The 65,708-nt window shown below is 41.0% G+C and overlaps 3 protein-coding genes across 5 annotated transcripts; all 3 read left to right on the top strand.

Moving 5' to 3' along the window:
• Positions 1–5,169: 5,169 nt before the first annotated feature.
• Positions 5,170–13,012, top strand: LOC121859148 (chitin deacetylase 1-like). The gene is made up of 5 exons (XM_042355879.1): positions 5,170–5,271; positions 9,126–9,250; positions 9,641–9,800; positions 10,167–10,325; positions 11,069–13,012. The coding sequence occupies exons 1-5, from the start codon at positions 5,235–5,237 to the stop codon at positions 12,241–12,243; spliced, it is 1,656 nt and encodes a 551-aa protein (XP_042211813.1). The 5' UTR covers positions 5,170–5,234; the 3' UTR covers positions 12,244–13,012.
• Positions 13,013–17,384: 4,372 nt separating this feature from the next.
• On the top strand, positions 17,385–27,351 carry LOC121859147 (histidine protein methyltransferase 1 homolog). 3 transcript variants are annotated; one of them, XM_042355875.1, is made up of 9 exons: positions 17,385–17,497; positions 19,613–19,686; positions 19,967–20,106; positions 21,730–21,844; positions 22,877–22,955; positions 24,094–24,175; positions 24,495–24,853; positions 25,635–25,750; positions 27,289–27,351. In XM_042355875.1, exons 2-9 carry the CDS (start codon positions 19,644–19,646, stop codon positions 27,333–27,335), a joined length of 981 nt encoding a protein of 326 aa, XP_042211809.1. In that variant the 5' UTR covers positions 17,385–17,497; positions 19,613–19,643; the 3' UTR covers positions 27,336–27,351. The 3 variants fall into 3 exon arrangements, with proteins under 3 accessions (XP_042211809.1, XP_042211811.1, XP_042211810.1); XM_042355876.1 differs by lacking the exon at positions 17,385–17,497 and adding an exon at positions 17,520–17,622; XM_042355877.1 differs by lacking the exon at positions 19,967–20,106 and having other exon boundaries at positions 17,405–17,497.
• Positions 27,352–29,336: 1,985 nt separating this feature from the next.
• Positions 29,337–44,155, top strand: LOC121859146 (ribosome biogenesis protein BOP1 homolog). The gene is made up of 14 exons (XM_042355874.1): positions 29,337–29,470; positions 31,627–32,137; positions 32,573–32,705; positions 32,816–33,020; positions 33,243–33,411; positions 33,795–33,895; positions 34,405–34,479; positions 35,226–35,382; positions 35,520–35,738; positions 38,952–39,055; positions 39,941–40,114; positions 41,624–41,769; positions 42,234–42,380; positions 43,661–44,155. Exons 1-14 carry the CDS (start codon positions 29,399–29,401, stop codon positions 43,812–43,814), a joined length of 2,367 nt encoding a protein of 788 aa, XP_042211808.1. The 5' UTR covers positions 29,337–29,398; the 3' UTR covers positions 43,815–44,155.
• Positions 44,156–65,708: the final 21,553 nt, after the last annotated feature.

The raw sequence follows: 65,708 nt of genomic DNA, 5'->3' as shown, positions 1-65,708 counted from the left end.
GAGGAGAGAGAGAAAGAGAGGAGAAAGAAAAAAGAGGATAACGTGAAAGAGAGGAGAAAGGGGAAGAGACGAGAAAGAAAAAGAGAGGATAACGTGAAAGAGAGGAGAGAAAGGGAAAGAGAGGAGAAAGGAGAAGAGACGAGAAAGAAAAAGAGAGGATAACGTGAAAGAGAGGAGAAAGGGAAAGAGAGGAGAAAGAGGAAGAGACGAGAAAGAAAAAGAGATAACGTGAAAGAGAGGAGAAAGTGAAAGAGAGGAGAAAGGGAAAGAGAGGAGAAAGTGAAAGAGAGGAGAAAGGGAAAGAGAAGAGAGAGAGAGGAGAAAGTGAAAGAGAGGAGAAAGTGAAAGAGAGGAGAAATGGAAAGAGCGGAGAAAGTGAGAGGAGAAAGGGAAAGAGAAGAGAAAAGGATAGAGAAGAGAGTGAAAGAGAGGAGAAATGGAAAGAGAGGAGAAAGTGAAAGAGAGGAGAAAGGGAAAGAGAGAAGAAAGAGAAAGAGAGGAGAAAGGGAAAGGAAGGAGTGGAACAAATAATCAGGTAACGAAGCAAATAATAATAATAATAATACCAATAACATCAATCAACCAAACCCCCTAATTAATAATAATAATATAATAATAATAATAAATGCCAAACTAACCACAATTTGTTTTTATTTCCGAACCAAACAAACAAACACAAAATAAATAAAAAATATTAGCTGACAAACAAATTCAGTCATCAATAAGGAAACAAGAAGACTCCAAAGCCATGTATTTAATCACTCAGCCATTAAGTATGTCTCAGTTAAAAACAAAGACATTTCCTTGAGATTAAAACACAATGACTTAAACACACCACAAGGTTAGCCACAACAAACAAACGCTTTAAATATAAACACATTCGTAAATATTTACCTTAAACATCTATATACATACATACATACATACATACTGTACATACATTACATACATACATACATTACATACATACATACATACTATACATACATACATATATTACATACATAGATACATACATACATACATACTGAACATTATATACATACATGCATACATAGAGTACATACATACATACATAATTTAAACATTTACTTAAAGCAACAACACATTTATAAACGTCTTTGTCATCCAAGAATTTCCTAGAAGTTTCTCAAGAGAATCTCTGTAACCAAGTGACCATTACGTAACAGTATACCGTATTTACCGATCATTAAGAAACACTATATGTACACACTCTCTCTCTCTCTCTCTCTCTCTCTCTCTCTCTCTCTTATTGTCACTCATTTTACATACCGTAGGATAAGACGATACCGACCCTAACACGGTTCAATACATATTATAACTGAATCCAATACACTAAAAATATATACCTGGCTCAATAACCTCCATATATGTGTTAGAAAAGCAATTGGGTAATATAGTTCAATAGATCCAGTACCTCTTACAAACACCTGAAGAAGAGAGATAAAAAAAAATACATTAAAACAACAACAACAAAATACTGGAAAAATAAACAGTAAACCAAACAAAGAAATAAAGACTTAAGTAACGGGCTATGTAAACAAGATAGACATAAACAGTAAACAAGAACAAAGAATTAATATTAGTGAGGTAGAAGTTCCAGAATATATATAATAATAAATCAGAATTTGGCATAGTTTATTACCCTAACGCCGGACGATTTTATTCAACTCAGAGAAGAACCCCCGGTACAGAAGGGGTTAGTAGACTATCTCCACTAAGTTAGTATTGGTACAGTAATTATGAGCAAGTGTGAGAGAGAAAGGGAAAAAGAGGAAAAGAGGTTAAAGTAGGGCCATGGAAGAGAGAGACAGAGAGAGAGAGAGAGTTAACCACGGCCACTGGACGATACCTCCATCTGAACTCTTTTTGTCAACCCTTGAGCTCTCCTGTTCTGCCTTACCGTTACGTCCCTCTGAACCCCTCATACTGAACCTATATCTGAACCCTGTACTGAAACCCTTTAATCTCACTTGCCCTGGGTGCCATTAGTCACTTCTAGGTTCATATGAAACCTCTATGGCTTGAACCCTCTACTGAACCTTGCTTGAAGCCTTTACTGAACCTTAAGAACACTCTTCTCCTAATCATGAAACATTTATGAAACCTTCAACAATGAATGTTTGAAACCTAGGAGTTGATCAGTTCTCAGTCACTCCCTCTCTCTTTGCCCCCTCCTTCCCTCTCTCTAAACCTCACTCCCTCCTTCTCTCCCTCCCTCCCTCTGCCTCAGCTCGTCAAGCGACAACCCCCCTCCCTGCTTCCCCTTCCCTCCCTGTAACCTCCTTGTCCTTCTCCCTCTCTCTTTGAGCTGGTGGTCTCCCTCACTCTCTCCCTCTTTCCTCATATTTACTTTTTTTTAAACTTCCCTTCCCTCTATCTACTCATCTTATCTTTACTTTCTTTCACTCATAAAATTAATCTACTCTTTCTCTCTACGTCTTTTAACATTTACACCCTCTCCACCTCTACTTTATTCCTTCCTTTCTTCCTCTTTTTATTCTCTTTCTTTCTCCCAAACGTTTATTCCTTGCTCTTCCCTCCCTCCCACACCTTAGTCAACATGCTGGTCTGTTGCTTTACGTCAGAGGAACCGCAAGAAAAATCCACATTGCTTCAATCAGTTTTTGCAAGTTTCGGGATCAAGTGATTGTATCTTCGGTTCTGCCCGTTGTCTGTTGTCCTGTTCTATGTTGATATTACCATTTTCTGTTAGTTGTACTGTATATTGATGTGTTTGTTGTGTGTTTGTTGACTTGTATGTATTCCTGTCTGTTGTTTTGTTCTCTTAATGACTGTTCTTATTACTGTCGCTTCTTCTGGTTTCTGTCTGTTGCTTTGTCTGTTATCGCGTTTGTTTTCTTATACGGTATCATCCTTACTGTCCGTTCTCTGTCTGTCGTGTTGTCTGTTGATCTGTACAGACTACTGTTGTCTTATCCAATGGCTCTGTTTTGTTCTGTTGTCTTACTTGCTGTCTTGTCTGTGAGTATATAATGCGTTGTCCTGCGGAGGTTGACCCATCAGTGGGCCTTGTTACTAGTGAGTTATCAGTGGGCCTTGTTACAAGTGAGTTATCAGTGGGCCTTGTTACTAGTGAGTTATCAGTGGGCCTTGTTACTAGTGAGTTATCAGTGGGCCTGGTTACTAGTGAGTTATCAGTGGGCCTTGTTACTAGTGAGTTATCAGTGGGCCTTGTTACTAGTGAGTGCCATCAGTGGGCCTTGTTACTAGTGAGTTATCAAAGGGCCTGGCTACTAGTGAGTTATCAGCGGGCCTTGTTACTAGTGAGTTATCAGTGGGCCTTGTTACTAGTGAGTTATCAGTGGCCTTGTTACTAGTGAGTTATCAGTGGGCCTTGCTTCACTAGTGAGTTATCAGTGGCCTGGTTACTAGTGAGTTATCAGTGGCCTGGTTACTAGTGAGTTATCAGCGGCCTTGTTACTAGTGAGTTATCAGTGGGCCTTGTTACTAGTGAGTTATCAGTGGGCCTTGTTACTAGTGAGCTACATCAGTGGCCTTGTTACTAGTGAGTTATCAGTGGGCCTTGTTACTAGTGAGTTATCAGTGGGCCTTGTTACTAGTGAGTTATCAGTGGGCCTTGTTACTAGTGAGTTATCAGTGGCCTTGTTAATAGTGAGTTATCAGTGGCCTGGTTACTAGTGAGCATCAGGGCCTTGTTACTAGAGTTATCAGTGGCCTTGTTACTAGTGAGTTATCAGTGGGCCTTGTTACCAGTAGAGTTATCAGCGGCCTGGTTACCAGTGAGCCATCAGCGGCCTTGTTACTAGTGAGTTATCAGTGGGCCCTTGTTACTAGTGAGTTATCAGTGGGCCTTGTTACTAGTGAGTTATCAGTGGGCCTTGTTACTAGTGAGTTATCAGTGGGCCTGGTTACTAGTGAGTTATCAGTGGGCCTGGTTACTGCGAGTTATCAGCGGGCCTTGTTACTAGTAGAGTTATCAGTGGCCTTGTTACTAGTGAGTTAACAGTGGCCTTGTTACTAGTGAGTTATCAGTGGCCTTGTTACTAGTGAGTTATCAGTGGGCCTTGTTATTAGTGAGTTATCAGTGGCCTTGTTACTAGTGAGTTATCAGTGGGCCTTGTTACTAGTGAGTTATCAGTGGGCCTTGTTACTAGTGAGTTATCAGTGGGCCTGGTTACTAGTGAGTTATCAGTGGGCCTTGTTACTAGTGAGTTATCAGTGGGCCTTGTTACTAGTGAGTTATCAGTGGGCCTTGTTACTAGTGAGTTATCAGTGGGCCTGGTTACTAGTGAGTTATCAGCGGGCCTTGTTACTAGTGAGTTATCAGCGGGCCTTGTTACTAGTGAGTTATCAGTGGGCAACTGTTGTCCTGTGAGCGTGACTCTTTGGACATTTGATCTTTCGTCATGGTGAAGCTGTCCTGCATGTGAGCACCGGATTTAATCTCCTGGTAAAATAATTGTCCTAGTTATGGGCGTATAATCTACTGTTATGGAGAAGATTTCTTATCTGATGACGTTTAATTTATTTGTTGTCCAATGGAAGTCTTCGTGTTTCTGGATGTGTGATCTGTCTTCATGGGAACACTGCTCTACCTCTCTCTGGGCGTGAGATATTACCCTAAGAAAGTTTTCCTTTCTGTGGGCGTGTGGCCTGTTGATCTGGGTAGGTTGTCCTGATTGTGGGCGTGTGATTTGTTGTCACAAGAAGGCTTTCCTCTTGATGGCCATGGTACCTATTGTCCTGTTTGCTGTGATCTGTTGTCTTTGTCTGTTGCACCTGTTGTCCTGCGCGAGGTGTCCTACCAGAGGACGTGGATCAGGTTATCCAGCCTGAGGCCTCGAGAACTGTTGTCCTAAACCAGCTGAGAACTAGCTGTTGGTTGGTGAAGCCAGCGTGGCAGTGGCAGGGCGGGATGAGGCGGGGCTTACCGGAGCCCTGCCCACATCCCGTTCCGACTCCCCCCCCCCCCTTGCCCAAATTTTTGGATTATTTTAGATCTTCATCTATGATTCTGAGGATGTTCCACATATTAGGTCAAAAAGGGGTTAAGAAGAGGTCAGTATAGGGGTCAGAGCTGGTATGACGGCCTCGACCCTTGAGGGAGGTGAAAGTAACCGGGTGGTAGAGCTGTGCGGCGGCCCACGGCCACCTCCTGCGCATGCGCTGACTCCAGGTTTACTATATAAGTATAGGTGACTGTTGGCCGGGGACCTCAGGAGTACACCATGATACGTCGAGTTACTACGTCACTTCTCGTCCTCCGTGAGTGATAACTTTACCTTGTTTAACCTCACATTTCCCTCAACTCGTCCTATTTGTGGCACATGTTGCGGTGGATCTATTAAACCTGTGCGACAAGCGGGACGTCCTCGTTAAGTGTGTGTGGGGGGGCGCGCTGTGTGTGCTCGCTCCAGGGCTTTAACTTATGTCACACTTAAGCAAGCGCTTCAGTCTCAAAGAAGAGTGACTTTTGGCATCAAGTGTTAGGTTCTTTGAGAAAGTTTTTGAGCTGTGATGGTGATTAATGATTCTGATACCTTTCAAAATTATGAAAATATTTTTATCCAAAAAATATTCCAAATTCAGTATCGCCAAATTCTTATCATCACCAGCTCTGTTAACAGTCCCCAAACGGTGTGCCTTCCAAAGACCGCCACCACCACCTCCGACATAGTCCCGTCGCCGTTTGTGCTTTCCAAATAACCTGTGCTTGCTGTGGCGTAACTTGCAGCCAATGTTTTATGATGTAACGGAGGAGGTGGTGGAGGCATGAGGCAGCAGCAACAGTGAAAGTAGTAGCGGTGATTGGTTGTGGCTGGGAGCGCGCGGCCTGGTGATGATGGGGGGGTGGACGAGAGCCAATCCCCAAGTTCTCGAAGTTTCCAACACAAAATTTCCCTCTCTATCTCTAGTGATGTGACGACGCAACAAGTCACCATAACCTCGAGACAATCTTGACGTTATTTGTTTTACTACCGCCTTTTAACTATTATTTAATGGAGTCACCAAACACAGAAGTAAATCCTCTCATGAATCTCTCTGTAATCCGGATTTAAATGTGAATTTATTCTCCCTAACTAGAGACGGGAGGAGTCTTGGTTATTCAAAAGAGAGATTAGCTAAATGACATAACAATTGCAACGACATGAGACCGTAAGGAGTCTCGTTCTCTCATCTCCTGTAAAAGTGATGCAGGAATCTTTCGTTCTCCCAGACTGCGGGTCACACCACCTCCCTGTTTGGTTCACTGTGTACACCCGGTTGGTGACCAGCTGCCAAGGTAAATAGTAAAGATAGAAGACCGGTTAAAAGAAAATTTGAGAAAAATAGTTTAGCTAAGGATACACGAACGAGATAAGAGAAGAAAAAGGCAATAGATAGAGACAGAATGAGACAAAGAGGATAAGAAAAAGAGAAAGTAAATAAATGGAGAAAGGGGAGTAGTTAAACCTTGCTAATCGGCCCTGGTGATGGGATCAAATTCTTATAGGTTCTTAAAATAATTGGATAATTTGCTTCATAAGCGAAGGTGCCAGCGAGTTGACTAATCACACGCCTTTACAGATAAATATAAGTGAATACAAGTAAAAGGAAGTCACTTTTCACGTAAAGAATACGGATAGTCCAATGGCCAGTTAGCTAATTATATATGATTTGTTAATGGCTTGTTAGAAGTTGTGGTGTAATGAGTAATTTGTTTTATTTCCATATATAGTAGTAGTTACCTCCCCCCCCCTTCCCCTCCCAGTTCTCCCTGCCCCTCTGTTTCCTTCACTGTCCCTCCTTGTTCTCCCTTCCTCTCCCTGTTCCCCCTGTCCCTCCCTCTCCCTCCCCTGTATTAGTCACCGCAGACAGTGAAAGTGATGGCGAGGTTTTTTCCTTACCCCCCCCCTCCCCCCTCACAAGTCCAGGCCACAGTCTTGCCCTCTCTTCTTCCATTCCATCTTCTTCCCCTCTCACCATAATTCAAAGGCCATATTAACACTAAATCACCTTCTTTTCCTGCCCTCTCACTCATCTCACCTTCTTTTCCTGCCCTCTCACTCATCTCACCCTCTTTTCCTGCCCTCTCACTTACCTCACACGCTTTTCCCTCTCAACCTATTCATCGACCCACTCCATACACCACCACCCACTGTTCCTGTGCCTTTTCACCATACCCCTTCCTCTTCCTCTCAACATTCCACCTTCTACTATTTCGCTCACTCTCCCCTCCCCACACCCTTGTCTCTCCAAATCTATTCTTTAGCTTTAAGATTTAACATACACACACACACATACACACACACTCTCAAACTACCACTTTCTCCTCCATTTTAGAGATAGACTGGATCGCCCGGTGACATATTTGTCATCGTTCAAACTGGTATGATCAACTCATTATACCTTTGCCTTTTACATTCTTCTTTTTCTCCTCCGTTTTTTTACGCTTCCAGTTACGTAACATAATGTCAAATAGCTCTGTTGATGTCCGTGTGTCAGTCTAGAATTTTGCTGACAACTCTATATCGTAAACACGGCTGTTTGTTTACATTTACTTGGACAACCTACTCGAAATAATTCGATTGTTTTTAATGTAGGTGTGTGTATTTAAGGTTTCCAAATTGTACTGATCGTGCAAAAAAATACATAATGGGAACTGAGAGAGAGAGAGAGAGAGAGAGAGAGAGAGAGAGAGAGAGAGAGAGAGAGAGAGAGATATGATTACCTATAGATTTAAACTTGGATAGTTTTAAGATTACTACAGTATAAACAAAATTCTCAGTTTGGCGTTTGACTCGACCTTCACAGCACTACGCTCTCAGTCTCGTAAATATACAGTCACGTCGGGTGTTACGACTCTCTCAAGTATTCCAATCTTTATGTACATACACCATGATCGTATGCTAGTTAATCTCGTTTGAATCCTCAAGACATATTATTTCACACCTACCATTTCTACACGTAATATGATCACACTATGGCATCTACCTGAACCGTAAATAACTTTGATTAACACTACGAATATTATTTGGTGGATTTCTTAAAAGTCTCGTCGTTATCATCTAATATTACTTTTACCATTTAGACACGGATTTTAAGCGCCGTTCTTACAGGTTACCACGTTCTATATAACATTCAACAACGCATTCTAACACCTTCATAATACTTTTAAAAGACTTCATTCTCTTAGTGTTCTAGTGGCGACGGAGTTGGAGAAAGCGGTTCAGTGGTGAGGGGGTGGGGGAGGATTCCTTGGCTCAGTGCCACCGTCTCCCAAGCTTTCCATTCGTGAGAGAGAGAGAAAGAGATAGAGATAAGGATAGATGGTAATTCTCTCACGTACAAAAGCATAGTAGTAACAGTAAAAGAAATACAGTAGTAGTAGTAGTAGCAGTACAGATGCTATCCCGTTGGCGATTATTCTGTACCTATACACGAGTCTATACACATAATCGAATTGTCATTCTAGGGGAGAAATCTTAGTCTTTTTTGGGGAAGTTCATTTGTGCTTGTTCATTAGTGTATGTCTCTGTTGTTAAATTCTGTTTTGACAATAATAACATCGTTAGTGGAATGATACGCGGTTACCATGGCAACGTACAGTATATAGCGATCCCAGATATTTTTTTTCACGGCCATTCAGCTTCATTATTATTATATAGCTAACGTGTTCACACTTAATTTCTCAAGGATATCTCTCTCTCTCTCTCTCTCTCTCTCTCTCTCTCTCTCTCTCCTGTGACTCATACATTGTTGAGTAATTCATTCATCTCTCTGTTTTCTGATTATTATACAATTCTTTCATTAAGGCTACCAATTACCCACCAATCTATCTTTCCCTCCATATTCCTACCCATAAGTCTAGCTATATATTAATCTATTTACCTGTCTATTCACCTCGCCCATATATCCAGCTATCTACCTTTATATATATATATATATATATATATATATATATATATATATATATATATATATATATATATATATATATATATATATATATATATATATATATATATATATATATATACAGTACATCTAATCATGTCAGCTATTCGTCTGACATTTGTTTTGTCGTTTTATAAGCATTCTGACATTTATTCATTCTATTTTTCCTTGTTGGTTTACAGTGGCGACAGGCTGGGTGGCAGCTCAGTCCAAGCTGGACATGGATCCAGAATTCTATTGTACTGGCGACCGTAGTAATGAGTACTTCAGAAAAGATTTTGGACCCCCAGACCAATTTGCTGATCTTGTAAGTATTATTTTACACACCTATGGACAGTAATAAATTATAAATTGATATAGATATATATATATATATATATATATATATATATATATATATATATATATATATATATATATATATATATTTATTTATTTATTTATTTATTTATATGACTTTACATAGAGCGTAACTGCTGAGGGAAATGACTTTGTTTACTGTTGCCGCTTAAGAAAGTATCAAATGAATAGATTATTTTAGTGAAGTTTATGTTTGTTTTATCAAGAATCTCAAATAATCAGGATTTCAGCCCAGGTCAAGTGACTAGACTCGTACTATCGGCTTCTTACACACTACCAAGAACTTTAATTGACCAACAGTTTCACTTAACATGTCCACTTATTTGCCCCACCACAGTACAAAGCCAACTGCGGCATCTACTACCTCTGCATCGCCGGTTCTCCTGCGTCTACAAAGACGATCACTCAGAACCAGTGCCAGACTGAACTTTACTTTGACATTCAGCAGCAGATCTGTGACCGCAAAAGGCAGGTCACGAACTGTGAAGTAATTACCAGTAAGTAACGGCTCTCTCTGGATGTTGTTTTAGATTCAAACCATACAGTATATGACCATCAAAAGTACAAGGAAAATATAAGATAAAACTATTTTAATCACAACAATAATAATGATAATAATAAAAATTATTATTCCATTCAAACAAAGATATAGAGGCTGTAAATTAACTAAAACATATCATCATGATTGAAACAAAACCGTAGGTGTTTTTTATAAATAAGAAATATTTCAGGCGAAATTAAAGAACAAAACAAAAAGGATTATTTGAGTCATACATTAAGTCTTAGTTTGGTATAATAGCTAATTGTTACTGATATCCATTGTCCTTCCCCCTTAATCTAATGGTATGTATGTCCGTCCACAGAGAAGCACCCCCCACAGCCCATATGGCCATTACCGGAGGGTGCGGTATCAAATTGCCCCGGGGATGAGATCGAGTGTGGGTCAGGGGAGTGTATGCCCAAGAATCGGTTTTGTGACGGTACTCCAGACTGTGCCGATGACTCCGACGAGAACGCCTGCAGTAAGTAACACGCAATGACCTTCTACCTGGATTGTTAGGTTAGATTAATGGAGTGAACCGTGAAACAAGCATGAACTACAGCATCTCCAATAAACCTCCATTTTGTGTCAGGTGGTGTAGGTCAGTGTACGTCACCTAGATGTTAATTAGTATATCCTCACTACTTATGTAAGGTTAGCTTAGGTAGCCTGTCAGTTATTGTACTGTGGTTAACTTTTACACACTGTACAGAACTGCCCAAATTGAATAAGGTGTTAACCGTTGCACACTTTAAGATCTATTCTACCGCCTGCTGGATGTTGGTTATGTTAGATTAGGTTAAGATTAGTGTTACGATGTCTTACGTTGATTAGGTTAGTTTTGGTGTAAATTCCTGTACTGCTCTGCTTAGTCTTAAATTAGATCAGCTTAACCCCTTCATTATAGAACGCCACTTTTTAATATCTGATTTAGCTAAAGCATGACGATTTTCTTTTGCACCTTCAGGGTCACTAATGATTGTGTACAATGAAAGACAAAAGTCGTGTCGTGAAATTTGGTGAAAACATATGCCGTAGGGCTAAACTTTTGGTGCGTTCTGCCTTGTGGTAGGGGACGCTCATAATGTTTCACGAGTTATATTTAATCTTCGGACAAACCAGCGACACGACTTTTGTCTTTAATTGTACATATTATAATCTATTTATCTCCCCCACCCCCCTCTCTCTCTCTCGTCTCACTAAACTTGTGTGGTATCCCAACAGCCCCCGACAAGGATCCCAACCGCGCTGACGTGTGTGACCCTCGCACCTGCCAGTGGGATCAAGGCTGCTTCTGCTCCGTCGACGGCACCCTCATCCCTGGTGGCCTCACCGTGGACCAAACTCCCCAGATGATCACCATCACTTTCACCGGCGCCATCAACGAGCGGAACTTCCGCATCTTCCAAGACATCTTCAAAGATACCGTCAAGCACAAGGGCAACGAATGTACTCCCAAGGGCACCTTCTTCGTCTCCCATGCCTTTACTAACTACTCGGCTGTCCAGGAGCTGCATCGTGTAGGACATGAGATCGGCGTCAGCTCCATCACCAATAACGACAACCCAAACTACTGGAGTGGCCTTTCCTCCCTCGACTATGAGTCAGAGATGGATGGTGCTCGTATCATCGTCGAAAAATTCGCTAATATCTCTGCCAACGAGATCTTGGGACTGCGTGTTCCCAAGCAGCGAGTTGGTGGCAACAAACAATTCCGCATGATGGTTGACTGGGGTTTCTTGTATGACTCGTCCATTTCTGCCCCCATGGGCCGCCTGCCCCTGTGGCCCTACACCCTCATGCATCGTATGCCCCACAAGTGTCTGGGTACTGACCAGAACTGCCCCTCCCAGAACTTCACTGTGTGGGAGATGGTGGTCAATGAGCTTGACCGTCGTGACGACCCACAGTTCGACGAGAAACTAACTGGTTGTCACTTCGTGGACCAGTGCGCCAACCTCCAGACCCCCAACCAATTCCGCAGGTTCCTCGACAACAACCTCGCCCGCCACTTCCGAACCAACCGTGCCCCTCTCGGTCTTCAATTCACATCTGCCTACTTCGAGACTCGTCGTGACTTCCTCAAGGTGTTAGTAAAGTGGGTGAGAGAAACTGCCGAGGCCGGAGATTACTACTTTGTCACCATGCAACAAGTCATCAACTGGATGGAAGCCCCAACTGAGATCGCCGCAATAAAAGACTTCCAAGAATGGAAGGGTAAGTGCGATGTAAAGGGTCAGCCATACTGCTCCCTGCCCAACCCTTGCAACAAAAAGGTACCTCGCATCTTCCCCAACGAACAGGAGATGTTCCTCTACACCTGCATGGAATGCCCCAGAACCTACCCCTGGCTCGGTGATCCCCTTGGCAATGGTTTCCTCGACTTCAATAATTTCTAAACATCCAACTATTACTTATCTGTCTCTTAAATCTCTCAGCAAATTTCTCACTCCTCAGTAACATTAGCAATGCTCTCTTGAACATTACTACAATAATCATTCTTTTCTAGTCTCGTTTCCATGGCATCTGTGCAGGTTGACTTTTCGTGTCCTGCAGGCGCTTGGATAGAAGACTTTACGAATAAACACAATTACTTGGATCTTTGTGACTGTTCCATGAAGCACTCGGCGTATCAGTCCTCTTAAGTATCCTCATGTAGACAATCAGATAACTTAATAGTCGGTAAAGATTTCCGGGGCGGCGAGATACTGACAAATAAACCAGTCCAGCCTCACTGGGTACATGAAGACCAGGGAACTATTCCTGGGCGATGTTTTCCTTGGTGCCATTAGAAAGTATTACTCCTGGGTACTCTTCCTGGCTACTGTCTGTGCGTGCTACCCCCGGCGAGCATCCCTAATTACCACAAGTACACCCCGAACTACCATCAATAGCAAGCTCTTCACCTACTGTCCCCCTGCAAATTTCCCCACCTCTCATCCCCAGCACGCTAACACCCTCCCACCAACTATGTGTAGGTCCCATGGCTAGGTAGAGTGCCCAGGCGTCGTCCCCAGTGTGAATGGTGGCGTGATAGTCCCTATTGCTGTATTTTTATCAGTGTTGGTAACCTCCTTGTACACGTGGCTATCACTGTTGTATTATAGTGTACAGATATTTTTTTTGTTATTCGTTTAAAGTATTTCCAATTAAAATAAACACATGTGTTGTAGTGGTTTTATTTTCACACTTAAACGGAGACTTATCCTGTTATGAGTCAAGTTCCGGAATCTTTAAGTTGTTTACGGGGATTCTTTCCACTAACTGGGTGTAAGAAAACGCATGTAATTTCGACGACATTTTAATCGTCATCTTTAAGTTCTTGGATCCCCAGTCACGAGGGAAAAAAACAAATCCTTGACAATCTGGTCTTTATGATGTGGACGGATGATCAGTGGTAAGTGTATTTCAAAACATTGAATCAAAATATTCAAAAGTTTTTGGCCTGAATTAGCATCAGATTTCTTTCAATGTACGTAAATGAAAATTTATCTGAATAATGATAAAATAAATGTAATTGCACACACACATACATGTAACCTTGTAGTGGAGACTTGTAACTAGTGTGAAGGTTTGTAACTTGTGTTAGCTTCACCACTGTTACCATTGTAACGCTAGTAACTTATCTTGTAGTTTCAGCTGTTAAGTTAAATTGTTTCAGATTATTTGGTATTCACATAATGTTTCCTTTCTATAATTATTACAAGAATATATGTACAGTATGTTGGTGTAATGACGAATTAACCAACAAGAGAATATACAGTCTTCAACTGTCTCAAACACCCAGTAACGGATTAAGCTTAATAGGGGCCTGAGGCACAGATCAACTTGGGGCTCCCTACCCTCAAGGTGTGTGTATATATATATATATATATATATATATATATATATATATATATATATATATATATATATATATATATATATCAAGAACAAAATATACCAAAATTTATCAATGATTACATCAATATTAAGCTTCTGCAAAATAACACATCCAATGTTCATAAGAGACAGAAAATTGAGACGTTGCTAGGACATCGTTTTATATGCTTCAACTTTGAGAATGTTTGGATTTGGGGGCCCCTTAGACTCGGGGGGCCTGAGGCCAGTGCCTCAAGTGCCTCATGGTTAATCCGGCCCTGCAAACACCGGTCACATTAGGCTGTGTAAACTGGTTGATGGCGCGGGGAGAACACCTTACTGTTATTTGCTACGTGACCGGAAATGATGACCATTACTTCCTTGACCATTATCTAATTAATTCAGGTGACGATGAATACATAATATGAATATGTATTTATCCCACATTTAAATAAGTACTGACTTTATTTTGACAGGCTAAAACACACACACACTATCGGACCGTTTTTTATTCAAGAACCCTAAATGATTACTATATTTTAGGACGTGCAATAAACAGGAACCTAAAAATGAAGGCTGCTGTAGGAGGATGGCTCACTCCAATGGGCGAACTTATTCACCCCCGACTGTGGGCACTGCCAAGTGGCTGCAGAAATTAAAGGGAGGGAGGGAGGGAGACGCACATTTTGGTGATTGCACTGTTTTGTTCTGTGCAAATTATTTAACCATCTACAGTGGGATACAATTGTTATGCAGGATGAATTGTTCCAACAACACCATAACCAACAGAAGCCCATCCATCTTTCGTCAGATTTCCAAAAGGTCCAGAGAGGCAAGTCGTAAACCTACTTCTGTCAATTTAGACTGTTCATTAGTTTTATGAGTTCTTTCTTTACTTAATGCATTTAGTATTGATAACGATCCACTCTTCAGAGTTGTTTGTGCACATCAGAGTGAGGGTTGTGAACTTTGGTACAATCTGCCAGAGAGCGTTGCGACGGCACCGAGTGAGCTCATTCAAAACCAGATTTAACCAACACTGGAGCAGGTACAGATACATTCTGGAATCAGTACATGCCCAGTACTTGCCAACAGTGCGTAACAGAGACGTGACCGATCGCTCACACCAAAACAAGTTATGGTATTAAACAATTCAAAGCAAAAAAATAAATAATAATAATAATAAAAAATACAGTACAAAACAGATGAAGCTCCAGCAAGAGAAGAGAGTGAGTTCCTATATTATTAACCACGACATGTTGTATTGTTGAAATGATCCGCCAGCCTTGGATAGTCCAATCGTAACGTACAGTAATTGAATTTATCTAAAAACTTTCACTACTATTCTTGTAGACATAAAATACTATTACTGATTACAGACCTAAGAAAAGGACCCTCCTGGAAATAAGCACCTGACAGCTCTGTCGGCTATCCTTGGTCAAATGACCTCACTGTTTACCTGCACTCTCTCGGCACACAGGAAATTGTATACTCCCACGGCCTACGTGCACTGTATATCTATATTTATGCTGACCTCCAAGATCTAAGCACATGGAATCAGAGGCAAGATTATGGTATGAATTAACAACTGGCTCGAAGACGGGCAACAAAGATTGATAATAAATGGAGTGCATTATTAATGAAAAAAAATCTCAGTGGAGTACTACAAGACTCTATCCTTGGACCAGCCTGTTTGTGATCTACATAAACGACATCGAGCCTCATTGTCGGACGACACGAAGATATTTGGAAAGGTAGCAAGTCAAGACGACTTCGCAACAATGCAGGAAGACCTGCATCAGCTGTTCAAATGGTCTCGAGACTGGCAAATACTCTTTAACATTACGAAATGCAAGACCTTTCACGGATACAACAACCCTAAACAAAAACTCTTCTGTTAATAACACTTTCCTGGCTACTGTCGGTAAGAAGAAAGATTTTGGGGTTGTGATTAGATCATTCACTGAAAGCGGCGCAACAGTTAGTCGGGGTAGCAACGAGGAAAGCAAATCGAGATTTGGGAATTATAAAGCGTACCTTTGAGTACAAAGATAGGAAAATGCCCCAGTCTGGATTGCTGTATACGAGCATGGAAACCCTACCTCCAGAAGGATCTAACATCCCTAGAAAAGGTGCAACACAGAGCGACTAAGATGATTCCGGAACTATGTCACCTCGATTATCCCAGTAGACTGAAGGCCTTAGGGCTAACAAATCAACACGAGACATAACTACAAGCTCGCCAATTATCAAGCAAAACAAATATTAGGAAATATTTTTTTTCACAGAGAGGGTGGTAGACCTATGGAAGTGTCTACCAGCTGAAGCTGTGGAATCAAGAACAGTACAATGTTGGGAAAAAAAAAGACCTAGATAAAATGATCAAGAACAATGGCCTCTTTCCGCCGCCATGGCCACCTCTAGTACGTAGCCATAAGGTAAATAATTATGTTACTGTCAATGTGTCAAATCAGGCAGTCAGTAAAATACCCGTGAAACTGTTCCGTTTTACATTATTATGTTGTCTATAGGTTAGGTTAGGTTAGATCAGGTTCGGTTCACTGTGGAGTTTAATTTATTTTATTTTTGCAGTTCTCAGTTGAATAACCTAATCTAACAAAAATGAAACGGAAAATTTTCACATTGACTAACATATAGGAATATAAGAACATAAGAATGGAGGAAACTGCAGCGGGCTTATTGGCCCATACTGGGCAGTCACATTAACACCCAATCCCTATTGCTCATATATACATCCAACCTATGTTTGAAGCTATCCAGCGTATTCGAGTTAATGATGAGGTTTGGTAACTTGTTCCATTCATCCATTACTCTATTTCCAAACCAATGTTTTCCTATTTCGCACCTAAATCTAAATTTGTCTAATTTAAAACCATTGTTACGAGTTCGCTCCTGGTAGGATAGTTTGAGTACCTTTGTAATGTCCCCTTTGTTTAGCCCTGACTTTAATTTATACACCTCTATCATATCGACCCACACTCTACGTCTATCGAGGGAGTACAAATTAAGATGCTTTAGCCTGTCTCTGTACTCAAAGTTCCTAATGCCCGGGATTAGTCTTGTCATTCTCCTCTGAATTCTTTCTAGGGATTCTTTATCCATTCTGCAATACGGTGACCAGAATTTAACTGCGTAATCCAAGTGAGGTCTCACAAGCGCAAGATATAGTTTTAGAATGACCTCTCTAGTCTTGTAACTAACACTCCTTTGTATGAACCCAAGTAGTTTATTAGCCTTGTTTCGAGCAAATGCACATCGTTTACTTGGCTTAAGATTCCTACTTAGCTGAGTACTTATCATTACTCCTAAATCTTTCTCACATTTGAATTTCTGTATAACATCGTTGTTCATCTGATATCTGGTTTCTCTGTTTACATCTCCTAGACTAAGTACTTTACATTTGTCCACATTGAATTTCATCTGCCATTTTCCAGACCATTCGATTTTTTTTTTAGATCTTCCTGTAGTTTTGCGGAGTCTTCATCAGATTCAATTGCACGCCTTATTATAGTGTCATCAGCACTAATCCATGTTTATTCAATTATAAATCTGTATGGTAATTTTACTGAATTATTATTATTATTATTGCTTTTCCTAATAAGAGAAACTATACATGATAACATATTACAGTATACAGTAATTACAAATCCGGGTTCTGCGTCATGTTTACCCGAGGAGAAGCGACCAAAACATGCTGCCATAAGCGGTGTGGATCTGCTTCTCGCTTGAGTGCAGTCAATTAAACTTTAGAGAAATATTTTAGTCTAAAGAGTATGTTTACGACGTTTTCTATTTGGTGTTTTACACAGCTTCGCTTATCTGTTGGAAGCATAATGTGTTGTCTAACGGTGGACACTGCTGCCATATGGCATCACGAAAATTGTGACAAGTCCCAGGTTGTTGATATGACTTTCTGCCTCATTTACACACAATTACAGGGTCCCAATTGTTTCTCTTACTATTGACTTCACAACATACAGATATTGTTTCTCACTTTTGAGCTTTTTTTTCATTCTTCTATCTTTATGGTTCTTTATTATTAGTAATAGTGTTACTATTATTATTATCATTAATATTTTATTTTATTTATTTACTATGAATTATTAGAATTATTATATTTATTATACAGTAATTATTATTATCATTATTACATTTTTGCCCCTCAGGCTCCGATGTGGGTCAGTGACCTGTTCCCGGGTGGGCTAATCCCTGTAAAAAAAAAAAAAATAATAATTAAATAATAATGGTTTGGACTACGCTAGCCTAACCCTAACGCTTCTCAGTCAGTTTGCAAATCCCCCCCCTCCCCCTCCTTACCATAGCTTATCGGCAGTTGATATTTTGCCGTGACCGGCTAAGTTCTTACTAACGCTATTTTACCGTGAATGTGCTCTGATTGGCTAATTGTCCATTAGGTAAATATTACTTTATTCCTTTAATCTTCTAGCATCTCAAAAATATATTTTTCCTATGTATTTTGCTGTGTTTTGAATGAATTTGACCATGTCAAAACTGTCGCAAATCAAATTTTTTTTAGCTATGACAACCCTACCCCACCCCTAATTGGGGACCCCCGTGGGAACCGGGGGTTTTGAGAGGGAGGAAACTCACAAACGGGTGATTTTCGCCAGTTTTGAAGGTCAAATTCATTCAAAGCAGCAAAGTACATAGGAAAAACATTTTCATTGCTAAAATATGCATCCTAAACTAACCTAACAGTAAATGTTACTTTTATGTGATTGGTCATGAGCAGAGCTGTCCAGCACATAAGCAACTGGATTTCTGAAGATGACAGCGGGTCACCTGATAATGGCAATGTCAAGGTTAATTTCCTAACCAAAACTTTCGAGCACCATATCTTCTTTATTATGCATTTGCGACTGAAATATCATATAAGAAAATTGTCTTGTAATTTTCTGTAGGTTTCACATGTGTTGCCAGATTTATCATTAAGAATTATAGGACTAAAGTTACAAAATACCATGCAGTTCTAGCAAACAACGCGAGAACTATGTTTGACCGTGACTGGCAGCATTTGGCATTTATTTAGCCATGAGTCAATTGTTGTGTAGCTGTAAACATACCTAGCCATATTTCTGTTGTGCATGGAAACTTAATATTATAAAAGAGGCAACATTTACTAGAACCTGACTTAACCAACAGAAACCTACCTAACTTCCTAGTCGGGGGGCGGATACCCCGTCATATTAAACAGAAAATGCTTAGCCAATCAGAGAGCACTCTCAGTAAAATAGCGTTAGTAGGAACTTAGCCGGTCACGGCAAAATATTCACTACATAGCCTATCCTCTTTCATCATCCTACCCCCCTCCCAGTTCTCTTCCTATCTCTTCACCCTCAACTGGTCCTTCCATTGAAGCAACTCTCCATTTCCTCCCAAACCTCTTGTTCTTCTCCAATTAATTCCATATCTTATTTTTTCCTTCCTCCCCAGCCACTAAATCAAGAAAAAATAAGCACCTGACAGCTTTGTCGGCTCTCCCTGGTCACATTGCCTTACTGTTCAGTTTAGCATTGTTGTTTATCTGCACTGGCTTGACACTGTACAGTTATACTGTACTGCACTGTACCTATACATTGTCTTTATTCATACTGAACTGTATAGTTTATAAACATGCTTATCCAATTATAAACCTGTATGACAATTTTATTGAGTGAATTTTATTATGATTATTATTATTATCATCTAATATCATCATCTTTATCTTTATTAAAACCGTTTGTGAAACTTGCCCAGGGCACAAAAATGCCTGGCTATGGGTCTGCCATAAGTACTGTAATGAGAATTGTCTGTTTCCTGTACATTGAGACAAGTTTATTGTTCATTGGTGTCTAATATTACATTGAGTATAAATTTATGTTTCAGGTAAACCAGTACATGCAGAAACAAATGCATCATGTTTAAGTTCAACTTTAATTTAGAAACAGAGGAGCAGAATGGTAAGGCAACAAGAAATTATGGTAAATATTCTTTAAATGGCTGTGGCTTCTTTTTGTTATGAGAATAAACAAAACAAAACTATTCTCATAAGAATTTCAAGTTCCAAATCACTGTTGAAACCTAATCTAACCCACAGACAATTGCAGGCATATATGTCATACTTTCCAGGCTCAGTCAGAAAATATTTCATATTCAGTTCTTCATTTTGTTTCACATACCGTAATCTTTTTGCACATTTTAATGATTGCTCACGCCATAATGTGTTATACTATATTGCAGATTCTCCTGCTGTAGCATCTGAATCAGAGCTAAATTCACAGTGTTGGATACCAGCACAGAAACATGAAGTATTGCCAACACATCTCCAATCACTTTCTGAAGACACTGTAATTGAAGCAGTTACAATAGATCAAACAGAAGTGAGTTTTTGTTTATGACAACCCACAATTAGCTAGTCTTCCTTAGTTATGTTTTGCTCTTTGTACACAAACTTTAATTATTGTGACTAGAGATGACATATCCAAGTATGACAAGTGCCATAAATGAAAAACAGAGAAAAACCAGTTAAAGTTTGCAAACCTTCAAATTACCTTAACTTTGGAATCAGTGAAGATATTAGAGTGATTCAAGTGGCAGATTGTAACATTGTTAGTGCAGATTTAATTGATACTAGTGAAAGACATCATACATGTTGTTTTTGGGCATACCAGCACTTGTCCTACTTCAGTTCTGTGCTCCTTATGTGACTTAGGTTCCTTTTCTCTTTCTGGTGAGGGTTATCATGACCACAAGAGCCAGGGATCTTCCAGTAGGTGATAGGTTGAGTCTTTTAAGAGGATTCTGAAAACAGGAACAATGACCCCTTAAAATAGTTTTAGATAGAAGATGGTGAAGTCACACAATAACTTTGTTGCAAAACAATATGATTCAGATATCCTAAAGAATTTAGTGGCTCGATTGTTAGGGAAAAACATTTTTCATCCATAAGGCCCAAATCAATGTAGGACAAGGCTTTTCCATGTTCATTAATCATCAGAGGCCTTAAAATTAATTACTGTATTTTAAACATTCAGTGGGTGATTTTCAAAATAAATTATACTAGATTTAGGATGTTCATGCATGAACAGGTAAAGTGACGATGAAGAGGAATTTTTTGATGACCTCTGTTGACCTAAAGAATATTTATCGGAATATGCCACTTCAAAAGCATTTTAGGAACCTAAAGTAAACAAACTCATGGGTAAACAACTTGTCGAGTGATGATAGTACAGTATACAGTAATGGTGGTACTGATAGTACTTACAGATATTTTAAGGTGTTTCTAAAATTTGTATCTGATAGTAAGCTGTAGCCCCACTTTTGCCAATTAAAAAAAAAAGTGCTGCTTATATTCGTATAATACGGTATAGCTATTTATATACTGTACAAGTATCCCTCGCCATACAAACATTCAAAATACGAAAATTCAATTGTATGAATTTCCTAAGTTACCACCCTGTTTTGGGTATTACGAACCCTTCCCCTACTTATTCGAATTTGGGTCTGTAACACGTAATTTAACTTGTGTGGTACTGTACTGTACTGTATTTATTAATTTTGTTTATCCTTTTCTAGCCATAATTTTTGCAACATAAGAAGCATATAAGGGCGTGTTCAAGAGAGTTCATGGACTGTACATGAAGCTTCTTTCTGTCTGAAAATGTGATATGCTGTAGGGATAAAAACAAGAAATCACTCTCAACAGCAGAGATGGTTAAGAGGCATGAACAAATTTTCATTGAAATTACATGAACAATACAGTACCCATGTTATTTAAATGGACAGATTTTCTTGAAAATTGCAGATCTTCCTAATGTTTTACCCCTGAACCTCATGCTGTAAAAGGAACTAACACAACTCCCCTTAATAATGTTAAGTCCTGGTTTATTTTACAATACTATACTATACTATAATACAGTACTTGAGAGTTGAACTTTTATCAAGCACCATATTCTCAAGTCAAACTGTTATAACTGAATTAATTAACTGTATCTACTTTGCAGATAAAGTATCTGAACATGAATTCTGCTGTGGAAAGATTAAAGAAATTGAGAGTTTCGACCAATTTATCAACAGCACTTACTGACCACAGTGACCTTGTGCCAGCAGTGTATGAAGGTTAGACCAAATGATTATGTACAAGCATTGACTCTCGCTGGTTTCTGCACACATCCAAACATAACTTTGTATCCATTACTCTCCCTTATTGTCTCATAATGAGAGGAAAAACAAATTACAATAATTTGAACATAGAGGCTCAAATTGAAAATTATACAGCAAGGTCTTATCTAGAAATATGACACCATGCAAATTTTTATGTTAAAGCAGATCAGTGAAATAGAAATCTCACAGTTGAATCAACTTGGTAAACAAAGTGACTCATAATGCATTAAAGATAAATGGAACCCATGATTCACTTTCTCATACTATGGCTCCTGATTGCATCATGATTTACTGAAAAATTTTATGTTAATAGTAACTGTGAATACAGAATACCAAGATGAATACACAAGAATTAAATCAAGTACAGGTAGCATCAACTTCTCAAGGAACAAGAAGCAAGAAATGGATTAGTGCTGCAATTGAAGATTGATACCACAAGCAAGTACAGTACTGTACTATATATTTGGAGCTACAGTTCCATACCCTGGTCATGCATGGTCTCTCTTTCCTTCCAACATGCAGCTCTCATCTTTTACATGGTTCTCAAATTTTTTCTTTCTTTTATTTGTTTAGCATGAATTCGTGCAATATGAGAATTTTGGGAAACGTATCTATGTTAAGCGTGAACTACCAGCAAACATTTAAGTAAAGGAGTGTGGACACAGGGAACTCACTCTCAAAGAGCATACCATAAGTGCACCATCCACCCAAGCCTTTGAGTACCGCTTGGATAAATTTTGGAGCAATCGGCCTGTAATAAGAGATTTAGAAGCCAAGATCATTGTGACTAGATACCACCCTGACAGTAGCAATCTGGACATGAGGCATCTGCCTGAAAATAATGACTTTGCCTAAGTATAAGTTGAAGATAGAGTACTGTAAATAGTTTTATTAAAGTTTCTTGTAAGACTTCTTGCATGTCATATGTGGGAATGGGAAGTTATTGGTAGGATCATCATATCTATTTTTTTTTCTTGCATTAAACAGGAGGCCTGAAAGTGTGGGAATGCACATGGGACCTTCTTCACTATTTTGCAGCCTCAGGTATCAAGATGAAAGGATGCAGGTAAATATTTTATAAACTTAGTTATGGAGGCATTCTAAGATAACTTTCATTTATTAAATATAATTGGTTGTTGTATTGTTATGTTAGACTATAATTTGTAGCCCAAATAATATATAGCTAATACTGAATGAAGATAAGTCTGTTTATCCATCTGCCTAGTTACTTATCAGTTTCTCATTATTCATTCATCTATACTGTATAGTATTTTACGAGGGCTAAAGAACATTGTAACAGTAAATGGAATGAAAGTGAGGAATTTGAGGTGAAAGTAGGGGTCCATCAAGGGTGTCTTGAGTCCCCTTCTGTTTATTGTGGTGTTAAGAGGCACTGTTGCTGAAGCTGTTGTATGTTGACAACTTAATGTTGATAGCAGATAAAACTGAAGAGGTAGTGGAGAAACTTGATGAAATGGGCTTAAAGGGAATGAGAGAGAACATAGTGATAAAAAAGTTAAGATTTTTTTGGAATTTTCAAATTCGAGATTTATTTGCACATACACATTAGTATTTAAATCTACTCTAACTAGACTCAGAAAGATACCATTACTTTTAAACTTTCTTCGAAGCTATTTAGTGATCCTTGCTGATCTTCCTTTTGTAAATTGGCCATTGGCTAATATGGAAATGACACTACTTCTAGAACCAGTCCCACTTTTCTTAAGATCCAACAAGAAATTTTTCAGTGGAGGGTTGGAGCTAGCATCCTTGAAAGTAATTTTTTTCTCACTCTCACCACAGGGAGAAAAGTCTCAGGGCTATACACTATGAGGATAAGTGATGATATTATTATTATTATTTTGTCCTTCTCTTTCATTGGAAGTTTCCACTACCACGACAAAAGTCATATGGGACCACTCACATGATCTGGTCATTGTTCTGTGGCCAATTTATCCCACAAGATTTTTTTTTTCATTATTTATACATCGCTGACTTCGTTATTGTTTTGGCTTTAACATAATCAGAAAAATAAATAAATAAGATGAGAATATGACTCCGAATAAAGAAAAAATTATTTGTGTTTCCAGTATCATGTCTCTGATATTTTCTCACAAACCTACCAAGGTACAGTACTTGTATATGTACAATATATCATTGACCTTAAGAGAAGGGTAGGTACAGTAATTTGGTTTACATTACAGGGTGCTGGAGGTGGGTTGTGGAGCTGCGCTGCCAGCTCTGTATGCTGCTATACACGGTGCACACATCACTCTCCAGGATTATGTAATTCTAGACTTATTTTATCATCTGCTAATGCATATATTTATAATTACATAGTAAGATTTTTTCCTTCTTTGAAAGGACTGTAGTTTAGCAGAAACTTAGCATAACTCTTGAGATTGTATTAAATAAGAGAATTTGTTGTCAGAGGTAGTAAGAGTGACTAAACATGCTGTGTACTCTAAAAGGTAGCCTTAATTGGGTAATTTGTTAACTAGTTGGTACTGCAGAGCTATTGAATGTTGCGTGAAATGTTTATCATTATACGTTGTGTATAGTACTGTACGGTATATATACTGTACGGGTACTTCATCTTTTCCAGAATGAAGAAGTCATTAATTTCATCACTATACCCAATGTTATATTGAATATAGCTAATGAATCATCAATCAATAATATAAACAATGCCACAGAATATCTCACTACTTCAAGAGACCTAGTTACAGATATCACATCAAAAGCCTCATTCTTCTCTGGTGATTGGGGTGATTTTTACAAACTCTTAACAAAGAAACAAAACAGTGAGCAGCTCACCAACGATGACCAAACAAGTAGAAATAAAGATGAAAGTCAAGAATATAAATTTGATATAATTTTGACATCAGAAACTATCTACAACCCAAATTGCCATGAAAAGCTGCTAAACCTTATGACTAATTCCCTGAAGCAAGATGGTGTTATGTATCCTTTTGACTGTTAGGGCTATGCAAAAATTTATTCCAAAGTATTTTATTAAAGATATCCAAATTACAGTACTGTATATATTTAATGTATGAAGTAGAATTTTCTCTCCTGGGCTGAGAAAATGGCTTTTGTAGTATAGTACAGTATGGGTATCTTATATTACAACATATTTGAATGTGTATTCTGTATGTTCCACTAGCTATTGCATTATGGGTCTTCCTGCATGCTTACTCCCATTTGCCAGATTCAGTCAAACTCTGTAATTTTTATGGAACATTGGATTGGGTGAATCATGTCCTTGTACAGTATTGACAAACTAGCAGATTTAATCCCTTAATCCTAAGAACCCTTCACTTGTGAGAATACTGTAATGGACTATAGCCCAGAAATCCAGTAAAACTATTGTTACACCTTATAAATAGTAGTAGCACTGATGGACCAATTGGCCATGGGCAAGAGTTGTAAGTCAGCACCCAAATGTGCCTGCATCTTACAACCAAGCAGGCAATAATTCAGAACCCAGACTCACTTGGCTTTCAGTTGCCAAGTCAGTCCTGAACTTTTCAGACATCTCTCATATGATTCCTTTGTTACGCTTATTTAGAGCTTTTATTTTATGAATAGACTGGTTTCTTAAATATTAGCATACACTTTAGGCACATTATTGAATAAGATAGAGTTGAAGTGTAGCCATGAGATACAAAAGTAATCACTGTACAGTATATGTTACAATATCTCTTACATTTACAACCAAGAAAGTTCCTTAACTTTGTACAAGATTACTTGCAGCAAAGAGTCATTATTTTGGTGTTGGTGGAGGAACATTGCAGTTCATTGATCTAGTAAAATGCCAAGATATATTGAACATCCAGACAACTGTTACAAACACTGAAGGTACGTTACCCCCATGAAGTTTGTTTATATCTGGTCATTTACATAAGGACTAGACCATGTAGATATTTTAATTAGAGTTATGCAATAAGAGATGATTTTAATGCAAATTTTAACTCAAATACAGTACACTCTCCCGATAGATGCCAGCCTCTAATTTAGACCATAAGCTCAATTTAAGAAAAAATTATTCTGAAAGAATATGTTAATTGTCAGCAGTTAGGGCAATATAAATGTCACAAAACCATTTATATTCTACCTTGCAATGGTCCAAAGCACTTGTTCACTGCTCACAAAGTTCTAAGGTACGTCCATCCGTCCATTATACTTCCCATGTGTTGCATAAATTATAGGGAGAGATAATACAGATATGTACAGTAAATATTAAAATACAGTGTACTGTGCATATAATGTTATAGTGAAGCAGATATTTTAACCTTTACAATGATACCTAAACAAATGACACAGAATGATTCAAGGGACACTAATGACATTACTGTACATGTATGTGCATAGAGTGATTGCAGTGTGAAGCTATAAATTTGTATTTTTTTTTGTTTAACCTCATTATACTGTAATTACATATACCACGTACAATATACCCATAGTGTTGCTTATTCAGTTACTGTACATAACCATAGAAAATATTACCCATGTAAGTGCCAGAGGATGGGAGAGAGAAACTGTATGATGTATATTTTTGAGAATTACTGTTTCTTGTTTGTGTTACATGTGTTGTTAATATGACTGTTTATATTCATCCCCCAAGACAAATGCTACTGTACTGGTGTTTGTGTTCATCTGCATATATTTGTGTGTGTGTGTGTGTGTGTGTGTGTGTATGTACACAACTGTGCATCCTTTTGTACATGTGTATTACTGTGCATGTAAATATGTTTGTATGGATATTGGTTAGTGCTGAATGGTTGAGTATAGGGAATGGTTATATATATATATATATATATATATATATATATATATATATATATATATATATATATATATATATATATATATATATATATACAGTCAACCCTCGCTTTACGTGGTCCCACATTCCGCGTTTCCACGTTAACGCGGTGCCCTGCCAGAACCTAACGTGCTCACATTACGCTGTGCATGAACCCCATTACGCGGAGTGTGTCCGGCGCGACGCTATTTTTAGATTCGCCCCACCCGCCTGCCCACCCACATCACGGCCTGGGGGGCGAAAATATAATAATACAGTAATAATAATAATAATTATATAATAATACTATAAATAATAATGATGACAACCATAAATAAATACAAAAATGAAAAAAATAAATCAAGAGTGGGAAATGATATACAGGACCAGTATGTATGTTGTGTTGTCAATAGTAAGAGAAACAATTGAGACCCTGCAATTGTGTGTAAATGAGGCAGAAAGTCAGATCAGCGACCTGGGACTTGGTCACAATTTATATATATATAGTAAATGTACACCTTGAATTGTAACATATGTTATTTGCAGAGATGGTTACATTTTTTTGGCACTGATTTTTTTTTCTTTCAATCAGGTGTGAAGAGAGAAATTCTTGAGATGAAGTTAAAGAAGCTCCAATAAATACAAGACAAATATAGTGTATGCATATTTTTGTTACCCTTCTCTTGAATTTATATTTAGTAACTCAATAAGTCATTTCACATGTTTGAAAGGACAACTTCTTTTGAGGAAATAATATAAGAACATTAACATCACTTTAGACACTAACGGGGAAGAGATGGCCAAGATATTATGGTCATGAAATGCTGACCTTTGTGTACAATAACCAATTGACAATTTCAGAGTTTGATACAACACTCCTTATTAAGTACAATATCTTGACTTTTTCTTCAAAAGTTCTCACAATATGACTTTTTTCTTTTTCTCACTCTCACTACCATAAACACTGCCATTAATTTTCCTCTAAAGTGCCAATGGGGTGCCAAATGCACAGAGGCCACATAATTTTTCACAAATCACCTTATGATTAACACCTCGGCTTATTTCATCTTAAGATTAACTACCCTAATATTAATCTAACACAACCAAACCCCAGGTAGCATTAGGGTCTTTAATCACCAGGTGAATTTAAACTAAGGGCTAATTTTCAGGTTATCCCTTCCATTTTTTTCAGTAAATTAGAAGCTATATTTTCCTAACTCACCCATCCTTACCAGTTTAGATATTCAATTAAAAGAAGTCAGTTAGTGAAAACCCCACACGTCTTAGATTACTGAATTCTGTTCTAGCAAACATTGACTGGATGAAGACATTTTGCGTATTTATGGGGCTTTTAAATCCCTAAAGAAAGTGAAACATGCTACGGAAAAGTTATAATGATCTCAGTTCATGACTTATTAAAAGATTCCAAAAGAATGGTAAGGTTAGGTTACGTTAGGCATTGTTTCATGAAAGATTGTGCTGGTCTGATAACCAAACTCAATTGGGAACAGGTAAAATAACCGTCTATCGTCTGCCAGAAACATTGGAGATTACTTTTACTGTACGTGTAATTTACTTTGTTCAGCTTCGACCAGTCAGGACAAAAGCTAGACAAATGGTGGAAATACAATTAAATAAAGATATGGCTCTCGCATCGCTTTTATTTTTTCCAAGTCCGGAAAACCGTGAGGGCAAACTTTTTCGAGGAGGGTTGTAAACTCTGGAACATCTACCAGAGAGTGTAGACGGCACCGAGTGTGAGCTCTTTTCAAGAGAAGACTTGACCAACACTGGAGCGGGTTCAGGTACATTCAGGAGCCGGTGCATGCCTTTGCCAACAGTGCGTGACAGAGACGTGACCGACGTCTGCAAGCAGCCGACCTTTTGGTGAAGAATATAAAGGAAAAGAGTCAGACCGACGCCTGCGCTAACAAGCCGATCAGTATAAGAGGATAAAAGTAAAAAAAAGCAATGGGTACTGATCATCGACCCACAACGGGGGGAGGGGGGGAATAAGAGTAAAAATAAATTAAAAATAAGAGAGAAAAAGACTATTAATCTACACCACGAAGATGCCGGAAAACCATCATTTTGAAGAGAGACATTGTAAGGGCATGGAAACAAGAAGGCCTAGCATACCTCAGTCCCATAACTCATTCTCACCATCCATGGCCAACTGTAACCCACCCCGTCTGGTCCTCGAGATATGCTAGAGACTTAGAAGGTGCCAAATCTCAAACAGCTTCAAAAATTCGCTTTCGGGAAATAAGTAAACTTCAAAAAGTGTTCTTCACTTTTGTTAAGAGGGTCCAAATGGTCTCGGTACCCCTTTTCACGTTGCAAAGTTTGATAATTTAAAAATATATATCGACCAACTCCATCTTCCCTGCTAAAACATAAGCAAACATAGCTTTTTAAGTTATTAAAATGTATCTTCTAATACTATTTTCCATTGAAATAACATCATGGGGGCTAAAGCTGCAAATGGAACTGATAAGTATTTTTTTTTTTAATTTAGAAGCACTCTACACTGAAATCCTATTTAAAAACAAATTGAGTTATTGACTTTGAGAAATTATAAAACAAATCTAAAATAATCAATAACACCAGTAAAATATAGTAGGTAGGTAGCCATGTGGGGATGTTATGGTGAAGCAGCACAACACGTGTGACGTTGCCTGAGCTGGGTGGTGGTAGTCAAAATGAGTGAGAAGAGAAAACGTGAAGAAATATCGGACTCACAAAAGGACATACTAAGTGGAGATGGAGAAAAAGTAAGCAGAAAGATAAATTTATGTTATTTGAGCGTTATTATTGCTTCTATTAGACAAAACCATCTACCCGTTAGAACTCGACATACTGGCAGATTATTGTAATAGTTCTGGAATTTTCTTTTATCAGGAAAATACAAACTTAATTACTTGAGTCTCACTGTTAAGATTAACAGTCTAAAATAGCAAGTTCGTGTCCACAAACTCAACCAAAAGCTCCACCCATAGTATGGCCAGGCCGACGGGAGGAGGCCAGTGAAAATGTTGATTAATTCTCTTGCTAGTCATTCTTTTTACTGTAGCTAACTGGGTAAATTTTAGAAAAGCACCGTTCTTTCTTTGGAAATTAAAAACATGATTTTCCTATGGTATTTCATGAGTTTCTAACGAATTTTATATTAATTTCTGTCGGCAATCACTAGTTTTTTAGATTCCCCCCAACAATCTTAAGGGAAAAGTTGGATTTTTTTTTTGTAAATCACAAATAAAATACCAACCAAACCTGACCTGACCTGAATACAGTCCAACTCGGCCCATATCCTACTCTGACCATCAAATACCAACTCGAACCATCTCAGATAGCCAACTCGGACCACTTAGGTTAACGAACACATTTTTACACATTTATTTTTGCGTGAATGATAAAAAGCAACATAAAAATACAAACATTGCTGATAAACAGTCACGTGATGTGAAACGACCCATAACAAATTTTTAGTAGATCTTCGTCCACTAGTGAATTCGTCCCACAGTTTAAAGGGGTGTCCTTGGTGATGTACATACTTGGCCCGTTGTTTTCGTAGCTTTACCGTCGGACAAGAGCCGCACACTAAGATTAACCACCACAATGCTATCTTAACCTAACTCAGTCCCCCTAGGCAGTGTTATGGTGTTTTGTCATCAGTTGAGAAAAGTTGGGGGGGGGGGGGCGGGGGCAACCTTCAGGTGATCCTGTGTGTTTTAGAACATAAGAACATAAAAAAATAAGGAGTCTGCAATAGGCCGGTTGGCCTGTGCATGGCAGCTTCTGTCGAGAGTTACTACCACTCTCTATCATCCATGAATCTATCTAGCCTCCTTTTGAAACTTTCCAGAGTTCCCGCACTTACTACAAAGTTGCTAAGCTTGTTCCTCTCGTCCACCACCCTATTTGTGAACTAGTTTCTTCCTATCTCCTTCCTAAACCTAAACTTATCCAACTTGAATCCGTTGCTCCGAGTCCTATCCTGCTCGGATATTATAAGAACTTTATCTATATCCCCTTTATTGATTCCTTTCACCCACTTAAATACTTCTATCATATCTCCCCGCACTCTTCGTCTTTCTAGGGAATGCAAGTTAAGTTTCTTTAACCTATCCTGAAATGGAAGGTTTCTAAGTCCCGGAATCATTTTTGTCATTCTTCGCTGCACCGACTCTAGTGAATTTACATCCATTCTATAATAGGGGCACCAGAGCTGAACCGCATAATCGAGGTGCGGCCTGACTAGCGCAAGATATAGTTGCAATAAGACCTCTGCACTCTTGTTACTTACACTTCTAGATATAAAACCCAATACTCTTTTCTGTTTTATTTCAAAATTAAGACTGTGTTTTAGGCCGAGGGTCCGGGCTTCATAAGTACCCCTAGGTCTCTTTCACAAGTCGACTTCTCTTGTTGATGTTGTTAAGGCTGTATACATTATAAGAATTTGTTCTTCCAATATTAAGTACGCTGCACTTGCTGGCGTTGAATTTCATTTGCCGTTTTTCAGACCACCCCTGCAGTTTATTTAGATCCTCCTGTAATGCATTTGCATCCTGCCCTGAATTAATTTGCCGCCCTATTTTGGTGTCATCCGCAAACTTGCTTATGTCACTGCTGATCCCAGTATCTAGATCGTTTATGTAGATTATGAACAAGAGTGGGCCTAGTAATGTACTGACCCCTGGGGAACCCCTCTGGTTACACGGCCCCACTCAGATTTAACACCATCTATGCTGACCCTCTGCGTTCTATCGGTGAGCCATGATTTTATCCAATTTAAAACTTTCCCCTCGATACCATGAGCCTTAATTTTTCTCAGAAGCCTAATATTTCACTGGGTTTGTATATTGAAGGTGATGATGGCATAGCTTGAAGTAGAGATGATCATTAATATTGATTTATTTTCTTTCAGGTCAATTATATGGTCAACATCAACACAGATGATGATGGGGACTCATCTAATTCTGAGGGTAGCGATATAGATGATGATGATATTGAAGATGTTAGTGGCGATGAAGCTGAGGAAAGTGATGATGGTGAAGTAGACAGTCTTGATGGAGATTATACATTTGATGATAATGAAGAGGAGGGGGAAGATGATGACGAAGAGGAGGAGAAAGATGATAACGAGGAGAGGGAAGATGATAATGATGACAAAAATGAAACAGAAAATAAAACAAAGGTAAAAGTAGATGCAAAAGGTGATGGAGACAGTGGCATTGACGATCCTTCCCAAGAAAAACTAAAGATTTCAAAAAGTAAAAAGAACTTATCTGGGAAGCTTTCAGGATTACGATTACAAACCACAAAAGCAGATAATGTTGCCAGCAAACAAGAAAACCAAAATAGTAGCCAGGATTTGGGGAAACCAGATGAATATGCAGAAGACTCATCAGATGAAGAAGACCTCAGGAATACAATAGGTTAGTAAAGTGCTACCATACCTATGTGTACCCTGCACTTACATCTGGTACACACAGTAAAAAAATGTATCGCGCTGAGGTGGGTCTGTTGACTTCCGTAATGGTCCATACATATCTGATGTGCTGGGAGAGTTGGTATACATGCCTGTGGTAGGGCAACAGATATGTAAGGACACCCTCAGGCAAGGACAGCAAGACTACCACCATAACACAGGACCATTACAAATATTCCTCTCTCCCTCGTCCGTGGTGTCATATTGTTTCACACGTAATCCGTGCGGTACTTTTTACTGTGTGTATAGTAGCTGGCATTCTTTAAATATAAGTCTCTTGGTATTTAATAGCAGCAGCTAGACCATTGTTTTTAATCCCTTATCTCAGGATAAGTCAATTTAAAGTGTACTTGTACAATATAACATTTCTTCTCCCCCACAGGAAATGTACCTGTCAAGTGGTATGATGAATACCCACACTTGGGCTATGACCTAGAAGGAAAGCAGATCATCAAACCAAAACGAGGTGATACTCTGGACAATTTCCTGAACAGATTAGAGAATCCTGACTTTGAGTAAGTATTTATTGATACAGTTAATGTTAAAAATGTTACCTTTCTAGGATTACTGGCCCTGGCCCTAAAGTAGAAATATAAGTATAATAACACCTGATCTATTTCAACAGCCGTACCGTCTTTGATAAGCAGACTGGTCAAGATGTTCGACTAAGTGATGAAGATCTGGCAACTGTTAAAAGTCTCATGACCAATAGAGTGCCAAGCGCTGACTATGATTACTATGCTCCCTGGGTCGATCATTTCACTCACGAAGTCATGGAAATGCCCTTGACGGGTCGTACAGAGTCCAAGAAATCCTTTGTTCCCCCCAAGGTTTGTGCTTGATGAATAATATGGATGAATATAGGAGATAGTTACTGTACTGCCATATTTATTTTTTATTGGTCCAGTAAAATAAGAAGCTAACGTATTTCCCTTCTAAAATCCTATGACCTGGTATTCCAAATATCTTTTGTTTCAATATTCTGGTTTTACTGATACTATTTATACATGGACTATTTTAGAAGTACTGTATATCTTCCTTGTTATTTACAGTATGAAGCTACATATGTTGCTAAGAGAGCTGAACAGATAAGAAGAGGCCTTATTCAATATACTAAGAAAAAGGAAGAAAGATATAGGTATTACAATTTATGGTCTGATGCAGAAAGAACGAAACGGGGAATAAGCAATCATTTACCAGCACCAAAGATCAGATTACCAGGTTAGTAATATTTGCTTATTTCATGTTCATTTAAATAAACATGACACTTAGAGGATGTAAATGAAGATGGTTGCAGATATGTTCATTGGTTCTTTTATGTTTCATGAATTATTTCTTGTCAGTTTTCTTTCTCAAAGGTACTTACAAATTTCCCATTTTTTCATATACGAGTGAAAATATGTTAGACAAGGCTCCATTATAAGAGGTCTGGCTGTACATGTGGCTACTGCCTTAGTTAACAGACAATTGCCTCGTTTATCTTTATCCTTTACATATTTATTGCTACTGTACTAATGAAATGCTGGTGGAGTCGGCAATGTGTGTTATAGCTGTAAAATGCAGTAGGTATTTTCTTTGTGATGTTTTACTCTTATTTATTTCAGGCCATGGAGAATCATATAATCCTCCGATAGAGTATTTACCGCTTGGTGCAGAACCTCCTGATTGCCTTCGTAGAGTTCCTGGATGGAAATCATTTGTTAAAGTAAGTACAGTACAGTAAATTAAATAGTTACTGTGTATCAAAGGTATTTCGTATGTGATAGTATTAGTAGGAATGACTGATGGCTAACCCTAGTACAGTATACACAGAGAGATGACATAAGTGTTGCATTGTACAGAAGACCCTAACTATTAGCTAATTTTCCCGTATTCACGATTTCATAAATGTACAGTATACCAATTCTCCATTCGAAACCCTTGACCTCTAGTATTTGCAGATTTTTAGGTGGTTGAAATCCATGCATCTGGGGGTCGAAACTTGTCATTGAGGGTAAAACCACATTCACTTCCCATATACTATTCTATGAAACAGCTTATCACTGTCATCCTGTAGGGAATCTTAGATTAAATAGGATTAAACACATCTTCCCTTTTTTTATGAACACACATTGATTCCCATTCTTGTTTGTAAGAATATATGTACCGAACACTTTTTTATTGAAAGAACTATGACTGCATTACGTGTTATGTAATATAATGGTATTGTTTCAGGATCGCTGGGAACGTTGTCTTGACTTGTATTGTGCACCTCGGCAACAAGTAATGAGGGTTACTGCAAGTGCCAAGGTATGGCTTTTTTATTTATATTGCCGCATTAATTTTCTTCGATATTACTTGAATACAAATTTATTTTCAAAATAAAAACCAGTTGGCTTTTTTGCACATATTTTTTTATACTAAAGGCTTACTTCTGTACTATACTTTATAGGAATTAAATTGTGATATTTATGTCTAATAAGAATTAGTGGTAAGCTTAATGATGTAGGTGTATAATAATTTTGGTAAGCATACAAAAAAAACTAAGACAGAAGTAGACTTGATTGCTCCTGTAGCTTTGTTTCCTATTAACATGTGTCTGGATCATAAGACCCAAAGCTACTGACCAGCGATTGAGAACGTAAGTGAATAACAGAATAATGTGGTGATTGGAAGATAATGGTTGGAATTCTTAGAGGGTTTGACTATTAAGAGGATGGGAAGTATTCTGTGTTACTAAGGTTAAAAGGCAGAGGAGATGGAGAATGTGGTGGAAAGGTGGAGTGAAAGAGCAACTGGGCATGAAAGGTGCAGTTTTACATGGAGGGGTCTATGTATCATTGTTCCAGAGACTGGGAGATGGTCATTGATGTAGAAATAATAATAAATCCACCATAAATTCTCTTTAAATTCACAATATAGCCTACAGGTAGTCCTTGATATATAGCATGCCTGTACAGTATATGGAATTTCACACTTAGAGGAATTTTATTTTAGTATAGAACTCAAGATTGTTATACAGCCAAAAATTACACAATTATGTTTTATTTTACTAGGACCTTATACCAGAGTTACCAAAGCCCCAGGACCTGCGACCATTCCCCACTGTGGAGGGACTGATTTTCAGAGGCCATCGATCCATTATCAGATCCATCTCTATTCATCCTCTTGGCAAGTTCCTTGCTTCTGGTTCAGATGACCAAACTGTTAAAAGTAAGTTGAAATGTTTTGTAATTTCTGTACATTGAGTAAGATGAGACATACTGTGTTGTGACGAGACTTTATTGTGAGAATGGGCAGGGATAGATATTTAAGAGCATTACAGTATTAAAAAAAATTCTCTCTTTCAGTTTGGGAGATCAGCACTGGGCGTTGTTTGCGCAGTTTTGATGTTGAAGCAGCTGTTAAATGTGTGGCTTGGAACCCAAGCAACAAGCTTTTCTTATTAGGCATAGTGTTAGAAAGCAAAGTGATATTTATGAACCCCGAGACATACCTTACAGATAAGGTAGTGGTTCAGCAGACAAATTCCGTCTTTAAGGAGGAACCTGATCAAGGCGACTACATACGTAAGTATCATGACATTCAGAATTTAATAGTGAATGTCAGAAAGATGCCAAGAAAGTTTAGTGTTAAAGTTAAATAAGCCTGTAATTAAATAATTGTTGTTGTGTGGAGCAAACACTTGCACTGGGGAAGAAGAGTTGTTGGAGAGAATTAAGATAATGTAGGAATGGGTATTGAGACTGTCACTTAGAGTCAGGTGATGAAGTATTGGAGCTGGATCAGAAATTGCACATATACAGCACAGTAAGCCATTGATGAGGTAGGCAAAGCTAAGATAGTTTGATTATATGATATGAGAAGAGGAAAGGGATGCAGTAATAGTGGCTTGGAATGGGCCAGTCTGAGGAAGGAGATGAAGAGAAGACACAAGTTACAAAGGAGGTATATGGTTGAGAGATTCATGCAGAACATTAGAAGTAAAAGTGGAGGAAGCAGAACAGGGGAATGTGGCACAGACAGATTCAGGAACTTGACTTCTAGCCTCTAGGAATGGCTAAATAAAGACTGGACTTTGCTTTTATATGTACCTGTATTAAAGACTTGTGAAAGTTCTTAGGTAACAGGTTCTTCTAAACATCACGACGAGGCCTTATTTTTGCCTTTGACTGTCCATTCTGGTCTTCTCAGAACTTTTCTTAATTTTTAAGCCAAGAATACAAAATCCACATGCGTTATAGATTTTTACAAAAATCATTACACGTGGACTCATGCTTGTACTTACACACACAATTGTACTATTTTCTTCCAATTCTTCTCACTTTCTTATTCTATCAGTAAATGGATAAAATTATAATTACCTGTAATGTATAATCCTGAAAGGGCTATGAGAAACGCGATAATGTTAACCCACTAGTTTAACTTTTTAATACGCTTTATATGAACTATATGGAACTGCAACCTGTCATTCTAAGCTCTTCTTCAACACTATTACCTAACCCACTAGAGTAACTGCCACTGTGATAGATCATATCTGGAATAACAACACTCCTAACAATCTAGCAAGTGGAATTATTTATAACAATATCTCGGATCACTTCCCAGTTTTTGCCAGGTATAAAACAGCCATAAGATCTGAAAGGTCTAGTAGTCTCAATAAAATACAGGGACTACTGTGCCAACAACATGCTCCTTTTTTAAAACAACTTAATAAATGCTATGTGGGATCTTGTCTATGCCTTAGACAACCCTAACATGAACTGCTGCAACTTCTCTTGCATCTTCAATGCCTGCTTTTATAAATGCTTCCCCCTCAAGACTAAGTTATTGAAAACTGTATCCATTTCCAAACCCTATACCACAAGTGAGATCAAAGCAATGATAAAAGAAAAAACACAAACTTTAAAGGAAATTTGTTAAAAGACCCATAACTTTCAGTGATGCTTACCGAAGTATCAGAAATAGAGTAACTCAAGCATTTAGAAGTGCCAGGCATAGCTATTATACAAATAAGCTCCAGTCAGCATCAGGCAACAGTAAGAAAACCTGGTATATCATAAATTCTAATCGCAACAGAAACACTCAACCTTTGGCCCCCCACTCAGCTTTTATGATAAATGATTCAGTTGTAATGGAACCCTCCTCCATTGCCAACCACTTCAGTGATTATTTTATTAATGTTGGCAAAAGTCTTGCAGAGAACATCCCTAATTGCCATGAGGAGTTTATAGCCTACCTGCAAAACAGATAGCAAAATGAGCTGTTCTTATTCCCTGTCACAGCAGGTGAATTATTGATCATCATAAAAATGTCCAAAGATGTACCAGCAGGCGAAGACAATATACCAATGAGCATCATTACGAAAGTAGCCCACTTATTACTACCTGTTCTCCTACACATTTGTAACTCCTCCTTCACTAGTGGTGTCTTTCCGGATAAACTGAAAATTGATAAAGTTCACCCAGCATATAAAAAATCTGGGGACAAAGGTCTTTTCAAGAATTACTGCCCCATATCAGTCCTCCCAGCCTTAAGTAAGATACTGGAGAAGCTAGCATGTAGTAGACTAAATTGCTTCTGCAATGTCAATAACATCCTTACAGATTCTCAGTATGATCGACTGCAAGTGCTCTGCTATCCTTTACTAATGACATCTTAAACTCCTTTGATGACAGTCAGTTCACAGTTGGTATATTCTTGGACCTCTCTAAAGCCTTTGATACTGTCGACCATACCATCCTCCTTTCAAAGCTTGAACATTACGGCGTTAGGGGCCTGTCCCACAACTGGTTTACCTTATATCTGTCCAACATGAAGCAGTATATCTGCAATAATAATCATCAATCTGACTCCCCACCAATTTTGCATGGCATCCCTCAACGTTCCATTCTCGGTCCAGTCCTGTTTTGTTGTACATAAACGATGTAGTCCACGCCAGCACACTCATAAAATACAACTTATTTGCAGACTAATCTCTATGCCAGCAACTCAGACCTCCATTCCTTGATGACAACTATGAACACTGTACGGGGTATTGACTAAAGTCAGGACCTGGGTAATACGTAATAAACTGACCTTAAACCTCGAAAGAACCCACTACACAATCTTTCACAGAAGGAAAAACTTACCCCCAGATTTGGACCCCCGGTACCTTGGTAATACAGTCCTCAAATGCGAACAAAATACTAAATTCCTCAGAGTTAGTATCACACTCAACAGTCACTCACTCTCACAGCAATGAAAGAAATCTATTATGATCTTGTTTACCAACACCTGATACACTGTCACACACTATGGGGGGCCTCTAGCTTTTCAAAAACACAATCCCTGGTTACCACACAAAAGAGAGTTGTGCAGACAATGACTTACAGTACTTAAAAAAAAAAAACATCACACCCGGAATTTTCCGGGTAACAGAAAATTTATCTCGGAATTTCCAGAAAATGTGCCTGATTTTAATCTCTCAAACCCGGAAGAAGAAAAAACCCATTCCCGGAATTTTCCGGAAAATGCACCCCTCGGAAAAAATTTCCCAAAGCCAGAGTTTTCAGGAAAATTTTGGCTTTGGGAAAAAATTTTCAAGAAAATTTAAATTCCGGCTAACGGAGATATTACTTATGATTTTTAATCGACTCTGTCTGTGTTTTTCTGACTAAATAAATTATGTCAATAACAGTACAGTACTGTATAGAAGTTTGGTTACATAAATTAAAGAAAATATTACTTACACTGTCTTTGTAAATATTAAGTCTTACAATTAAGTTTTTGATGACCCCTAGAACCTGAGCGTGTGAAAACAGCTGTGACATGGAGGAAACCTACAGGTGATGAGTGGGCCAAGGGATACAGAGTTGTTGTAGACCATTTCCGTAGTGTCAAACAGGTAAGGAGTTGTCTTCTGTATTACTTGTGTGGGTCACATCATAATATTTTTCTTGATGCATCTCTCTCTCTCTCTTATATACATGACTTGGTGTAAATATTTTATCAATACCCCCTATCCTTTCCTAAATCTTCCCCTTGAAACTCTTATACTCTTCTCATTTATGGATAATAACAGCATCCTTCTAATCCCTTGATAGTTACCTGCTTATCCATGTAATCATACACATTTCCCATAGCCATTCTAACATATTTTCTCCCTTAGCTTTAACTTAACATCTTGATTTCCTGACTCAACCTCCCTTGAATATTTTAATGGTTGCCTTATATCTTTATTTAATATCATCTTCACTGTATCTTTATGAATTAAGCCAATACAAGGATGACCCCATCCCCTAGTCCTACCCCCATCTCTAGCTGTTGCTGATATGGCGAGCAAGCATACCAACTTGCGATGATGCAATGAGGGTCATTTTCTCTCGTGTTTCAAATTGTAACAATGGAAAATCAAACGATACTTTTTTAGGGGATTGTACAAAATTAATTTTGTACAATCCCCAAAATACCTGTTTAATATATATTTTATTTTATTTATTTTATTTTATTTTTTTGTCTTATAATTTTGTGTCTACGGGTAGACCTTGCATCTCTCTCCACATTCTTGTTTCCCTTGCCTCACTGTTGTTGTCTTTGGTCCACCGTACACATCATCATCCCTCATCCAGATGTTAAACTCCAAGACCTCTTTATATTATGTATTTACTTTAGTTCAAAACTGAAAACTTTTCAGTGTGTAAATTCTTACCAGGATACCCTAATTAATGTTGTGACCAGTGTTACATAAATCTGGACATCTTTTAGAAAGGAACATTTATTTAATTTGCAGATAGTGTGGCACAAGCAGGGTGACTATTTTGCTACAGTTATTCCTGAAGGAGATCACAGGTCTGTCCTCATGCACCAGTTAAGCCGATGGCGGTCCCAAGTACCTTTTAACAAGTGTAAAGGTCGTGTTCAAACTGTACAGTTTCATCCTAAGCTTCCCTTCTTATTTGTGGTGGTAAGTAATTATTTTAACTTAATCATCATTGTTTCCCATTTTGTAGCCTCATTTTTTAATAAAGAAAAAACAGTGGGAGGTTCTTGACAGCAATAACACTTGGCAGATGCTTCCACAATTACTTTTTTTAACAAGGTCCTATGACCTCCCTTCTTGTCCACACCAGGAAAGGAAAAGTAAAAAGGAGCTGAAAAAACTTGACCGCCTTAACGTGCTTTGTGAGAAAATTAAACTATGTTTAGTTACATCACTTATCACACCAATATTAACTTACCAGCAGTACTTCTCCATACTATGAGCACCACTCAAATATTAAAAACAAGTGATCCGGACAAAGCTCTGAGATTCATCGCAGGTGAAAGACATCCCTTCATTAGAACTACAGCCAAAATTCACAGAGACCTGAGAATAAGACCCATCAACCAGTAGCTGCACACCCTGGCCAGCAGTCATAGAAAAAATAGAACAATCAGAGCAAGAACTCCTATAAAGAATTCCCACCAGACATCAACAACAACCATAGATGGTTCCCAAAAAGTTACCAAACCTCAGGAAGTATATTACCACCCAGCATCCTCTAGCAGGGTTGGCAGAACATAAAATATGATCCTCAAAACACCCATAAATGGGATAGAGTAGGCTGTCTAGTGCCAGAGCTGCAAACAGCCAACCAGTAAATCATCTCCAAGAAAATCACCTACTATAACTAGCCCAAGGCATGACTTTTAACACCCTATTAGCTTAGCTAACCAGTAGTAAAGCAGTTAGCCTGCCACCTCTTCCTAAATTTCTTCAATTTCCAAACTATTAACTCCCTTCCTCCCTTCTCTAATCTTCTTTCACTCTCTTCTCTCTTTAGAAAAAACAAAACATGAACAAGGCACATACGTATAATGGTTAATTGTCTTGGAGTCCAAACTTACAACTTTACACAGTACGCTAACTTCCCTGCTCGTTCATATGCAATTCTAAAGTTCCTTTACTACAATGTGAGAGCAGTGTGCCAATTAAAGTACAATATTGTACTGTACTTCGATTCATTTGAAAGAATAAGTTAGTCAAACAATAGAGGATTAATGAGTATGTGTTTGTAGGGTGAAGAACCTTATGCTCCTTATTGAAATCTAGCATCAAGGTGAATGCTATTTTAAGTTTTAAAATTATTAAGTTAATAATTCAACTCAAAGTTTGGATCTCAGGTAACTTAATTTTCCCGTAGACTTGCTGAACATAAAGACTGACCCATGACTGGCTCTAGTTTAGAAATAATTAGAAGTGAATGGGTGATGCTATGTTGAGTGAAGGGGTGGATATATCAAATGGGTGTTTTGGGACTTACAGATTTAAGAAAAAATGAATGCCACTGATTGTGGAGAGTGCCAATATAGTGGGGGGGAGAGAATTTTTTTTTTTTTTTAATTGAATATTCTGTGATACAGTAAATTGGCTTATTTTTGTCATTGTAACATGTTTAGACAGTACTGTACTGTAATTATTACTAACCCACAGACACAAGGCCACATTCGTGTCTACAACCTACAGAAGCAAAGAATGTTGAAAAAAGTCCAGGCTAACAGTCGCTGGATATCATCAATAGCCATTCACCCCGGTGGAGAGCACTTCCTTATTGGTGGATATGATCGCAAACTTAACTGGTAAGTACCACTGTAGATGTGGTTCTATTAATTATTCTTAAAGTAAGTCCTTCAATAGGTTGACTCAATAGATTTCCAGATTCTAATATACACCAAAATTTTCTTTTGAGATCAGAACTCCTTTAGGAAATGTCTTGAGTGTCACAAGTTATCATCATATAAGTACAGTATTACATGATGTTTCTTAACTGCCCCATGACACTCCAGAGCATCTTGTGAACTTTTGTCAGACTTCCATCCATTTTAGCTGGAATTCTTGGAGGATCATCCAGCCCTTATATAGAGTTCAAACGATTTTCTTACTCGTAAAAAATATAATTTTCTCAGGCATTTCAGTACTTTTTGCTCTGCAACACTGTACACTGTACTGAACACCTTATATATTTACACAGTTGTTTGAATCCTATTAAATGTTAAGAATTTAATAGAAATTACTTTTATGATGAATTATAAAAACATTTCAGGTTTGAGATGGAGTGTACCAGAAGACCACATCTTCTACGTTACCACAGAACAGCTGTCCGTAGTGTAGCATTCCATCGTAAATATCCATTATTTGCATCTGCTGCAGATGAAGGACGAGTCATTATATCACATGGAATGGTCTACAAGTAAGTTCGAAGATCACTCCTAAGATGTTCAAAATACTGTATGTATACATATTTCCATTTTTGAGAATAATGCACCAGGCTTTGTAAAAAGCTGCATATACTGAACATATTGAAATGGGAGTTTGGTAATTATAAGTAATTAAAAATGTTCAATAGGAACAGTCGGATTGTGACACAACATTATGAGTTGTAGTGGTTTTAAAGTTCATAATATGGTAACTGTTAGCCCGTCAAGATGCACCCAAAAATTGCAGTGCCTGCTCTGCTGTGGTAAGTATTTTAAAATTGAGGAATTGATCCTGAAATAAATGAAAGACAGTTCCGTAGTCCTGACTGCCTGCTTGGGGCAGTGTGGATACAATACATATACAGTACATGTACACACTAACACTACATTTTTGGTACACAGGGAGGCAAGTGCTGTACCCATTATGCTGCTGCATCTCATGACTGGAATAAATTTCTTAAAGAAAGACTTTTATCTTTCCCAGTACAGTACAAGCATAGCTCGTTAGTTAAGGGGGTGTTTGGACACATCTGTTGCCAATAGGGCTGAAAGCTGAGAATCTTAGCTGCCGCCCTAACTTAAACGGACTTTGACGCTAAACAGACACCTTCCTTACTTCATTAGCGAATTAGAAGTGTTAAATATGGTGGTGGTAAGAGGGAGCTCCTGTATCAATATTGACTAATGTAGCAAAATCAAAATTTTCATTAGTTTTGCCACAATGGCCAAAAACACCTTTTCCCTTACAGGTGACAGATAGTTGCACAATGAAAGAAATTATTAGAAAAGTAATTATGACGAGCCATTGGCCAACAAAAACATATACAGCATGCCCTTCAAATTCGCAGGGGTTAGGTTCTCAAAATGGCCACGAATAACATTTGCTGACCGGGGGTACAGTTTTACTTGCGTGCAAAGAAATGTACATTCCCATTATGTGTTTGCTACCAAAGTAGTTGTTATAAAATGAATTCATGGTCAGAAGATGCTGCAATTAGCAAGTTAAATGTCATTACAAGCTGTCTCTGGTGTAACGTGCAATTTTGACTCAAAATATGTCATATTTTAAGGGTGATTTAAATTTAATTTCATTATGTTAAGTTATTTTAATTTATATACATATTAAGTATTGTTAAGAAACAATTGGGTATGGGTTATATTTTGAAGCAGCAGGAAAGAAGGTATCCTTGGAATTGCTCCAAAAATATTTCCAGGCTGTCAGAAGCAGTCATTAATTGTATTTTCTTCTTTTCTTTTCTTTTTTTTTTTACAGCGATTGGTTGAAAGATCCATTTTTGGTACCTGTGAAGGAGCTGAAGGGCCACTCCAAGTTTGAAGATTATTGTGTACTTGACCTCACCTGGCACCCATATGAGCCATACCTATTCACTGCTGGTGCTGATTCTACCATTCGACTTTGGCATTAATAGGACGATTCTGAATAAGTTGATACACTGTTAATGGATGATTTAGTTTTATGGGAATAGGAAGATTCAGGTTCAAAATAAGACTTCCCATACCATATTTATATACAGTATTGTGTTCATTTTTAGTTCAGTATGCTCATAGAAGGAAAACAAAATAATATGGAATTGAGAAATAGTGAATAATTAATCCCAACTTGTATCATTCCTTTAAGTTCAGATTAAAATTTTTGTAGACAGGTGAATGAATAATTACTCATCTCGTTAATATGTCATGTATAGAATGTTAATTTGTTTGTATGAAAACATATTATTGTTCCTGAAGCAATAAACTGTAAAATTCAGTCACAATTGTATAAATAATAGTCCTTTAAGCCAAATCCTCAGCTCAAAGCTTTGTACTAGGGTTTCCTATGGGCATTGTGGGAGGCTGCTTATAATAAAAAATATATAAAGAAAATGTGAAACCTACATAGTAAAATAATGAGGCTAGTCGGAATCTATCTCATCGTATGTCTGGCAGTCCTGAGAGTGTGGCGCAGCATTATGACACCTCGTGGGACATTTAAATTTAATGTTTCATATGCTGTGTCATTTACCATTTTTTTAAGAAAATTTTGCTTGCTTCTTTGGAAAATTTGGATTATCTAAAATATTTTTTTCTGATTTTCCTAAAACCCCCTTGTGGGGAGGTACCACAGCAAAAACCACACCCCGACGCAAAAGGGTTAAGAATTGGTGGAAGGCTGTTCAGGGTTGTGAAAAGTTTGTTATGGTTGTGGGAGACTTATGGGTTGAGGGTAATGGAAAGATGTGGGTTGTGGGAGGCTGATAAGGGATATGGGCAAATATTAAGGGTTGTGGAAATCATTAAAATTTTAGAAGACCTTGTCAGTGCTCCACGATGATAGGCTGTTCCAGGTTTTCTCCAAGTAGCAGGTCAATATTTGATACAGTTAAAGAAATGCTGCTTTATTTTTGTGAAGCTTATTAATAACTGTATAATTTATTTTATTTTTATACCCCTTATAACATAATTTATAGGGAGGTACTACTGCCTGGGAAGATATTGGAAGCATAAAATATTGTCTAATGGGGGACCCTGCTGCCATATGGCATCACGAAAATTGTGACCAAGTCCCAGGTTGCTGATCTGACTTTCTGCCTCATTTACACACAATTGCAGGGTCTCAATTGTTTCTCTTACTATTGACAACACAACATACAGATATTGTTTCTCACTTTTGATCTTTTTTCATTTTTGTATTTTTTATTATAAATTTTATTTAGGAATTATTATTGTTACCGCAAGCAGTAATGAGTAGGATGACACATAAACAAACATTATGTTAGGCTGTAAGTCATGTCATGTTTATTGAGTGTGCCTGCCCGTATACAGTACAGTATATAGAGTATTGACATGGTGGAGATGAGAGGCCCAGAGGAGGTTGGAGTGTGTAAGGGGAGTTTTGTTTATGTATAATTCAATAATCCACCTGACTTCAATGCCATCGCCCATCATTGAGAGAGGGTGGGGAGGCGACATTGCAGGGTATCGGCACTGCATAGTCTATGTCAGACTACAAACAGAAAAAAGCGTTTAGTTGAAGAGAGTCTCAAGCAAGATGTTACTTGAACTTGTTTGTTCATGCCGCTGTAGTTAATAATTGTTAAAATCAGATATCACAGAGGGAGCACCTAACCTGGTTTCTCTTGAGACTTTCAACACGTAAGTTTAACTGGTACTTATTGTGTACACAGGTAGACTGTGTCCATTGCATCGTTTATCAGTGTGACAACATAAAAATATGGAAAATTAAGTACTCATTGTAAGTGTTAAGATTAGACTAATTTCATAGCTATGATTGTTATGTAAATATATATTGGATTAGACATTTATGTGACTGCCTATGTATGATTTATTTGAAATACTAAAATGAATTGTATTCAACAGGTTTGACCAAATTATAATGTTCGATTTCAACGTCACAAGTCTCATTAAATCCTTTAGCCGCCTGAATGGCGGTTACAATTATTATTATTATTATTATTATTATTATTATTATTATTATTATTATTATTATTATCATTATTAGTATTAGTGTTATTAATAGTATTTTATTTTTGCCCCCAGGCCCCGATGTGGGTCAGTGACCTGTGCCCGGGTGGACTAATCCCCGAAAAAAAAAAAATTATTACTTACTTACGAATTACTTATTAACGAGATCGATTTATACTCTTCCAATTCTATGTCAAGAAGAAAAGTGCATGCACTCATAGCCACGCACCTGCACACACACCCCTTCCCACATACACACACTTGGCCATTTCACCCACCGCACCACCACACACATACACAGCCACCCACCTCTCCATACCACCCACAGCATCACCACACACACACACATACACAACTATACACCTACGTTAATGACATATAATTAACCTGCTCACCCTTCATAACACTCAGAAGATGCAGTCACCGGGAGAACACCTGAATACTGAACACGGTCGAGACCCACCCCCCTCCGTTTTATTCCTCTTAACCAACTTAATGACTGCTGGATGTGTTTTAGTAAGTGATCTTTTGCTTAAGCATTTTAATGCACCCATTGGCAAATTCCTGAAAGAGTGAGGGGCAATGCAAATGTGAACTTATATGAGTTTTGAAAATGTGTTGTAATATTACTTAGATACTGAAGCTATGATAGATGAGAGAGAGACAGAGAAAGATAACCCTAGGACTAAGTGGGGCACACTTTACACGGTGTAACCTTCATGGTGTTAATAACCAACACAAACACTGCTCGTCTCTGGGTTAAAACGTGATAAAATCCAGTATTTAGAAAGACAATAACACCAATTTACATTCTGGGGTATGGGTATGACCTCCCTCTATACCCCCCCTCGTCATTGTGTGTGAGTGGAGAAGCTACGAAGAAAAAATAATGAAACTAGTCTACAGAGAATAGTGAGTTAAGGTTAAGTCTGATATAACCTAACCTTTAAGGAGTTACTAAGTTATTTTTTTTCAGGTAATATATTTTTATTTTATCTGAAGCTATACTATTGTGTATTGTTGATTTATGAAGTCTTATTAAACTAGTATTATTATATTAACCATAGCTACCTGGTTCCTGTGACTGTGTTTAAAAAATCATTCGTGATAGAGAATACTGACTGAATCACACGCTGAGAATAAATTCGTATATTCATATAATTTATTACACAACAGAAACAACACGCATTTTATCATTGAGTAATAAAGTACGTATTTCACCCATGTGTATTTTAGTGAGTACTGTAGATGGAGGCATTAACTGGGCGTAGCGGTGCACTGCCAATCACAGGTACACCATCCTTAAATAGTCGGGTCAGCGCAGGTAGGTGTGGCGGTACAGTCACTTGTGTTAATCTCGGGTTATGTACTTACGATAGTTGTAATAATGCCGGGTTATGTAATCGTGAGGTCAACACAACCATTACTCCCAGCTAACCGCCACCACGAAGTGAATTTCACATTAAATATTTTCCCTAAAAACATATTAAGAAACAAACCCTCGAAGTTCATTCACTCTCTTACCTCTTGCCCAAACAATAATTAATAGTGTGTGGGAAGATAAGAGACGCTAATGGCCGCCCGTCAGACTCCAGGCATAAACACTGTTCGTCCCGTGACACACTGACGACCTGGGTGGGGGAGAGGATGGGGAGAGGAGAGCTGTAATAATGAAAAAAAGCAAAAGAAGAGAGAGGGGGAAGAAAAGAAAGAAAATGAAAGAAAGGGAGAAAAAGGTTGAAAAAGCAGGAAAAAGGATAGAAGAAAGGAGAAAACAAAGGAGGGAGAGAAAGGAGGGATAGAGAGAGATTAATAAAAAGGAGAAATAATCATGAGACGCAAATAAAATCATGTTCCTCAGTACCTACTGTACTGTACAGTAGTTATTAGGGCGTCAGTCACAGTGCGTCATCCTCAGTATCATCACCAACTCCTGCTTCAGTAACATGCCAATAGCCTTCTCTTCTTCAACATGTGAGCAAATAGTCTCTAAAAGGTTATTTGTTGTCAAAATGAGAGAGCGCGCTTTGAAACGATTTCCCACCAAAAACATTTACGGGCGCTATGCCAACTCCACAAAACACAAACCTCACACCCTCCCTCCCTCCCCCCTCGCCTCCGTCTGCCTCGTAAAGAGTAACAGTAGATGTGGTGGTACAGTAATATATAAGAAGATAACCCTCGCCGTAACATATGGGAGAAGGGGTGGATAATTTGCACGACATTAACAGAAATATGGCAACCACAAACTGCCCCCCCCCCCTAGCAGCTATGGCGCGCGCTGTGTTGGGAAATCGTCTTTCTTTTGTTTCCCGCTCTGTTTAGAGACAATGGTGTGTGTGGTTAAGTCAATGGAGTATTTTACCATAATTAAGAGCAGTGTAAGCTAGGCTACTGGTTAAGACATTAGCTATACTGCACTAATGTACTCAAAGATCTTAAAAAGTCAGGAGAATGTCATAGTGGCAGATTTAATGTCAAGTCCTAAATCTCAAGTCAAGTCTCAAGCCTCAGATGTCAAGTCCCAAATGTAGTCTTAAGTGTAAAGTCTCAAATACCAAGTGTAAAGTCTGAAGTCCCAAATGTAAAGTCTTAAGTCCAAAGTGTAAAGTCTCAAGTCCCAAATGTAAAGTCTTAAAGTCCCAAGTGTAAGGCCTTAAGTCCCAAGTGTAAAGTCGCAAGTCCAAAGTGTAAAGTCCCAAGTGTAGAGACAGATTAAAACACCTGAATTTGCACTCCCTCGAGAGACGTAGAGTGAGGGACGATGTGATCGAGGTGTATAAATGGAAGTCAGGGCTAAACAAAGGTGATATAACAAAGGTACTCAAACTATCCAACCGGGAGCGAACTTGTAACAATGTTTTAAATGAGACAAAGTTAGATTTAGGCGCGAGATAGGTAAACATTGGTTTGGAAATAGACTAATGGATGAATGGAACAAGTTACCAAATATCATCATCAACTTCAATACCCTGGGTAGCTTCAAATATAGGTCGGGCGGATATATGAGCGATAGGGGTTGGGTGTAAATGGGACTGCCTAGTTTTCTCCTTTCATATGTTCTTAGGTTTAATAATCAGGTGCAATAAGCTGGGGTTCGTGATCTTGACGAGATCCAGTATTTAAGATAATACAAAATACAGTATATAAGAAAAACACTGAACCTTCAAAACCATGTTCTCCTTTCTTAACCTGACTGATAAATACACCCACACACACACATCTCCCCTCCCCCCCCCCTGTGTGTGCCAGCTTCCCACGGGCAGTTGCCACACACAACGCGGAATAGCACCACACACCCCTTCCCCATGCCTTGAGCCTCCCAGATGACCTCGCTTGACACTTACCTAATGACCTGGTAAACAGCCTTCCTCACACACTTGATCTGTTATCCTCCCTCACCCTTCCCTGTTCCAGCTCCCTCGTCTGGTTAGGAGGGGAGGGGGGGTGTGAGGAAGAGGGAGGACGGGGAAAAAGAGGGGAAGAGGTGGAGGGGAAAGTAGAGGAGGAGGGGTAGAAGAGGAGGAGGGGTAGAAGAGGAGGAGGTAGAAGAGGAGGGGGACTAAGGGGAAGAGAAGGAATAAGAGGAGGGTGAAGAGGAGGAGAGAGAAGGAGGATGAAGAGGGGGGAGGCAGAAGGGAGTAGAAGAGGATGAGAAGGAATAAGAGGAGGAGGGTGAAAAGGGGGAGGCAGAAGAAGAGGAGGAGGGGGGAAGAGGAGGGGAGGAGTCGTTAAGAGATGTAATGATCACAGGAAAGGGGTAGTAAGCTGGCCTGTAGGATGCCTGGCTTCTCTCTCTCTCTCTCTCTCTCTCTCTCTCTCTCTCTCTCTCTCATGCAGTCAGTCAGTATCACCAACACTATTCTACTGAAGCAATATATACTGACTTAATATATTCTGATATATTACACTGAAACGGAATAAATTACTTAGTGATTAGTGGAGAATATGTGGATCTATTATTCGGATTGGGTAATATTATCGTTTATGTTATGTTATGTTATGTTAGGCTAGGTTAGATTAGGTTAGGTTAAGTTTGTTTGGGTTCGGTTCGGTTCGGTTCGGTTAGATAACATACGAGCCAGTAACGTTCCAATACCACAACCTTAACCTCTACCATGTGACACTAGTGGTTAACGTTACAACATCAGAAAGTTGTGACGATAAGGTGGAAAATCCAATACTTTGACTTAGGAATTTTATCTCTCTTGTTATGAGTCATTAATATTCCAATACCGTAAACATTCGTCCTCTGCCTTGAGCATAATATATCTTACATGAATAAATGAATATATTAAAGATTACTGAACAATATATAACACATAAATTTTACATTATACATCCTGTCATGCTCATAATAGTCTACCCTTATCGCGTGAAGTAAGTCATCTCAGGAACAAGAAAACAACACTCACATATTGACAATCACCGAACACCTAACAATCACCAAACAAACGTCAAACAATTACCAAACTTTCACCAATCAATCATCAAACACCAAACAAAAACGTAACAATCACTAAATAATCACCAAACTTTCACCAATCAATCATTAAACACCTTACAATCACCAAACAAACATCAAACAATCACTAAACAATCAGTACAGTTAAGTTCACAAGTGTACTTATGAACATCAAACACACACACTGATAAATAGGGATTACCTGAAGAGGGGGAGAGAGAGACGAGGAGGGTGAGAGGAAGTCGAAGGAGTGAGGGATTGAGGTGAGAGGGATGAACACAAGGCTATAATACCCCCAGGTGATCAAAAGTTCTATCACAAATGGACGAGCTAATTTAGACCAGCAGCCAGACAGGTGAAGCCCCGCGGGACGCCATCTGATCCCCTCACAACAAGACCTGTCCTTAACTAATTTACTCTTCGATCTAAACCACCTGTCATGACACAATCAACCTGCCATGACACAACCAACCTGCCATGACACAACCAACCTGCCAGGACACAATCAACCTGTCAGGACACAACCAACCTGTCATGACACAACCAACTTGTCATGACACACAGGTAATATAGGTTCTCTCCAATTATGGGTCTTGACAGCTAACATTAGAGGTCTTGGCAGGTCTTTACATGCATATATAAGTATAAGTGTAGATACTAACAGGTACAGCAACAGAGATAAGTACAGGAGAGGTACACACACCAATACATGTACTGTAAAAAACAAAAACTTAGCATTAAAGTTGTTTCAGTACAGCAACATTACATAAATACGTATCATTACACATTATCAATTCCTGTAGTTATATCGCTGTATGTGGACCTTATTCTTTTACACACTTATTAATTCCTTCTGCTCTCCCTCTATCCCCTCCCCCCACCTCTTTCTCCTTGCTTCCCTGATTCTCTTGCATCTATCATCTCCTGCCTCCCTTCTCCCGCCTCCCCTCCTTTACCCCCAGACCTGTGTTGTCTCACCTCTAGGCTAAGGGGTGACCATTAAGGGTGAGTGTGTTGCGTCGACCACCAGACCGGAGATGATACAGTACCTCTCCCAACACCCCCTTTCCCTTAATCTCCCCTCACCTAGTCACACCCATTCCCCTCACCTAGTCACACACCCTCCCCTCAACTAATGATGGGCGATACAAGTGATTTTATTTCGATGCGACCCGAGTATTTGCTAGCCCAGTATCGGTTGTTTTAAATACTCTGCTGGAAAAGGAAATGCACGTATTTTTTTGTATTCTACTTTATTTTATAGACCCTCTTACCTATAAAGAGACAAACGAAAAGGTAAATACCGCCATTTTTTTGTTTTATGGGAAATGCATAGTTCTTCAAATTGATGACCAAATTAAATATCCGTTAAAGCTAATGTTTCCCCTGTAGTCCTATCGTGTGGTTGGTGCACAGGTCTACGCTGTACATGTAATAGGATAATCACTGTACTTAATGCTCGGTAAAGTACTCAAAACACTCGATACTTAGCAATTAGTATCGATACACCCACCACTGCATATTACCCCTCCTCCTCCTACACCCCTTATACCCCATCATTCTCCCCCCTCAACACCCCCACACAAAAAGAAGACCTCGTCGTTGAGAAAGAAAGAGGGGCCCAGTTTACCCCCTACGGAGAGAGAGGTACCGTGCCTCGACCCACACCACCTCCACAACCCACCAAAACACTTCGTCCGTTTCCAAGGCTTTCACACACTTTTATCCTCCATCATCCAAGCTCACCTCATCACCCATCACCAACAAATCACAAAATACAACTCACTTACGACACAAAATGATGATAAAGTAGAAATAATTTGGTTTTGGCACGAGGCTTTGGAAGTAGAGGGGGATTAGCAAGGAGGCGTGAAAACTGGTGGTGTGGGCGGGTCTGGCTGTCTGGCTGTACTTTCGTTTAGTGCCTCCTGTGGTCACACGACAATTTCCTATATACATATTTTTGGGCCTGGTCGACTCATGAACCTTTTTCTTTTATGTGTGTGTGTGTGTGTGTGTGTGTGTGTGTGTGTGTGTGTGTGTGTGTGTCGGTCGCTCCCTCCGTGGTCTGGTGTCATAAAACGAGAAAGTTAACGATGAAATATAATCTCTCTCTCTCTCTCTCTCTCTCTCTCTCTCTCTCTCCAGGAACTATGACCATCGCCAGAACTGTTTTTGTGTCTTAATGAGGATACAGATAATTAAGGCTTTTTACAAGACGCCCTAATTAACTGTAACAATACCTGTGGGTGGGGGGCGGTAGGGCAGAGGTGGCAAGGAGGAAAGGCGGTAATGTAGGGAGAGGTGGAAGAGGATGAGAGAGGTGCAGGGATGGGAGAGGTGGCAGGAGGGCGGATAATGACAGGGAAGGGGTGAGAGATGACAGGAGGGTGAGGCGACAAAGGAGGGTAAGATGGCAGGGGATGAGAGGTGGCAGGGAGGGCGGATAATGACAAGGAAGGGTGAGAGATGACAGGGAGGGAGGCCAAAGAGGGTAAGAGATGGCAGGGGATGGGAGAGGTGGCAGGGAGGGCGGGATAATGACAAGGAAGGTGAGAGATGACAGGGGAGGGTGAGGCGTGACAAAGGAGGGTAAGAGATGGCAGATGGGAGGTGGAGGAGGGGGATAATGACAAGGAAGGGTGAGATGACAGGGGGAAAGGAGTAAGAGGATGGCAGGGGATGGGAGAGGTAACACGGGAGTATGATAATAACCCCATGATAATGATGATAACCCTAATTAAATGCACCATTATACGTACAGTACTTATCTACAACCTACTATTTGTACCTTAAACTTAAACAAAAACGATCTTAAGACTCATTAAATTTACCCCAAAACTTATTTAAATTACCCGAAACTCATTAAATTGACCAAAGACTCATTAAATTGACCCCAAAACTCATTAAATTGACCAAAGACTCATTAAATTGACCAAAAACTCATTAAATTGACCAAAGACTCATTAAATTGACCTAAAACTCATAAATTGACCAAAAACTCATTAATTGAAAAACTCATTAAATTGACCAAAGACTTAAATTAAAACTCATTAAATGACAAAGACTCATTAAATTGACCAAAGACTCATTAAATTGACCAAAGACTCATTAAATTGACCAAAAACTCATTAAATTGACCAAAGACTCATTAAATTGACCAAAAACTCATTAAATTGACCTAAAACTCACTTAAATTGACCTAAAACTTACAAACTTCCTCCCAGAACACGCATACAATACTTCCTACCTCGATTTAAAGATTGGATACCCCTTCCCGCCCTCCTACCTCCCCCGGTCCCGTTCAATCCTCCTCCCTCCCTTCCTTCCTTCCTTCCCTTCCCTCCCCTCCCCCAGGGTTTCTATCCCCCTGTATACAGACGTGACCATCCCTAATCCCTTAATGCATTCAGCTGTATTGTCAGTCGTTGGATAGACCTTTGATAAATCCCTCAATAACCTCCCACACTTCCTCCCTCTTCCTCTTTAGCTCCACCTCATTTTCTCTCTACTTACATGTCATTCTCTACCTACACCTCATTCTCTCTCTATCAACATCTCATTATTTCTATACCTACACCCATTCTTCCCCCTTCCTCCTCTCTATCACCTCACTCTCCCCCTCCCTCAACCTCTGCTCACACTGCCCAATTTGTCAGTCAATCCACCCACCCTCCTCTCTCTCCCTCACCACCCATGAAGGCAGTGGTTGTTATCAGAAGGATATAAAAGACGTCACTTTGTATCCTGGACACGAGAAAAGAACGATTACTTATCCCGTGTCATTGTGACGTCTAGCGATCGTCTTTTGTTATGCCTCTGCTGGTTTCTGATGATGGCCGCTAGGGTGGTAATTCTAAAAGTTTCGTGGCATATACCTTCACCCAAATAACTAAATACGTATGAATATATCTACCTTGTTCACTTGATTTAAATAAACAAGAAGACATTATAAAAATGGTGCCAATAATATACTAGTAGTTACTGGGTTTAGATGCGTTTTCTGGAGGTTTAACAGGGAATGGCAAGTAAGGAACGACAATCTCCTGGACTCTGTTGGGCTCCAGCTGAGGCGGTGTGGAGACTTACACAGGAGAGTAAATCTTCCTAATGTTTGTTTTTGTGATGATATTAGCGCACATGTTCTTTGTCCTGGGGCGCCTCTCTTGTGTGGGGGCGTTTATAGAGACCATTGATGTTTGTGTTTATAGAGACCATTGATGATGTGTTTATAGAGTACGATAACCTATAGGAACTCTACAAACACAAACATTAAGCGACTCTATAAACGCGAACATCAACAAAGGACTATAGACCACAAACAATCAAGGGACCTTATTAACACCCATGTACACAGACGGAGACAGCACCAGAGTGTGGGTGGGTGTACTGTACAGCTGCCAGTGTATGTATGAGACAATAGACAGGCGAGTCAGGTCCACTGCAGCTTACGTCTTCCAACAGGTGATAAGAAAACTCATCTCTTTATGGTAGCGTCTCAGTGCAAGTTGGGCGCCATTTTGTTTATTGTCCTTATTTTTAGTGGGTGGTGGTCTTATTATAGGGGTTAGGTTTCTACGCTAAAGTCTTGAGGCAATTTCGTCGCCATTATGATCGTTGTCTTAGGGTTCTAATTGACGTAATCCAATCACATGGCTTCTCTCATAACAGTTAAGAGGGTAGATGTAATCGGTTCACTTGGAGATTAGTCCCCCTGCTTATTTCACCTGATTATTACATCTCCTAAAGTTACCTAGGGGTTTGGTTAGGTTTGGTTAGGTTAGGGTGAGGAAGATATGAGATGAGATAGAAAGGTGAGAAAGACAGGTGGGAACCTTGGGTTGAGGAGATTCGAGTGGGAGACATGGGGGGGGGACATGGGGGTGAGGTAGACATGTGAAGGAGACATAGGGTTAAGAAGACGGAGGTAGACAGGTGGGGGAGACAAGTGAGGGAGGCTTATGAGGAAGGTATGATATGAGGTAGACACTACACAGGTGAGGGAGACACGGGATGAGGAAGACATGGGGTGAGGGAGACAGGAGGGTGAAGAAGAGTCAAGATAGAGACTGGGGAGAGAAGAAGGGAGAGAGTGGGAGAGGGAGAGAGGGAGGGGAAGCGTGATGACCTCTGGCGAGACGCCCTGCCCACCTCCCTACCAGTAGCGTCAGTCAGACCCTCGCTGACGTGATGTTGCTGACCATGTTGTTTACTCTCTCTCTCTCCCTCTCTCCGCGTATATCCCAAGTCTAATATCCAGGTTATATAATACGTATTATTACACTTTATTACCGGGTTTTATAACATGCTAACTTAACCTTTAAACTCAGGTTGTATTATGTATATTAACAATATTTTTAATCCTTTGTGCAACCTGTATATAACAAACTTTATAACCAGGTTGTGTAACGTACTTAACAACACTGACTGCATCCCTACCGAGACTAATGACGTCATAAGGAGAAAAAAATGGCGGGGTCAGTGACGTTCAGGAGCCTTGACCTTGGCACTCCTTCCGGGTCAAATATGACTATCGTGGCCTTAGTGGTTCTTCCTGTACACCATAATAACAAACAAACAAACAAACAACATAAACAAACATACGGGACGTGATGACTATTTTATCGATCAGGTGAACAGTAGTTAACTGGTCTTAAAACGAGGTTGTATAACCAACGTTGTCCTCATATGAACCATTGTAGATCAGGGTTTGTGTGAACTGTTGTATGACCAGGGTTGTATGAGAAGGTATATACGACAGGTGTATGGCCAGGGTTGTATGAGAAGGTATATACGACAGGTGTATGGCCAGGGTTGTATGAGAAGGTGTGGCCGGGTTGTATGAGAAGGTATATACGACAGGTGTATGGCCAGGGTTGTATGAGAAGGAATTCGACAGGTGTATGGCCAGGTTGTATGAGAAGGTATTCGACAGGTGTATGGCCAGGGTTGTATGAGAAGGTATTCGACAGGTGTATGGCGGGTGTTGTGTCGTGTTACCGAGCCATGACAATAATACCTGCTCACAACCTCATTACCATAATTACACTTAAGAGAGATAGATTGCGTTTCCCTGGGAGCGTATAGCATTACCTTCACTCACACGACTAATACTACGTCTAGTGAAAGAGTTAATTACCTGTCCCCTTACCTGTTCCTCTTGGCAATATTTGCGGAAGACAGGGTGCGCCGTTCTGGGTATGTCTAGTTAGGTCAAATGTCATCGGTACTGTACTCGACAGCCTTCACTCCCTCAACTATAACGTTATGTACTTATTTACAACTGGGTGGGTGAGAACCAGGAACACAGGGAACAGAAGGCGAGTACTGTCCTCACTCGGCCACTAAATTCCTACCAAGTACCTCCTGAGATTTTTTTTTCAGTGGAGGTAAAGTTTTAAAGTACAGGTAAAATGAGAGAGAGAGAGAGAGAGAGTGTGTGTGTGTGTGTGTGTGTGTGTGTGTGTGTGTGTGTGTGTGTGTGTGTGTGTGTGTGTGTGTGTGTGTGTGTGTGTGTGTGTGTGTGATCCTGCCTCACCTGTTTCAGTAATTTATTGTACGCTGGTGACAGAGTACAGCAGTCCCAAACCCTGGGGTGATGTTCTTGTGTGGGTGTAGGGAGTGTGGGTGTGGGGAGGGGGTGTGTGGGGTGTGGGGAGGGTGTGTGTGGGTGTAGGGAGGGGGTGTGGGTGTGGGGAGGGGTGTGTGGGTGTAGGGAGGGGGTGTGTGGGTGTAGGGAGGGGTGTGTGTGGGTGTAGGGAGGGGGTGTGTGTGGGTGTAGGGAGAGTGTGTGGGTGTGGGGAGGGGTGTGTGTGGGTGTAGGGAGGGGTGTCTGGGTGTGGGAGGGGTGTGGGTGTGGGAGGGGGGTGTGTGTGGGTGGGGAGGGTGTGGGGTGTGGGAGGGGGTGTGTGGGTGGGGAGGGGGGGGGTGTCTGGGTGTAGGGAGGGGTGTGTGGGTGTGGGGAGGGGGTGTGTGTGTGTAGGGAGGGGTGTGTGGGTGTAGGGAGGGGTGTGTGGGTGTGGGAGGGTGTCTGGGTGTAGGGAGGGGGTGTGTGGGTGTGGGGAGGGGTGTGTGGGTGTAGGGAGGGGGTGTGTGGTGGGGGAGGGGTGTTGGGTGTAGGGAGGGTGTGTGGGTGTAGGGAGAAGAGTGTGTGGGGAGTAGGGAGGGGTGGGTGTAGGAAAGGGTGTGTGGGTGTTGGGTAGTATGGGTGTAGAGAGGGGTGTTGACAGACACACCACCATGACAGACACACCACCATGACAAACCACCCTGTGACACACACACCATCATGACAGACACACATGACACACACACCATCATGACAGACACACCACTGCAATAGACACACCACCATGACTAAACACACCACCACCGAGCAGACACCACCACTGACAGGGCCACACCACCATGACACACACACCATCATGACAGACACACCACCATGACACACACACCATCACATTAGACACACCATCATGACACACACCTCACTGACAGACACACCACCACTGACACACACACCACCATGACAGACACACCACCTGCAGTAGGCACGCCACCGCAGCAAGCCACACCACCACGAGCAAGCCACACCACCACCAGTAGACACACCACCATGACAGACACACCATCGCCCACACACCGCAGCAGACCCCACACCACCATGACAGACACACCATCACTGACAGACACACCACCACGCAGGCACACACCACATCGCGTGGGGCCACACCATCGCAACACACACCATCATGACAGACACACCACCGCAGCACACCGCCACCACCGCGACAGACACACCACCGCGACAGACCACACCACCGCGAGAAGCACACACCGGCATCATGACGGGCACACCATGGTAGACACACCTGCCGCAGCACACACACACCATCATGACAGACACACACACCTGCACTGACCAGACACACCACCACTGACACACACACCCTCGCACTGACAGGCACACCACCATGACACACACACCACCATGACTGAGCCACCACCATTTTACACACCATCATGACAGACACCACCACCCAGCACACACCATCGCAGCAGACACACCACCATGACAAACACACCACCATGACAGACACACCACCATGACACACACACACCATCATGACAGACACACCACCATGACAGACACACCACCATGACAGACACACCACCATGACAGACACACCACCATGACAGGCACACCATGACCCCACCACACACCATCATGACAGACACACCATCATGACAGACACACCATCATGACACACACCATCATGACAGACACACCACCACCGACCAGACACCACCATGACAGACACACCACCATGACACACACACCATCGCAGCAGGCACACCACCACCCAGCCAGACACACCATCACGGCAGACACACCACCACAGCCAGGCCACACCACCACATGACACACACCATCATGACAACAGACACACCACCATGACAGACACACCACCGCAGACACACCACCGCGACAGACACACCACCACCCAGCACACACACCATCATGACAGACACACCACCATGACACACACACCATCATGACCCAGACACACCATCGCGAGCAGACACACCACCACGCAACAGACACACCTGCAACGAACCCCCACCCCCATGACAGACACACCACCGCGACACACACACCATCATGACAGACACACCACCGCGGCACACACACACCATCGCAAACGGAGCACACACCATCATGACAGACACACCACCGCTGACAGACACACCACCATGACAGGCACACCACCGCAGCACACACACTATCGCAGCAGACACCACCGCGACACACACACCATCATGACAGGCACCACCGCAGCAGACACACCACACCGCAACCAGACACACCACCGCGACAGAGACACACCATCATGACAAAAAAAGACACACCACCATGACCAGACACACCACCGCTGACAGACACACCACCATGACTGACACACCACCGCGAGCAAACACACCACCATGACAGACACACCACCATGACAGACACACCACCGCGGCACACACCATCATGACGGAGCACACCACTGACAGGCACACCGCAGCCAGACACACCGCCACTTACAGCAGGCCACACCACCGCGGCAGGCACACCACCGCCCAGCAAACACACCACCGCAGCAGACACACCACCGCAGCACACACCATCGCCAGCAGACACACACACCTACCGCAGCACACACCACCGCAGCCAGACACACCACCATGACACACACCATCGCAACCGGAGCACACGCGACACGCACCGTCGCGAGCAAACACACCATCGCAGCCCAGGCACACCACCGCGAGCAGACACACCACCATGACACACACACCATCGCGATAGACACACCACCGCGGCACACACACCACCATGACAGACACACCACCACGCAGCACACACCACCATGACAGACACCACCGCCCGGCACACCATCGCGGCAAAGCCTGCATGCGGCAGGCACACCACCGCGACAGACACACCACCATGACAGGCACACCACCGCAGCAAACACACCACCATGACAGACACACCACCGCGACAGACACACCACCGCAGCACACACACACCATCGCGACAGACACACACCACCGTGGAGCACACCACCATGACAGACACACCGCCACGGCCAGACACACCACCATGACAGGCACACCACCGCGGCAGGCACACCACCGCGGCAGGCACACCACCGCGACAGGCACACCACCGCGACACACACCGCATCACCGTGAACCCACCGCCACCAAAACCCAGACGCACCATCATGACGAACCCACCACCCGACAGACACACATCACTGACGGAGCACACCACCACGGCGGAGCACACCACCATGACAGGCACACCACCATGACAGACACACCACCACCGACAGACACACCACCGACGACCCACGCCACCGCGACTGGGCACCGCTCACAGCAGACACACCACCACCAGCTGACACACCGCTGTAAACTACACCACCGCAGCAAGGGCACACCACCGCGGCAGACACTACCGGCACACACACCATCATGACAGACACACCACCGCCCAGCCAGACACACCATCATGACGGAGCCACCACCGCAGGCACACCATCTGTGGGCACACCCACCATAACACACACACCACCATGACAGACACACCTACAGCACACCATCACCCAATGAGAGCACACCACACTGACAGACACACCACCATGACAGACACACCACCGCAACGTTTACGCGGGCGACCCCACACCACCGCGGCAGACACCATCGCAGCCGACACCACCGCGACGGGAGCCACCACCGCCGACAGGGCTTTACCACATGGCCCCTGCACCATCGCAGCGGGCACACTACCACTGACGAACCACCATCATGACAGACACACACCACCACCCAGCCACACACACCATCATGACAGACACACCACCGCGACAGACGCACCACCATGACGCACCATCGCGACAAGCGCACCACCGCGACAGACACACCACCGCCAGCAGACACACCACCGCGAGCAGACACACCACCCGCGTGGGCCACTACCGCGACGAACCACACCATCGCAGCAGACACACCACCATGACAGGCACACCACCATGACACACACACCACCATGACAGACACACCACCGCATTTTACACCACCATGACAGACACACCACCATGACAGGCACCACCGCAACGGGCACCATCATGACAGGCCACCACCGCGTGAACCTGCGGCTACACCACCATGACAGACACACCACCATGACAGACACACCACCGCCAGCAGAACTGCACGCCACCGCAGCACACACACACCATCATGACAGACCACCACCATGGCAGACACACCATCGCGGCGGAGCACCACCGCGGCACACACACCACATCATGACCAGACACCACCGCGAGCCAGACAGCACACACCACTGACCAGGCACCACCATGACACGGCATCGCAGCAGACACACACCGCACTGACAGACACACCACCATGACAGCCACACCACCGCGGCAGGCACACCACCATGACAGGCACACCACCGCAACCAGGCACACACCACCGCGGCAGGCACCACCGCGTGGGAACACACCACCATGACAGGCACACCACCATGACCAGACACGCCACCGCCCACACACACCACCGCGACAGACACACCACCGCAACCAGACACACCTGCAACCAGACCCCGCACCACCATGACAGACACACCACCGCAGCAGACACACCACCATGACAGACACCACCATGACAGGCACACCACCGCGGCAGGCACACCACCGCCCGACAGGCACACCACCGCAGCAGGCACACCACCGCGGCCAGGCACACCACCGCGAGCAGACACACCACCATGACAGGCACACCACCGTGACAGACACACCACCGCGACACACACACCACCATGACAGACACACCACCATGAAACAGGCCCACACCACCGCCGACGACACCCCACCATGACCCAGACACACCACCGCAGCAGACACACACCATGACAGACACACCACCATGACAGACACGCACCACCGCGGCAGGCACACCACCATGACAGGCACACCACCGCGACAGACACACCACCGCGGCAGACACACCACCGCAGCCAGGCCACACCACCGCAGCAGGCACACCACTGCAACAGACACACCACCGCGGCAGAGCACCTGCGGCAGACACACCACCGCAGCAGACACACCACGCAGCAGGCACACCACCGCAGCAGACACACCACCATGACAGACACCACCATGACGGGCACACCACCATGACAGACACACCACCGCCCAACATCCACACCACCATGACAGAGCACACCACCATGACAGGCACACCACCATGGCAGAACCATCTACCATCAGAGGCTAACTATAGACACTCCCTTAATCACCTGTTTGAGGAAGAATGACAAAACACCCCCCCACACTAACTACCTCATCAGGGGTATTTTGTCAACGTCGCCCTTATATATTACTCGTCTCCCCAACGCTGCCACCTCCCCTTATTCTCCCCTACTTTTTTTACCCCTTTATTCGCTAATTTGTTTTAAACCCTTTATTCCCCTAATTTGTTTCACCCCTTAATTCTCCCTACTTTGTTTTACCCTTTATATGGTTCCTTTGTATTGTTTTTAAGTTGAGGCTGAGGTAGAGAGAATCCATCAGCTGGGTCAGTAGGGTGTGTGTGTGTGTGTAATGCTGGGACGTGTCGAGTCATTTTTCAGCGTTAAAACTTCTTTCCGTGAGTCTACTTACCTTTTTTTTTATCCAACCTTTCCCGCCAACTATTTTGTCAACGTCAGGCGTCGACCCACAACAACACGAGATCCACGCCTTACCTGGATTCTCTAACATTCGTAGGCTAATTTTCTCCCTCCCTCCCCTCATCTCCCTTCCCCCTCTCCCCTTATCTACCCTCACCCAAACTACGTCACAGTGATGGATTAGCTACGGTTCCTTACGTTAAATATTTCTCGTTGTTGTTGATTTCAGAATGGATTTAACTCTTTCACATAGATGGATTCTTAAAGGTTCTTAGGTTAAACTGTTTCCCTTAATTGGTGATTGTGAGGACGTATTTACCGGGTTTACTTAATCTAAGACACAAAGGTGGATCTTAAAAGCTTCATACCTTAAACTGTATTCCTGTAAACCAGTGCATAAACCATATCTCTACAAAGACATAGACATAGGCATACAAACACACATAGACATACAGACATAAACCTGCAGACATAGACAGACAGGCGAACACAGAGATGGTATTGTGTGTTACCTGGGACGTCGATCATAAGTAAGACAGGTGATGGTACTTACACTGGTGGAAGGAAGGAAGGAAGAAGGAAGGAAGGAAGGAAGGAGCGAGAGAGAAAGATCACCTACGGAATTACCTGAGTCATAAGAAAAATTATTGATGCAAATGACTTTAAGGAACGCACGTCATGGCTACAGACCTTCCTACCTGACGCATCACACTGGGTAAGCTTGTTCCCCTGACACACACCTAATCATCCTTAACTCATCTCTTGCAGGTAAAGTAAAATCAAATTATTATTATTTATTATTGTTGTGGTTGTTATTATCATTAAGTTTGTTAATGAGGCCACAACAGGTAGGCACAGGTAAATCTATTTTAAATGGGAAGGTGAGGTTAGTGCCCCTATGAGTGAAGGTTAAGTCTTATTCCTTTTATCTACGTGGAACTATACTGGTACGAATACTATCCACTGAACCTCACCCACAGTACAGTTTATTAGAGGGTCTGGGAGTGAGGATATCGTCGGTACAGATACAGGTACAGAAATTTCAGAAGCATCAAGTTAATATTTGGTCTTATCAATCATTCAAAAGTTTACTACAGACACCATTACAGTTACAGAAATGTCAAAATAATGGTACAGAGTCTAGTACAGTTACTGAAATTTCAATTTACTGCTACAGATACAAATAAAATGAGAGAAATTTCAAAACGTCAAGTCAAAATCTGCCGAAGAATGAGAAGAAAAATTTACTTTGTATCTAATTCACTCCATAACATAAAACGACTTTTGACAAATAGTATATAATTACACTCTTAGAGGATAATGAAGACGACTGTTTGATCATTATATCGTTAAGGATCAGGTGTTAAGTGAAGTAATTAGATCAAACGTGGAAGTTGATGGGGGCAAAGGTGCATGGTGCGGTGTGCCTGCAGGGGAATACTGGTGGCGCTGCTTTTACCTTACGTCTTCCTCGTCTTGCCAGTCTCATCATCTCTGCTTCGCCAGTCGCAAGGAACACCAAGATTCGCCAGTCTCAAGGAACACCAGAATTCGCCAGTCTCAAGGAACACCAAGATAAAGACTAACCTGCTGAGCGTGTGTGTGGAGTCTTACTGATGCTACAGGTATTGGTGGTAATTACAGGTAGACGGTATTAATATTGAAATTTCACAGGTAGAAGGTACCTGGGGTCTTCAGCCCCATATAGAGTCGAAATGAATCAATATCCGGACTCGAACCCAGAACCGGGTTTAAATTTTCAAATCAACACCGCGGGTTTGCTTTGGTTTGGAGTAGGTTAGGTTAGGTTAGGTTAGGTGAGATTTCGTGTCCTGTTCCTTAAATTCGTACTATTGAGAAACACTTGATAGGATTGCGGCAGCTAAGTGGATGAAACATTCTCCAACTGACCTAAGAGTCGTTGGTTCGCGCCTGGGGCATACCTGAGTCTACCCATAAGCTGGGAATGGTAACACTGTCTCCATGGGTAGTACCACAGGTTTAGTATTCAGTGTACCACCAAGGTTGTCAGTACCTCCTCCTGCCCAGCACAACCTCCCAGATGTATGACCTTGTTCAACAGGTTCCTCGGCACGGTCAACAGGTGATACATTCTCAGCTACCTGGAGTGTGAGGGTGGAGTGTGAGGATGGAGTGTGTGAAGAGTGAGTGGGTGGAGTGTGAGGGTGGAGTATGTGTGTAGAATGTGAAGGTGGAGTGTTAGAATAGGGTGTGTGGGTAGGGGTGTGAGGGTGAGGTGTGTGGGTAGAGTGAATGGGTGGAGTGTGAGAATAAGGAGTGTGGGCAGGGGTGTGAGAATAGGGTGTATGGGTAGGGGTGGGAGAATGAATGAGGGTGGAGTGTCTGGGTGGAGTGTAGCTCATTATTATGTCTGGTAAAAAACAGTACCACACACTTCACCTTCACACCACTACATGTCTGAGATAAATGACTGGACATTAGATACAGCAGTATGTCCATCTTGCCAGCATCAGAAGTGTACCCTGGCTCACGACTGAAGGTGTGTGAACTTGTAGACTAATGGAGGTTGTGTGGTGATAGTGGCAGCTCCTAATAACACTGACTGGAATTATCTATAAAATAAGTTTAGTTTACAGAGGTCACTGCGAATTTGTAATGTTGGATATCCGTACCGAATCTAAGAGGTGGACTGCCTCAACACCTCACCTGGCTCACAGATGACAGCGGTAGTCCATCTGACAGTACACATAACTTATTAATGCTTCACTCTGAACACAAGACCAAGATTCACTGGAGCAGTTTTGGCTGAAGTTCTGAGGAAATTTGTCATGTTAAGATTTGAAGTAAGGGTGATGCCTAAATCTCAATGTTGTATGATAGTGTTGTGAAAATATATGTTGAAGTGTCCTGACTCACTGTTTATTTGTTGTTTGAGCAGCATGGAGAGAAGTACAGTCAGCTATGCGTGTGAGGTCTCCCTGTACAGATGAAGATGTCTTGTCTGACACTAACAATTTTATCTCGCGAGACAGACAGTCAGGATGAAGGATCTATGGAGGGTTGAGCACTTTACATAAGCTTGAATCGAGGTGTTTGTTACTGATTCAAATAGATCAAAATATATTCACTTTGACTCGTAATAGAACAAAATGTCGA

Source organism: Homarus americanus, unplaced genomic scaffold (assembly GCF_018991925.1).
Source record: "Homarus americanus isolate GMGI-L3 unplaced genomic scaffold, GMGI_Hamer_2.0 scaffold50924, whole genome shotgun sequence".
In the NCBI taxonomy this organism is placed as follows: domain Eukaryota; kingdom Metazoa; phylum Arthropoda; class Malacostraca; order Decapoda; family Nephropidae; genus Homarus; species Homarus americanus.
This window is presented reverse-complemented; position numbering and strand designations above follow the sequence as displayed.

Coding starts and splice junctions, on each gene's coding strand:
- LOC121859148 (XM_042355879.1), top strand. CDS start 5,235: ATGATACGTCGAGTTACTACGTCACTTCTCGTCCTCC. Junction 5,272..9,125: donor TACGTCACTTCTCGTCCTCC/GTGAGTGATAAC, acceptor GTTGGTTTACAG/TGGCGACAGGCTGGGTGGCA. Junction 10,326..11,068: donor CTCCGACGAGAACGCCTGCA/GTAAGTAACACG, acceptor GTATCCCAACAG/CCCCCGACAAGGATCCCAAC.
- LOC121859147 (XM_042355875.1), top strand. CDS start 19,644: ATGTTTAAGTTCAACTTTAATTTAGAAACAGAGGAGCAGAATG. Junction 19,687..19,966: donor AGAAACAGAGGAGCAGAATG/GTAAGGCAACAA, acceptor ACTATATTGCAG/ATTCTCCTGCTGTAGCATCT. Junction 25,751..27,288: donor AACTGTTACAAACACTGAAG/GTACGTTACCCC, acceptor TCTTTCAATCAG/GTGTGAAGAGAGAAATTCTT.
- LOC121859146 (XM_042355874.1), top strand. CDS start 29,399: ATGAGTGAGAAGAGAAAACGTGAAGAAATATCGGACTCACAAAAGGAC. Junction 33,412..33,794: donor ACCAAAGATCAGATTACCAG/GTTAGTAATATT, acceptor TATTTATTTCAG/GCCATGGAGAATCATATAAT. Junction 40,115..41,623: donor TTCCCTTCTTATTTGTGGTG/GTAAGTAATTAT, acceptor ACTAACCCACAG/ACACAAGGCCACATTCGTGT.